General features: G+C 37.8%; 1 pseudogene; it reads left to right on the top strand.

Moving 5' to 3' along the window:
* The first annotated feature begins 22,023 nt into the window (after positions 1-22,023).
* Positions 22,024-37,882, top strand: LOC148695758 (uncharacterized; annotated as a pseudogene).
* Positions 37,883-72,089: the final 34,207 nt, after the last annotated feature.

The raw sequence follows: 72,089 nt of genomic DNA on the forward strand, positions 1-72,089 counted from the left end.
TTCGTTTCTTGGTCATGCAGGATTTTATAGGCGATTTATCAAGGACTTCTCCAAGATCTCAAACCCTCTTTGCCGTCTCCTCCAGAAAGATGTGGCGTTTGACTTCAACGAGGAGTGTGAGAAGGCGTTCAATCACCTCAAAGAAACACTAACTTCGGCCCCTATCATAGTTCCACCGGATTAGAGCCTTCCTTTTGAGCTTATGTGCGATGCTTCCGATTATGCATTAGGAGCTGTTTTGGGGCAAAGGAAGGTAAAGAGGCCGCATGTTATCTATTATGCCTCTCGGACTTTAAATGATGCACAATTGAATTATTCTACCACTGAAAAAGAACTTCTTGCTGTTGTATTTGCTTTAGATAAATTCCGTTCTTATTTGCTTGGTACTAAAGTTATTATTTATACTGACCATGCAACATTGAAGTATTTGTTCACCAAGAAGGAGGCCAAACCATGACTCATTCGTTGGATGCTTCTTCTCCAAGAGTTCGATATCGAAATCCGGGACAAGAAGGGAAGTGAAAACGTGGTGGCTGACCACTTGAGTCGTATGGTGCATGAGGAGGATGCCGTGCCTATCATAGAGACATTCCCAGATGAGCAACTGATGTCCGTCAAGGTAAGTGAACCGTGGTATGCTGATTTGGTGAATTATTTGGTGTCTAAACATGTTCCTAGTGAATTACATAAACACCAATGTGATAAATTGAAGAAAGAGGCACGGTTTTATGTGTGGGATGACCCGTATTTATGGAAATATTGCCCTGACCAAGTTATACGTAGGTGTGTGCACGATTATGAGTTTAATGCTATTCTAACCTTTTGTCACACTTATGCTTGTGGGGGACACTTTGGCACTCAAAGAACAGCACTTAAGGTGTTAGAATGTGGTTTCTATTGGCCTACCATCTTTAGGGATGCTAGAACATTTTGCATGTCTTGTGATAGATGCCAAAGAACGGGCAATATTGGTCCTAAACAGCAAATGCCGCAAACCCCTATTTTTAGTGTTGAAATCTTTGATGTTTGGGGTATTGATTTTATGGGTCCCTTTCCTTCGTCACATGGGTTTTTTATATATTGCTTGTTGTTGACTATGTGTCGAAATGGGTGGAACCAAAAGCCACCCGAACTAATGATTCTCAAGTGGTTGCAGATTTTGTGAAAACTAACATTTTTGCAAGGTTTGGAATGCCACGAGTGCTAATCAGTGATGGAGGTTCCCATTTTTGTAATCGAACCATCGAGGCGTTGCTCAAGAAATACAATGTCACACATAAGGTGGCCACACCTTATCATCCTCAAACGAGCGGGCAAGCCGAGGTTTCGAATAGGGAAATCAAGCAGATTCTTGAGAAGACCGTGGGGCCTACAAGGAAGGATTGGAGTTTGCGCTTAAACAATGCATTGTGGGCGTATCGCACTGCCTACAAAACCCCCATTGGGATGTCACCCTTTCGGCTCATCTATGGGAAGTGATGCGAGAATTATACGCGCATAAATTAAACCCTCTTTTCGTCAAATTGTAGTATAAGTATAAGTAGGGATCGTTCTGGACCGGGGATTAGGAGGGATTGTTAACCACTTGGATTTGACTCAAAAACGTAAAATAACAATATGAAACACTATACTAGACTCAAAGAATGCAAAACTAAACTTTAAAACACTAAGACAAACCAAAAGACTCAAACATCACCCAAAACACTCAAAACTGCCTTAAAATCACTTTCTGGGCAGTTTTGAGCACTTTGGTGAATTTGGACGAAATTATGTAACAAAATGAATCAAAACAATTATAAACATAAACTAAAACACTTTCTACTAAATTGGACAATAAAGTAAAGGGGGATTGAGTTTTATACGAAATTAAATAAAATGTACAGATTCGAATTAAGACAGATAGTATATATGAATGTGATGAAATGGAATGAATGGATGGATGTTAGCCAAGGGGTTCATCTCCATACATGTTATACTTGCATAATAAATGATTTCCAATTGCATTTCAATAAACCATGAATTCTCAACACCCCAAGTTAACCGTGATGCACTAATTAACCTTCAAATCTTCCTAACGTTATTGAATTGGATGATGCATGCGACAATTCAAAACATTCCCCACAAGTCCTCAACATGAATGCATAGAAGAGGTACAAGCAAGAATCATTACGCTCTATGAAAATTATAAGTGTTGACGAGGCATTCGTTACTATGAATGCATGAAACTCTTGCCAAGAATTCGTTTAACGCGATTGTTTATAAGCAACCTCCACTACTTATGAATATAAGTTCGTAACTATTAGGTGAAACTCACTTATATTCTAGCGTCAAATTCATGCATGAAAATTAAGTGTGCACTCTCAATAAGCATACATAAATAAGTTATCAATCAAATAGTTAAACAAATTGAATCCACAACTTATGAAACGCAATTAGAAGTAATCAAATCAAAATGCAAGCATAAACATTTATTTCGAATCCCCCCCCTAGCCAAGGGGGGTTTAGTTCCTCATAACTTTGAAATCAAAGAAACACCTAAACATTCCAACAACTCAAACTTGAATTGTATGAACGTTTAGGCACTCTTCTCTTCCATTCCTCATACGTACAAAACAAAGAGAATTGAATTTAAACATTGAAATCAAAGAAACACCTAAACATTCCAACAACTCAAACTTGAATTGTATGAACGTTTAGGCACTCTTCTCTTCCTCGTTGTTGTATCACAAGGTCTAAGGTGAGTTTTGGGATAGTGTGAAGTGTTTTGGAGGGATGGGGAGTGGTTGGAGTGGTGTTTGGATTAGTAGGGAAACTCACAGATGATTTCTGGTGGTGTTTCGGATGATTTTCTGAATATGGACGAATTGAATGAGAATGAATGCAATGGATGCTTATTTATAGGTGAAATGGGGGGAACATGACAGCTAGGAGGGAATGTGGCTGCATGTTTGAATGATTAAAGGATGCATGTGGGTTGGAATTGCATGTGCAATGAATATGTGGCTGCATGTGCAAGGGGACAATCTGAAAATGCATGTGAAAGCATGTGTTGGCTGCAATGATGAAATGGATGGGAGTGCATGTGGCTTAATTAATTAAAGGGAGTGCATGTGCAATGTTTTAAAGGATGGAATGCATGTGAATATGATGGAAATCTGATATGGTGATGGGAGATGCATGTGGCTGATTTATGCATGTGATTAAAGGGAGTGCATGTTTGGTTGTTGTTGGTGCAATGATGGAGGAACAAGTGCATGTGGCTGAAATGTGGAAGGTGTGTGGCTACTTCAAGTAGGAATCCTTGTGACATCAACTCTTCAATTTCGTCCATTCCTTTTGCTCCAAGTATAAGTTATCCCTTCCAAGTCCAATTTTGCTCCAAAATGCATCTTTTTGCTTCCTTAGCCACATGAACCTAAAAACACACGAAAATGGCTTAAACGCCAAAAACAACTATGAATTAACAATATAAATGCACGAAAACAAGCTAAGTAAGTCGCCTAAATATGCTCCTATCAAATTCCCCCACACTTAGCTTTTGCTAGTCCTCGAGCAAAACAAAACAAAAGAAACCAAAAACAAAACACAACCTACACCTTCCAACAATCGTCTCAGGGATTTCCAATGCACATGACATGTTAAAAATCATTATTCCCACAGATTTTGGTTATCTTTACACTTAAGTACATACTTAATCATAGTCACCACATACTAATTCACAATTAAGCATTTAAAACTATATTTTGAATGTAGTAACATGCCTTAGAGAATTTGCTCAATTCCTTACAATATATGCACTCAATTTTCACTCAGATTTTCTGACTACACACCTTAAACTAGTTATATGTGAGAAGATTGATGTAAACATAAAAACGAACACTCACATATATGTATTTCAAAGGAAGCAATTTCTGGAGTTAATAAGCATGTTTAGATATGATCTCATGAATGGAATGCCACTACTTAGAACGAGAATCAGTGATTCCATAAGCTCATATCAATTCCAAACTCCACATTATTGAACACATAACGATCAAGATAGAAGTCAAAGGGGTGTAACGGGGCTAGGGTATTGGCTAACAAAGAAAGGTGAAGGATAAACAAACATTCTTAAAGCAATAGTGAGCAAAGCATTTGAATTAACGTAGAATTCACTTTTGAATGAAAACTCAATCTTTTGAACAACAAGGGGGAACAAGCTCTTTTTTCCATTTTCTTTCTTTCTTTCTTTTCTTTTCTGTTTTTCTTTTTTTTTCATATGTTTTTCACAATTTTTTTCTTTTCTTTTGCCTCTCAAAACATACATAAACAGTTAAGAACAAAACATTCTCTCCCCCACACTCATTTTCTTTCATAATGTACTCAAAAGGAATTCATTTTAGTCATGCTCACTATCATTTAAGAACAAGGGTGTGGACTGTCCTACACTAGGCTAGGTGAGGATAATGTGGGTAAACAAAGAATAAAGGCTAAACAAGGCTCAACGGGGGTAAAACTTACAACATATACGAAATACGGGAAGTAAGGCTATTTGGCTATGGTGGCAACTACACAACTTCATCTTGATATATGTTATGCAATTCAATATCATGCTTTGAATGAAACGGATATAAGTTCTAGCATTTAGTTCTATCATGAGACAATTGCATTCTAAGTAGCAACCAAGCAAGGAATAATGAGATCATGCAACAACTTTAGAAAACAAAGAATCACAGATTATAACTCTCCAAAGAAGGTAATGGCTCGAGTTTCACAGGGTTGTAGCGTTTGTTTGAGTTCCTTCCTTCAAGCATGTTACAAAAACGAATTTTTCTTTTATGATTGCATGTGAAGTCATACATTATAACCATAACCAAGCATATACCAAGAGTAAATCAAACTTTTCTCTATGTTTATAACTCTTTTTAACCGTCATGCAATTACAAACCAAATCCTTATCATTGTGTTGGAAGGTACCCTAAGACACAAACACACAAAAACGACTCAAAACACTCTTTTTAGGCTTTTCAAAACATGTTTTTCAAATTTTTTTGTGATTTTCGGAGTTATAAAACAAAACACACTAAAAACACTCTAAAACAACTTAAAAACATCTTAAAACAGCAAGGAACAACATTTGAAGTAATGGGTGATAAAATCCCACGAATTTGCATTAACAACATTAGTTACCCCCCCACACTTAAATCAAACATTGTCCTCAATGTTTTAAGCATAGATTTAAACAAAGCATAAGTAAACACACAAAAAGCATTTAAACATACTAAACATGGCAGAATGTAATTAACAAAGAGAAGGGTTTAGGGACTCAAATCTGGTTATGGAGTGTAAATTCCCTCTTCTCCTTGGTGATTGCATTGAGGCTTTGATCTTTGTGATTCCACAGGCTTACTCTTGAACTGGTTTCCGCCCATCGTTGATTTTCCTTTGTGCTACTCTTGAACTGGGCAGCAGGATTCTTTTGGTCTCCTCCACTTGTTGATTTTCCTTTGTGCTACTGGGCTGGAGGATTCTTTTGGTCTTCCCCGAAGGTCTGAGCTTACCCCTTTGGTCTGTTTCTTTGTTCAATCTTTCCAATTCGTATTGAAAAGGGTTGGAGGATAACTCAGCCTATGTTTGTCTCCACATGCTTCAATGTATCATTTTCACTTGCCTTACTCGCTCCCCTTTGCAGAAGTGGTCCCTTCTCCGGAAGTGTATCAACCGTTGAAGATGACTACTCGAGAGCAACGCTAGGTAAGCAATCAGGAATAGATTCCAGGCAGTTGGCTTCAGATCGGAAGATTGACTCCAAGTGTCGGCTGATTACTTCTTTTACTTTGCCATGCGAGTAAGAACAAGGACAAAGAAAAAGACAGGGAAAGAGCATGATATGAGATACTTTTGCTTTTGACCTTGATGATATGAGATACCTTTGCTTTTGAAGAAGCGGTGAATGAATCAGCACATGTATTTGTTGTGCTGTTTCCTCCTGGGTCATATGTACTCCAGGCATCTGGTATCATCTTTGGGGAAGAAGAAAGAATTGAGTCTTTCGAAAGGCTTTGCTGGGAGTGCGCCCTCAGAGGTGAGGGAGAGTTGGGCATTTTTCTTCAGGTTTGCCTTGCCATAAAAGACGAAGGTCGACATATATAGAGATAATATCAAGTGGTGGTACTGTTCTTTTACCCTTGTCGACAAATGTCTCTTCGATATCAGAACGACGCCTCTTCGATTTCTGAGCAGGCGCCCCTTCGATTTCTGAACGACGCCCCTTCTCTTTCTGAACGACACGTGGTAGTGCAGATGCGGCTCCTTTTGACAAAGCTGCACGCGGTTTCTGAAAAGCAGAGAAAGTGTCGCCGAACTTTGCGCTTGTCGGCTAAAGACGTGTAGTTGCGGTGATGGCCTCCACGTGTTGTCTGAAAAGAAGAAATCTTTTTGACAAAGTTGAACGCGCCTTCTGAAAAGCCGAGAAAGCGTCGCCTAAATTACGCCGGAAATTCCGGCTTCTTGAATCGGTGGACGCGTTGCCTTGGCTTTTATAGAGCTATCGATCACCACAACAAACACACTCTGAAGAATTCCCATTCTTGAAAATCGACTCCGGCCCTTTGAGAATTAACTCCATCCCTTCTCTTTGAACACTATTGAAAAATGGCAAACTCATCGAACCTTAGCTTGGAATTGAGCCTTAGCAGTGATACGGGCGCGCCGCGTCAAGGTAACGTATGGCGCCCTTCTTTCTTCTCTTCTAACGGTCCTCTCACAGGTGAAGACTCCGTGATGCAGGACGCCACAACAGCTACAATAGTAGCTAGGAACCTCCTCACTCCAAAAGATAGTAGGCTGCTGTCAGGACGGTCCGATGAGTTGGCCGTTCAAGAGTCCCTCGCACTTAGTGTTCAGTGTGCGAGTTCTGTGTCCAACATGGGCCAACGCCTGCTTGCCCGCTGATAAGAGCATATTCATGCGACTTACTTAGCTTGTTTTCGTGCATCTATGTTGTTAATTCATAGTTGTTTTAGTAGTTTAAGCCATTTTCGTGTGTTTTTAGGTTCATATGGCTAAGGAAGCAAAAAGATGCATTTTGGAGCATTTTGGAGCAAAATTGGGCTTGGATTGGATTGCATTTGCTTGGAGCCAAAGTGTTGGACGAATTTGAAGGCCTTGTATGCACTTTGGACATAAAACAAAGGGCCTAGCCCAATCAAACAATCCTTTGAGCCATGCAAAACCTCTAGCCCAATCAACAACCCTTAGCCACATGCATCACAACCCCAAAACCATCAAGAAACACCATTCACACACACATGCACTTACTCTTTCATCATTGCACCACCATTCACACACACATGCACTTAATCCTTCATCATTACACCACCTTCTCCATCTTTATTCCACATGCATTCATCATAATTCACCCTAGCTACCACCATTCACACACACATGCACTTACTCTTTCATCATTGCACCACCAATTCAACACATGCATTTCCACCTTCCTACTTCATCATTTCATCCACATGCACTCTCAATCATAACAACCACATTCACTCTTAAACAATCACCCACATATTCTCCCATTCCCCCTATAAAAACCCATGCATTCATACACAAAAATCACATCTCATTTTCATACACAATCTCACACACAACACTTCCATTCCATTGTACATACCACAAACACATCCAAACCCCCCTTGTTGCCGTGAGTCTCCCCTTATAATCCAAACACCATTTTTCCATTCCCCTTCCACTTCTCCACCACTCCTCTTCCATTCCACACTTCCATCCCCCAAACCAATTATCCCTAGACCTTATGCTACAATAAAGAGGAAGAGAAGAGAGCCTAAACGTTCATACAATTCAAGTTTGAGTTGTTGGAATGTTTAGGCGTTTCTTTGATTTCAATGTTTAATTTCAATTCTCTTTGTTTTGTATGAGGAACTAAACCCCCCTTTAGCTAGGGGGTGATTCGAAATATATGTTTATGCTTGCATTTTGATTTGATTACTTCTAATTACGTTTCATAAGTTGTGAATTCAATTTGTTTAACTGTTTTATTGATAACCTATTTATGTATGTTTATTGAGAGTGCACACTTAATTTTCATGCATAAATTTGACGCTAGAATATAAGTGAATTTCACCTAATCGTTATGAACTTATATTCACAAGTAGTGGAGGTTGCTTATAAACAATCGCGTTAAACGAATTCTTGGCATAAGTTTCATGCAATCATAGTAACGAATGCCTCGTCAACACTTATAGTTTTCAAAGAACTTAATGATTCTTGCTTGTATCTCTATTATGCAATTCATGTAGGGAACTTGTGAGGAATGCTTTGGGTTGTCGTATGCAATCATCCAATTCATTAACTTAAGGAAAACTTGACGGTTAATTTAAGCGGACCTAATTAACTTGGAGTGTTGAGAATTAATGATTTATTGAAATGCAATTGGAAATCGTTTTATTATGCAAGTATAACATGTATGGAGATGAACCCCTTAGCTAGCATTCATCCATTCAATTCCATCACATTCATATTTACATTCTGTCTAGTTTATTAACTTGTTTCGTTATTTCAATTTTCGTAAAACCTAAACCCCCCTTTACTTTCTTGTTCTTTAATGCTTAGAATCTGTTTAGTTTATGTTTTAAAGTATTTTTAAATTCTTTGAGTCTAGTTTAGTGTTTTATATTGTGTTTTTATGTTTTTGAGTCAAATCCAAGTGATTAACAATCCCTCCTAATCCCCGGTCCAGAACGATCCCTACTTGCACCTATACTACAATTGATAAAAAGAGGGTTTAATTTGTGTGCGTATAAATCTCGCATCACCCGCTCCCGTCAGGTGGAATCATTGATGGCAGAGGTGGAGAGTCTTAAGCAAGAGATCCAGCAGCTTAAGTACGAGAATAGAAGTTTGCATGTGCTTGCAAATAACTATTCGTCGGGCATGAAGAGGAAGCTTGATGAACTGCAAGAGTCTGAAGGTCGGATTCAAAGTGACCGTCAAAGGTTTTCGTCTTTCCTCCAGAGGCACCTTTTTCCTGGGTCATCCAGCGCTTGGCCAAGTATTGAGGCCTGGAATGCTCTAGCTCCGATGCCTCCCGCTCCGATGGCTTCCGCTCCGATGCCTCCCGCTTCTATGCCTCCCACTTCTATGCCTTCTGCTTCTATGCCTTCCGCTTCTGCGCCTCGTAGTGGGGCTTCACGTAAACAACCTTTGTGAAGCTCCACCTTTCTCCATGTTTAGTATCCTTTTTTTAATAAATGAATTTTTTTTTTTTTTTTTTTTTTTGACATAAATAAAATCAAACGGCATGGAATTGGTCCTTGAATGGAAGGTGATACTTGAAGTGAACCGGCATTGGTTTGAATTCTAGTGTAGGTGCCTGATTCATAAAAAACAGCAAGTTAGTATAAAATGTAATGGAATTTGGAAAAAAAAACTTACTTGTTTTGTCCGATAAGAACTCAATGACAAACACCACTTCTTTGAAAGTTTCAGGGATATTGGACTTGGCCAGATTGCAAGTGATGGTTATGACTTGTCCAATGTCATCAAATTTAACTTCTTTGGATTTTGTGGTTTCAAGAACGTCCTCTTTGATGAATTCATGACATTCCCTACTTTGCACCTTTGGAAGGGCTTCCAAGATGTCTTTTTCACTTTCTTCTTCCTTGGAATTCATGAACCTGCAAGGAATAGGGATATTTGTTGGAATGGGGTTAGAACTAATTGGAACAACCTTACTTGAATTAGATGGCGTAGGAGCAATAAGTGCTTCTGACAAAGGTGCTTCAAATCCACCCTTCGGATTTACAATGGTTGAACTAGGGAGTTTGCCTTGGTCGCAAAATTGTCCTACGAACTCCGCTATCTGCCCAATTTGCTTGTCCAAGTGGTCCAACCTTTTGTCTTCTTGTCGAGCCTCATTGTCTTGATTTTGTGAGCCCTGCACCAAACAAATTAATTCGTTAAGCTTTTGATTATAATCTATTGACGAACTTAAATTTGGTTGGGCATATTGAATATGAGGTTGTGGTGGGTGTATAGGTCTTGAATAGAACTCCTCATATGGCTGCCAATATCCTTCTTCTTGAACATGTTGAGGTTCCCACCACATAGAGTTTGAATGATCACTCCAATCTGAACTGTAAGTATTGGAAAACACGTTATTCCTTGATTGAAGATCAAATATATCAACACTTTGCATTTGGGACCTTTCCATGAGCTGTGACAAAAGAGAAGCGTTATCAAGTGCCATGTTGTGCTTCTCTAGTACTTAAAATCAATCAAACAAAACACAAATCAAAAACTAAAACTAAAATACATAACAGAAACGAACAATCCAAGAGATTAGCAAATTTACTAATCCCCGGCAACGGCGCCAAAATTTGATGCGAGAATTATACGCGCATAAATTAAACCCTCTTTTCGTCAAATTGTAGTATAAGTATAAGTAGGGATCGTTCTGGACCGGGGATTAGGAGGGATTGTTAACCACTTGGATTTGACTCAAAAACGTAAAATAACAATATGAAACACTATACTAGACTCAAAGAATGCAAAACTAAACTTTAAAACACTAAGACAAACCAAAAGACTCAAACATCACCCAAAACACTCAAAACTGCCTTAAAATCACTTTCTGGGCAGTTTTGAGCACTTTGGTGAATTTGGACGAAATTATGTAACAAAATGAATCAAAACACTTATAAACATAAACTAAAACACTTTCTACTAAATTGGACAATAAAGTAAAGGGGGATTGAGTTTTATACGAAATTAAATAAAATGTACAGATTCAAATTAAGACAGATAGTATATATGAATGTGATGAAATGGAATGAATGGATGGATGTTAGCCAAGGGGTTCATCTCCATACATGTTATACTTGCATAATAAATGATTTCCAATTGCATTTCAATAAACCATGAATTCTCAACACCCCAAGTTAACCGTGATGCACTAATTAACCTTCAAATCTTCCTAACGTTATTGAATTGGATGATGCATGCGACAATTCAAAACATTCCCCACAAGTCCTCAACATGAATGCATAGAAGAGGTACAAGCAAGAATCATTACGCTCTATGAAAATTATAAGTGTTGACGAGGCATTCGTTACTATGAATGCATGAAACTCTTGCCAAGAATTCGTTTAACGCGATTGTTTATAAGCAACCTCCACTACTTATGAATATAAGTTCGTAACTATTAGGTGAAACTCACTTATATTCTAGCGTCAAATTCATGCATGAAAATTAAGTGTGCACTCTCAATAAGCATACATAAATAAGTTATCAATCAAATAGTTAAACAAATTGAATCCACAACTTATGAAACGCAATTAGAAGTAATCAAATCAAAATGCAAGCATAAACATTTATTTCGAATCCCCCCCCTAGCCAAGGGGGGTTTAGTTCCTCATAACTTTGAAATCAAAGAAACACCTAAACATTCCAACAACTCAAACTTGAATTGTATGAACGTTTAGGCACTCTTCTCTTCCATTCCTCATACGTACAAAACAAAGAGAATTGAATTTAAACATTGAAATCAAAGAAACACCTAAACATTCCAACAACTCAAACTTGAATTGTATGAACGTTTAGGCACTCTTCTCTTCCTCGTTGTTGTATCACAAGGTCTAAGGTGAGTTTTGGGATAGTGTGAAGTGTTTTGGAGGGATGGGGAGTGGTTGGAGTGGTGTTTGGATTAGTAGGGAAACTCACAGATGATTTCTGGTGGTGTTTCGGATGATTTTCTGAATATGGACGAATTGAATGAGAATGAATGCAATGGATGCTTATTTATAGGTGAAATGGGGGGAACATGACAGCTAGGAGGGAATGTGGCTGCATGTTTGAATGATTAAAGGATGCATGTGGGTTGGAATTGCATGTGCAATGAATATGTGGCTGCATGTGCAAGGGGACAATCTGAAAATGCATGTGAAAGCATGTGTTGGCTGCAATGATGAAATGGATGGGAGTGCATGTGCAATGTTTTAAAGGATGGAATGCATGTGAATATGATGGAAATCTGATATGGTGATGGGAAATGCATGTGGCTGATTTATGCATGTGATTAAAGGGAGTGCATGTTTGGTTGTTGTTGGTGCAATGATGGAGGAACAAGTGCATGTGGCTGAAATGTGGAAGGTGTGTGGCTACTTCAAGTAGGAATCCTTGTGACATCAACTCTTCAATTTCGTCCATTCCTTTTGCTCCAAGTATAAGTTATCCCTTCCAAGTCCAATTTTGCTCCAAAATGCATCTTTTTGCTTCCTTAGCCACATGAACCTAAAAACACACGAAAATGGCTTAAACGCCAAAAACAACTATGAATTAACAATATAAATGCACGAAAACAAGCTAAGTAAGTCGCCTAAATATGCTCCTATCAGGAAGCCATGCCATCTTCCCATCGAACAAGAGCATCGTGCACATTGGGCCGTCAAAACGTTCAATATGGACCTTGATGCCGCAGGTTTACATAGGAAGCTTCAATTGTGTGAGCTTGATGAAATCCGAAATGAAGCATATGAGAATGCCCGGATTTACAAGGAGAAAAGAAAGGCATTTCATGACAAGATGATTCGTGCCAAGACGTTCTCTATTGGGCAGAAAGTGTTGTTGTTCAATTCTCGCCTTCGGTTGTTTCCGGGTAAGTTGCGTTCCAAATGGGTTGGTCCTTTTATTGTCACTAATGTTTTCCCTCATGGTGCAGTGCAAATCAAAAGTTCAAGGACGCAGCAAGAATTCAAAGTGAATGGGCATCGATTGAAGCCCTATTACGAGATGTTTGAGGAGCATGTCGTGGAGGAGGTACCCCTCCATGTCGTGGAACCTAGTCAAGCTTTAACGGAAGTACCGTCCGGCTGAAAGACGTTAAAGCAAGCGCTTCTTGGGAGGCAACCCATGTGTTGAAACACGAGAAGAAGGAACTTTCACTCCAAACCCAGATTTGCGTCCCTAACCTATCTCTTTATTGCTATTACTTTGCCAGTTGTGTTATGTTTGCTAGTTGTGTTAGTTGATTGTTTTTGTGTTAATCTAAGTTTGAAACATTGAGGACAATGTTTGGTTTAAGTGTGGGGGGGGGGTAAACAAGCTGTTTTTGCATGAAATTCGTGGGATTTTATCACCTATCACTTCACATGTTGTTTCTCACCGTTTTAAAGTGTTTTTAGTGTGTTTTGATGTGTTTTAGTGTCATATAACAGAAAACCTTAGAAAAATTCGAAAAAGTTTGAAAAATACCAAAAAGAGTCGTTTTTGAGTCATTTTTGTGTTTTAGGGTACCTTCCAACACAATGATGAGGATTTGGTTTTAAATTACATGACTATTATAGAATGTTGTAAACATGGCTGGAAGTTGATTTATGCTTTGGTTTATGCTTGGTTATGGTTATAGCTTATGAATTCCCATGTAATTACAGAGAGAAAATCTGTTTTTGTAACATGCTTGAACGAAGGAACTTAAACTAAAGCTACATCCTTGTGAGACTTGAGCCTATAACGTTCTTTGGAGAGTATAATTCTGTGATTTCTTGTTTTCTAAAGTCGTTGCATGATCTCATCATTCTTTGCTTGGTTGCTACTTGGAATGCATTTCATTATAGTTCCAAATACTAGAACTCATGCCCAATTCATTCAAAGCATGATATTGATTGCATAACATACAATAAGATGAAGTTGTTAGTCAAACCAAAGCCAAAAAGCCTATCCCTTTTCACATGTATTGTAGGATTACCCCTTTTTAGCCTTTTCAAGCTTATTTTCTTTGTTAACCACATTATCCTCACCTAGCTTAGATTAGGACTTTCCATACCCTTGTTCTTAAAGGATAGTGAAGCATGACTTAGAATGAACTCCTTTTGATCAATATATTGCAGAAAATAAGTGTGGGGGAAGATAATAGGGCACGGCCAAAGAATGAAATAAAGAAAAAGAAAAGAAAAAAAAAAATTTGTGGAAAAATAAAATGAAATTAGAAAAGTGTAGAAAAGAAAGAAAAAGAGTTGAAAAATAAGTGAGAATGATCTCACAAGTATTGGTTATTGAAGGAAGGGTCCAAAAGAGTGAATTTGACCCTAATTGTGCATGAATCTTCCCTTGTGTTTAAAAGTTGATTTCTGCCATTAAAAGTGAGTTTAGGTGTCAATTTCATTACTTTGCTTCCTATTGCTTTAAGAACCTTTGTTTTACTTTACCTTTCTTTGTTAAACCATTACCCTTAGCCCCGTTACAACCCTCAACTTCTATCTTGATGTTATGTGTTCAATTTGTGGAGTTTGAATTTGGTATGAGCATATGGAATCACTGGTTCTCATTCTAAGTAGTAGCATTCCATTCATGAGATCATATTCATGTCATTGTCATAAATCCAGAAAATGCTTTCTTTGATATAACATATGTGAGTGTTAGAATTCATATTTACATCAATCTCCTCACATATACCTAGTGTAGGGTGTGGAGTTAGAAAATCTGTGTGAAAATTGAGTGCATTCTAGTAAGGAATTGAGGGAATTCTCTAAGGCATGTTACTACATTCAAAATGATGTTTTAATTGATTAAATGTGAAATAATAAGTGGTAACTATGATTAAGTGTTTGTTGAAGTGTAAAGTAAGCTAAATGTTGTGGGAATGATGTTCTATATTGTGTCATGTTCGTTTGAAATCCCTGAGATACATGTTGGAAGGTTTAGAATGTGTTTTGGTTTGTTTTTAGTTTCTTTCGTTTTGTTTTGCTCGAGGACTAGCAAAAGCTAAGTGTGGGGGAATTTGATAGGAGCATATTTATGCGACTTAATTGGCTTGTTCTCGTGCATTTACGTTGTATTTCTTTAGTTATTTTAGTCCTTTATGCCATTTTCGTGTGTTTCTAGGTTCATATGGCTAAGGAAGCAAAAAGGTGCATTTTGGAGCATTTTGGAGCAAAATTGGGCTTGGAATGGATAGCTTATGTTTGGAGCCAAGGTGTTGGACGAAATTGAGGCACTTTAGGACACAAAACAATGGCCCTAGCCCAATTACATAACCTTGCCATGGCTTATCCCTTCTCCCCTTCCCTTGCCATGCAAACCACCCTATTTTAGGCCCATTCTATGTACTTAAACCTTAGCCCTTTAACCTTGCAGCCATATCCCCTCTTTTATCCACATGCATTCATAATCATTCACCACCAATTCAGCCACATGCACTTCCCCCTTCATCATTTCAGCCACCAAACACCCACATGCACTCCCACTCCAGATTTTCAGCCATCCCAATTCATCATTGCACATCAACACATTCTATCATTTCCACATGCATTCCCCTTACAATTTCAGCCACTCCACATGCATTTCCAGCTTTCCACCAAGTTCCTAGCTATCATGTTCCCTCTTTTTCACCTATAAATAAGCATCCATTGCAACCACAAATCACTAACTCTTCCATATTCAGAAAATCATCTCTCATACTCATTCATACACACCTCAATTCTCATTCACACTTCCATTCCATTGTACATACCACCAACACTTCCCCCTTTGTGTCGTGAGTTTCCCTTACAATCCAAACACCATCCTTCCATTTCCACCACTCCTCTTCCATTCCTCCACCACTCCCCAAACCATTCACACCATCAAACTATCCTTAGACCTTGTGCTACAACGAAGAGGAAGATAAGAGGGCCTAAACGTTCATACAATTCAAGTTAGAGTTGTTGGAATGTTTAGGTGTTTCTTTGATTTCAATGTTTAATTTCAATACTCTTTGTTTTGTACGAATGAGGAATGGAAGAGAAGAGGGCCTAAACGTTCATACAATTCAAGTTTGAGTTGTTGGAATGTTTAGGTGTTTCTTTGATTCTCTTTGTTTTGTACCATGAGGAACTAAACCCCCCTTGGCTAGGGGGGAATTCGAAATATATGTTTATGCTTGCATTTTTATTTGATTACTTCTAATTGCGTTTCATAAGTTGTGGATTCAATTTGTTTAACAGTTTGATTGATAACTTATTTATGTATGTTTATTGAGAGTACACACTTAATTTTCATGCATGAATATGACGCTAGAATATAAGTGAGTTTCACCTAATAGTTACGAACTTATATTCATTAGTAGTGGAGGTTGCTTATAAACAATCGCGTTAAACGAATTCTTGGCATAAGTTTCATGCGTATTCCATAGTAACGAATGCCTCGTCAACACTTATAGTTTTCATAATGCTTAATGATCTTTAATTGTATCTTTATTGTGCTTTTCACGTAAAGGACTTTTGGAGAATGTGGTGAATTGCGTTGCGCTAACCCATCCAATTCATTAACTTAAGGAGAACTTGACGGTTAATTTAAGCGGACCTAATTAACTTGGAGCGTTGAGAATTAATGGTTTATTGAAATGCAATTGGAAATCGTTTTATTATGCAAGTATAACATATGTGGAGATGAACCCCGTAGCTAACTTTCCATCCATTCAATTCCATCAATTTGTTCTTTCTTTTCTTGTTTCTGTTTTCATGTTTAATTTAACTTGTTATTCAATTATGTTAAACATGTGGAACTAATTTCTTTTTAGTTAGAGGCGAATTTGAAGCCATGAACATATGTTGGTTATGATTTGATTTACTCCAGTTATGAATTCATGAACTTTAGATGTGGGTTACTTTTCTGTTTTGATTAAGAACTTGTTTATGTATGTGGGTTGAGGGTCGACACTTAATTTGCATGCCTAAACTTGATGCTAGGATATAAGGGAATTTCACCTAATCATTATGAACTTATATTCATGAGTAGTAAAAATCGCTAGTCACGATTGTGTTTAGTAAACCCTAGGCTGGATTAACATGCGTATTCCATAGTTATGAATGCCTAGTCGATGTTTATGATTTCCGTTGAACTTAATGATCTTTGTTGAATGTCTCTATCATGCGTATTCCATGGTTAGGGACTTTGATTAGGAATAATTTGGTTGTAATGCGTATCCCATTCAATCCAATGAATCTAGGGAAATCTGAAGGTTAATTTAAGCGGACCTAATTAACTTGGAGCATTGTCATTCATCGTTTGTTGAAGTCATAACTGGGAGTCAAATTATATGCTTATGATCATGTGTAGATAAGGAACCCTCTAACTAGTTTCTCATCATTCTATTCCATCAATTTCATTTTTAGAATTTGTTTTAATTCCAAGTTTTTGTTTTGTTTTTAAATTCGTCAAAACCAATCCCCCATTTCTTTTAAAGTGTTAGATTAGTTAGAAATACATTTAGTTTGTGTTTATAAGTGTTTTGATTCATTTTGTTTCCCAAATTCATCCAAAGTACTCAAGGTGCTCAAAACTGCCCAGAAAGTGTTTTTAAGGCAGTTTCGAGTGCTTTGGGTACTGTTTGAGTCTTTTGGTTTGTTTTAGTGTTTTAAGCATTTAGTTTTGTATTCTTTGAGTCTAGTTTAGTGTTTTAAACTTTATTTTACGTTTTTGAGTCAAATCCAAGTGATTAACAATCCCTCCTAATCCCCGGTCCAGAACGATCCCTACTTATACTTATACTACAATTTGACAAAAAGAGGGTTTAATTTGTGTGCGTATAATTCTCGCATCAAACAGAAACGAACAATCCAAGAGATTAGCAAATTTGCTAATCCCCGGCAACGGCGCCAAAATTTGATGCGTGATTTATACGCACACAAATTAAACCCTCTTTTTATCAATTGTAGTAAGTATGGAAATAGGGATCGTTCTGGACCGGGGATTAGGAGGGATTGTTAATCACTTGGATTTGACTCAAAAACGTAAAAACACAATATAAAACACTATACTAGACTCAAAGAATGCAAAATTAAACTTTAAAACACTCAAACAAACCAAAAGACTCAAAACAACACAAACACACTCAAATCTGCCTAAAAACCACTTTCTGGGCAGTTTTGAGTATAAACACAAATTTGGACGAAATTAAGTTGTAACTTGACTCAAGACTCTTAAAAACACAAACTAAATTGATTTCTAACTAATTTGACATTAAAGTAAAGAGGGATTTAGGTTTATACGAAATTAAATTAAATGAACAAATTGCAATTAAAACAGAATGTAAATATGAAATTGATGAAATGGAATGAATGGATGATAGAATAGCTAAGGGGTTCATCTCCACACATGTTACACTTGCATAATAAAACGATTTCCAATTGCATTTCAATAAACCATGAATTCTCAATGCTCCAAGTTAATTAGTTCCGCTTAAATTAACTTTCAGATTTCCCTAGATTCATTGGATTGAATGGAATACGCATTACAACCAAATTATTCCTAATCAAAGTCCCTAACTATGGAATACGCATGATAGAGACATTCAACAAAGATCATTAAGTTCAACGGAAATCATAAACATCGACGAGGCATTCGTTACTATGGAATACGCATGAAACTTATGCCAAGAATTCGTTTAACGCAATTGTTTATAAGCAACCTCCACTACTTGTGAATATAAGTTTGTAACGATTAGGTGAAACTCACTTATATTCTAGCGTCATATTTATGCATGAAAGTTAAGCGTGCACTCTCAATAAACATACATAAATAAGTTATCAATCAAACAGTTAAACAAATTGAATCCACAACTTATGAAACGCAATTAGAAGTAATCAACTCAAAATGTAAGCATAAACATATATTTCGAATCCCCCCCTAGCCAAGGGGGGTTTAGTTCCTCATACGTACAAAACAAAGAGAATCAAAGAAACACCTAAACATTCCAACAACTCGAACTTGAATTGTATGAACGTTTAGGCCCTCTTCTCTTCCATTCCTCATTCGTACAAAACAAAGAGTATTGAAATTAAACATTGAAATCAAAGAAACACCTAAACATTCCAACAACTCAAACTTGAATTGTATGAACCTTTAGGCCCTCCTATCTTCCTCTTCGTTGTAGCACAAGGTCTAAGGATAGTTTGATGGTGTGAATGGTTTGGGGAGTGGTGGAATGGCTGAATTTCTGGTGGTGTTTGGATTAATAGGGAACTCACGGCCAAAGGGCAGTTTTGATGTGTGAATGTGAATTTCTGAAATGGAAGAATGAATGAATTGTGGCTGCAATGGATGCTTATTTATAGGTGAAGAAGAGGGAACATGACAGCTAGGTTATGATGATGAATGCATGTGCAAAGTTGGTTGAATGATTATGAGTGCATGTGGCTGAAATAGCATGTGGATTAGGTTGGAATTGTCAAGGTTATGCACGACAAAGGATGGGTTGAGTGATTGAGTGTGCATGTGGCTGATTTATGAAGGGAATGCATGTGATTTAAAGGGTGGGAGTGCATGTGATTTGGCTGAAATGAAAGGGAATGCACGGCATGGGTAGAATTTCTGGAATGTTGAATGTGCATGTGAATGATTAGGGTGAATGTGCATGTGCTTTGACAGCTAGGTTGAATTAATTAAAGGGAGTGCATGTGGCTTGGTTGGAATGATTGGAATGCAATCTGAAATGGGAGATGGAATGGGATGCACGACAATGATGGTGTTTGTGTGAATGATGGCAGATTGTGTTTGCATGTGAATTAGGTTGTGAAATGCATGTGGCTGCAAGGTGAGAATGATTATGAGTGCATGTGTTGAATTGGTGGTGCAATGATGAAAGAATAAGTGCATGTGGCTGAATGCAAAGGGAATGCAAAGTGAATGAATAATGAATGCATGTGGAATGACAGCTAGGTTGGTTATGGATGAATGCATGTGGATTCAAGAGTGAATGATGGCTTGTAATAATGAAATGGAATGCTGGAAAGTGGAAGGGGAGCCACGACAAGGTGGAGTTTGTGTGAATGATGATGGGATGGTGGATGCACGGCACAAGGGGATTGTCTCCTTTGATTTTCAATTTCGTCCATCCACTTGGCTTTAAGCATATGCAATCCATTTAAATCTCTAATTTGCTCCAAAAGGTTCCAAAAGGCATCCTTTTGCATACTTTGCCCTTAGAACCTGAAAACACACAAAAGAAGCATAAAGGACTAAAATAACTAAAGAAACATAACGTAAATGCACGAGAACAAGCCATTTAAGTCGCATGAATATGCTCCTATCACGTGACCACCCCAATTTCAGATGGAGAGATGCATGATGTGATATATAATAGCACACAAATTAAACCCTTTTTTTGACAATTGTAGTATAGATATAAGTAGGGATCGTTCTAGGCCGGGGATTAGGAGGGATTGCTAATCTACTCTAAACTGACTCAAAAACATAAAACTAAACTTAAAAACACTTAAATAAACTCAAAAGACTCTTAACTAAACTTATATGACTCAAAACAACACAAAACAATAAAAAAGACTCAAACTAGACTCTAGGACTCAATTTGGACGAAAATAGAATTGGTTTTGACTCAAAATACTCAAAAACACACAATAGCTCAGATTCTAACCTAATTGACATTTAAAACAAAGGGGGGTTTTGGTTTTGACGAATTTGAATTAAAACAAAACAGAAACTAAACTTAGACAAATGACACACTTGCATACATGACACACATGACACACATGACACACTTGACACACTTGCATACAAAGGGTGATTAGCTAGCTAGAGGGTCCTTCTCCACACATGACACACTTGCATACAAATTGATTTCCAGTTGCTTTTCGATAAAGCATGAACCTCAACACCCCAGATTAACCGTGACATCACTAATTAACCCTCAGATTTTCCTTAAGTTATTGGATTGGATGACATCATACGACAACCCAAAGCATTCTTCAAAAGTTCCCTACATGACATCATAATAGAGATACAATCAAAGATCATTACGTTCACTGAAAATCATAAGTATTGACAAAGCACTTGTAACTATGACATCATGATACTCAAGCTAGGAATTTACTTAACATGATTGTGAAAACAACCTTAACTACTTGTGAACATAAGTTTGTAACGATTATGTGAAACTCCCTTATATTCTAGCACCAAATTCAAGCATGCAAATTAAGTGTGCACCCTTAATCAACAAACAAGAATAAGTTATCCATCAAACGGTTAAGTAAATTGCATTCACAATTTATGAAATAACAACTGGAATTTATCAATTCATATTGCAAATATAATCATGGTTTCAAAGTCTCCCCTAGCTAAAACAAGTTTAGCTCCTCATGTTTACAACAAAACAAAGAGAATATAAATTAAACATTGAAAACAAAGATAGAATACACCTAGAAACGCTCCAGGTGGCTTCTCCTTCCTTCCTTGCTGCTAACAATGGGGATTTGTGTGAATTTAGGCTCTTGAGGTGTGGTGGATGGTGTGGTGTGAATTTGTGGTAGAGGGTGGTGCTTTTTGAGTGTTGTGGCATCAAGTATTTATAGGGTGAAGGGGAGGCACGAATTTGGGCTGAAAAGGAGAGGAATTAGATTCCAAGGATACCTTCAATTAGATTCCAAGGAGGACAAGGAATTGTCCTTGTGGCAGATTCTAGAACTTCTAGAAGGGTTACATGTGGCATAAACTTAATGCACGAAAATAGGGCTTCTAGAACTTGAAATAGGTGTTTAATTGTGTAACTAATCCCCTCTAATTAGCTAGATTTAAGTCCTAACCTGATTTGGATAGGGTAAGATAGGATAATGTTAGAGTTAGGAAAGGATAAGGTTGGTTAGGATAGGATAAGATAAGGTTGGATAAAGTTCCTTATTTCTTGCTATTTCCTTATCTTCTTTGCATTTGGACTTCTTTCTCCAGATTTGTAGCCTTTCCTAGCCCTTCTTGACTTCAATTTCGTCCATCCTCTTTGCTCCATGGTTAAGCTATCCAATCCATGCCCAAAACTGCTCCATTTAGCTTCAAAATGCCCTTTCTTGCTCCTTTTGCCATTAGGACCTAAAAACATACGAAAATAGCATAAAAGACTAAAATAAATAGTAATTAACTCGCTAAATGAAAGGAAACAACATAACTAAGTAGCATAAATATGCTCCTATCAATGCACCACAATATGCCCAACAAAGTGGATTCCGACAACTCCCGGGTTTCTTTCCAAGGCCAATGGCACCACAACCACCTCCTTAAGCACAATCATCCCAAACCAACTCAGGTACGTCTATGAATGACGATAAAACATATCAGTTACTAACCACAATGGCGCAGGGAATGCAGAACCAAGCAAAGGAGGTTAATGAGCTAAAGAAGCAAATGGGCCAAATGGCCGAATTTTTGGGACAATTCCGTGAAAATGGTAAGTTACCAAGAACTACGGTGGTCAATCCCAAGGGTGGTTTCGAATCTGCAAAAGCTATCACACTAAGAAGTGGAAAAGAAGTGGGAAACAAGAAAGATGAGAAGATACAAATCGAAGAAGAGGAGCAAAATTACCCTACGGCAAGGGTGGCACCACCCATGCCGCAACCATCTAAGACCTCCCATCCATCCACCTCAGGTAAAGTTATCCCAAATGTTGGGATTTCGAACACTAATCTGCCCAATGTTCCTTTCCCTCGCAGATTTGCACAATCGAAGAAGGAAGAAAGCGAAAATGACATTTTGGATACCTTTCGAAAAGTCCAAGTAAACATTCCTTTACTTGATGCTATTAAGCAAGTGCCCAGGTATGCAAAGTTTTTAAAAGAGTTATGCACAACTAGGAAAAGAATTTCAAACAAAGAAGTTGTGAAAGTAAGTGAAAATGTATCCGCTGTTTTGCAACGAAAGTTACCTCCAAAGTGTAAGGATCCAGGGAGCTTTACTATCCCATGCATAATTGGAAACACTAGATTTGAGCAATGCATGTTAGATTTAGGTGCTTCTATTAATGTTATGCCATATTCCATTTATGCATCTATGAACCTTGGTGAGTTAAAACAAGATGGCGTTATAATTCAATGGGCCGATCGTTCTAACGCTTATCCCAAGGGAGTCCTTGAGGATGTTTTAGTGCAGGTCACTCATCTTATCTTTCCTGCAGATTTTTATGTCTTAGAAATGGAGGATTCGAGCCATGCTCCATCATTGCCAATCTTGCTAGGCTGTCCATTCATGAAAACAGCGAGAACAAAGATAGATGTGTTTACGGGAACATTAACCATGGAAATTGATGGGGACATTATTCGTTTTAATCTTTCTGAAACCATTAAATATCCAATTGAGGACCATTCTTGTTTTGCTATTGACATTGTTGATTCTTTGGCACAGGTACATTTGAATCGAATGAATGAAGATGCACTTGAAGTAGCCTTAGTGCACGGCATAGGAGCAAGAAATGAGGGTGGGGGAATCCTTGCAATCCACGGCATAGAATCTGACCATATTGCCGTGCCCCCTTTTAGTGAAGTGTTTGAAATGGTCGTGGCCCTTGAGTCATTGCCCTCACACTCTGGTAAGTCTCCACTCTCAATTTTAGATTCGGTTTTGACTAACAAGTTACTTCCATCAATTGTGCAGCCACCTATGATAGGAGCATATTCATGCGACTTAAATGGCTTGTTCTCGTGCATTTACGTTATGTTTCTTTAGTTATTTTAGTACTTTAAGCTATTTTCGTGTGTTTGTAGGTCCAAAGGGCTAAAGGAGCAAAAAGATGCATTTTGGAGACTTTTGGAGCACTTTTGGACTAAGGATGGATAGCTTATGCTTGGAGCCAAAGTGTTGGACGAAATTGAAGACCTAATTGAAGACCAAAGTGTTGGAACCTTGTTCCCTTTAGTTTTAGGACATTTAAACCTTTCCTAATCCCATTCATCAACACATGCATCCACATGCATTCACCCTTTAAACCATTAAATCCACATGCTTTCCTATTCAATTAAATCAGCCACATGCATTCATCATCATAACCTAGCTGTCATTCCACTTCATTGCACATGCATCTTCAAATAAATCAGCCATTCCACATGCATATTCAACCTAGCTGTCATTGCACATGCATTCACTCTTTAATTCACATGCATTTACTCTTTAATTCACATGCAAAACATCCCATTCCATCTCCCATCAGATTTCCATCATATTCACATGCATTCCATCCTTTAAAACATTGCACATGCACTCCCTTTAATTAATTAAGCCACATGCACTCCCATCCATTTCATCATTGCAGCCAACACATGCTTTCACATGCATTTTCAGATTGTCCCCTTGCACATGCAGCCACATATTCATTGCACATGCAATTCCAACCCACATGCATCCTTTAATCATTCAAACATGCAGCCACATTCCCTCCTAGCTGTCATGTTCCCCCCATTTCACCTATAAATAAGCATCCATTGCATACACATTTCATTCATACACTCTTCCATATTCCAGAAATTCGTCAAAACCTCTCCACACCCTCATTGCAGCCACCAAAACACTTTTCTCCTCCATTGCAGCCACTCCAACCACTCCCCAAACCATTCACACCATCAAACTATCCTTAGACCTTGTGCTACAACGAAGAGGAAGAGAAGAGTGCCTAAACGTTCATACAATTCAAGTTTGAGTTGTTGGAATGTTTAGGTGTTTCTTTGATTCCAATGTTTAAATTCAACTAAACCCCCCTTGGCTAGGGGGGAATTCGAAATATATGTTTATGCTTGCATTTTGATTTGATTACTTCTAATTGCGTTTCATAAGTTGTGGATTCAATTTGTTTAACCGTTTGATTGATAACTTATTTATGTATGTTTATTGAGAATGCGCGCTTAATTTTCATGCATGAATATGACGCTAGAATATAAGTGAGTTTCACCTAATAGTTACGAACTTATATTCACAAGTAGTGGAGGTTGCTTATAAACAATCGCGTTAAACAAATTCTTGGCATAAGTTTCATGCAATCATAGTAACGAATGCCTCGTCAACACTTATAATTTTCATAGAGCGTAATGATTCTTGCTTGTACCTCTTCTATGCATTCATGTTGAGGACTTGTGGGGAATGTTTTGAATTGTCGCATGCATCATCCAATTCAATAACGTTAGGAAGATTTGAAGGTTAATTAGTGCATCACGGTTAACTTGGGGTGTTGAGTATCATAGTTTATTGAAATGCAATTGGAAATCATTTTATTATGCAAGTATAACATGTATGGAGATGAACCCCTTAGCTAGCCTTCATTCCATTCAATTCTATCACACATTCACATTTACATTTTGCTTTTACTTACAATCTGTTCTTTTAGTTTAAATTCGTCAAAACCTAACCCCCCCCCCCCCTTTACTTTCTTGTTCTTTAGTGTTTAGACTTTGTTTAGTTTATGTTTTAAAGTGTTTTGATTCAATTTATTTCCCAAAATTCGTCCAAATTCACCAAAGTGCTCAAAACTGCCCAGAAAGTGATTTTAAGGCTGTTTTGAGTGTTTTGGGTGATGTTTGAGTCTTTTGGTTTGTTTTAGTGTTTTAAAGTTTAGTTTTGCATTCTTTGAGTCTAGTATAGTGTTTTATATTGTTATTTTACGTTTGAATCAAGCCATAATCCTAAATTCGTCCAACATTGGGGTTAAGGTCAGAAACTGCCTAGTTAGTGTTTTTAGGCAGTTTTGAGTCTTTTGAACTTGTTTTGAGTCCTTTGAGTCTTTGTGAACGTTTTTAACTTTGTTTTTATGTTTTTGAGTCAAATCCAAGTGATTAACAATCCCTCCTAATCCCCGGTCCAGAACGATCCCTACTTATACTTATACTACAATTGACAAAAAGAGGGTTTAATTTATGTGCGTATAAATCACCCATCAAATTTTGGCGCCGTTGCCGGGGATTAGCAAATTTGCTAATCTCTTGGATTGTTCGTTTCTGTTATGTATTTTAGTTTTTGTTTTTGATTTGTGTTTTGTTTGTTGAATTCAAATACTAGAAAAGAACAACATGGCACTTGACAATGCTTCTCTTTTGTCACAGCTCATGGAAAGGTCCCAATTGCAACGCGTTGATATATTTGATCTTCAATCAAGGAATAACGTGTTTTCCAATACTTACAATTCGGATTGGAGTGATCATTCAACTTCTATGTGGTGGGAACCTCAACATGTTCAACAAGAAGGATATTGGCAGCCACCTCATATTCAATATGCCCAACCAAACTCAAGTTCGTCAATAGATTATAATCAAAAGCTTAATGAATTAATTTGTTTGGTGCAGGGATCACAAAATCAAGTCAAGGAGGGCCAAAATCAAGACAAAAGGTTGGACCACTTGGAAGAGCAAATAGGGCAGATCGCGGAGTTCGTAGGACAGTTTCAAGACCAAGGCGAACTCCCTAGTTCAACCATTGCAAATCCGAAGGGAGAATTTGAACTTGCCAAGGAAATCATATTGAGCAGTGACGAGGAGGTTGGAACGGACCCTCAACCATCAAAATCAAATCACAAGGAAGAGGAATACACCCAACCCACGGCAAGAGTGGAAACACCTTTGCCGGAGGCACCTATTGCTCCTACGCCATCTAATTCAAGTAAGGTTGTTCCAATTAGTTCTAACCCCGTTCCAACTAATATTCCTATTCCTTGCAGGTTCATGAATTCCAAGGAAGAAGAAAGTGAAAAAGACACCTCGGAAGCCCTTCCAAAGGTGAAAAGTAGAGAATGTCATGAATTCATCAAAGAGGACGTTCTTGAAACCATCACATGCAATCTGGCCAAGTCCAATATCCTTGAAACTTTCAAAGGAGTGGTGTTTGTCATTGAGTTCTTGTCGGACAAAACAAGTAAGTTATCTTTTCCAAATTCCATTACATTTTATACTAACTTACTGTTTTTTATGAATCAGGCACCTACACTAGAATTCAAACCAATGCCGGTTCACTTCAAGTATCACCCTCCATTCAAGGACAAATTCCATGCCGTTTGATTTTATTTATGCATTTAAAAAAAAAAAAAAAAAAAAAAAAAAAAAAATACTAAACATGGAGAAAGGTGGAGCTTCACAAAGGTTGTTTACGTGAAGCCCCACTACGAGGCGTCGAAGCGGAAGGCGTCGAAGCGGAAGGCATCGGAGCGGAAGGCATCGGAGCGGAAGGCATCGGAGCGGGAGGCATCGGAGCTAGAGCATTCCAGGCCTCAATACTTGGCCAAGCGCTGGATGAGCCAGGAAAAAGGTGCCTCTGGAGGAAAGACGAAAACCTTTGACGGTCACTGTGAATCCGACCTTCAGACTCTTGCAGCTCATCAAGCTTCCTCTTCATGCCCGTCGAATAGTTGTTTGCAAGCACATGCAAACTTCTATTCTCGTACTTAAGCTGCTGGATCTCTTGCTTAAGACTTTCCACTTCTGCCATCAATGATTCCACCTGACGGGAGCGGGCAAGCAGGCGTTGGCCCATGTTGGACACAGAACTCGCACACTGAACACTAAGTGCGAGGGACTCTTGAACGGCTAACTCATCGGACCGTCCTGACAGCAACCTACTATCTTTTGGAGTGAGGAGGTTCCTAGCTACTATTGTAGCTGTTGTGGCGTCCTGCATCACGGAGTCTTCACCTGTAAGAAGACCGTTAGAAGATAAGAAAGAAGGGCGCCATACGTTACCTTGACGCGGCGCGCCCGTATCACTGCTAAGGCTCAATTCCAAGCTAAGGTTCGATGAGTTTGCCATTTTTCAAAAGTGTTCAAAGAGAAGGGATGGAGTTAAATTTCAAAGGGCCGGAGTCGATTTTCAAGAATGGGAAGTCTTCAGAGTGTGTTTGTTGGCGGTGATCGATACCTCTATAAGAAGCCAAGGCGACGCGTCCTCCGATTCAAAAAGCCGGAATTTCCGGCGAAATTTAGGCGACGCTTTCTCGGCTTTTCAGAAAACGCGTTCAACTTTGTCAAAAGATTTCTGACAAAGCTGAAAACACGTGGAGGCCATCATCGCAACTACACGTCTTTAGCCGACAAGCGCAAAGTTCGGCGACGCTTTCTCTGCTTTTCAGAAAACGCGTGCAGCTTTGTCAAAGGAGCCGCATCCGCACTACCACGTGTCGTTCAGAAAGCAAAGGGGCGTCGTTCAGAAATCGAAGGGGCGCCTGCTCAGAAATCGAAGAGGCGTCGTTCTGATATCGAAGAGACATTTGTCGACAAGGGTAAAAGAATAGTACCACCATTTGATATTATCTCTATATATGTCGACCTTCGTCTTTTATGGCAAGGCAAACCTGAAGAACCATGCCCAACTCTCTCTCACCTCTGAGGGCGCACTCCCAGCAAAGCCTTTCGAAATACTCAATTCTTTCTTCTTCCCCAAAGATGATACCAGATGCCTGGAGTATAGATGACCCAGGAGGAAACGGCGGATTGAAGTGTGCTGATTCATTCACCGCTTCTTCAAAAGCAAAGGTATCTCATATCATCAAGGTCAAAAGCAAAAGTATCTCATATCATGCTCTTTCCCTGTCTTTTTCTTTGTCCTTGTTCTTACTCGCATGGCAAAGTGAAAGAAGCAATCAGCCGGCACTTGGAGTCAGTCTTTCGATCTGGAGCCAACTGCCTGGAATCTATTCCTGGTTGCTTACCTAGCGTTGCTCTCGAGTAGTCATCTTCAACGGTTGATACACTTCCAGAGAAGGGACCACTTCTGCAAAGGGGAGCGAGTAAGGCAAGTGAAAATGATACATTGAAGCATGTGGAGACAAACTTAGGCTGAGTTATCCTCCAACCCTTTTCAATACGAATTGGAAAGATTGAACAAAGAAACAGACCAAAGGGGTAAGCTCAGACCTTCGGGGAAGACCAAAAGAATCCTCCAGCCCAGTAGCACAAAGGAAAATCAACAAGTGGAGGAGACCAAAAGAATCCTGCTGCCCAGTTCAACAGTAGCACAAAGGAAAATCAATGATGGGCGGAAACCAGTTCAAGAGTAAACCTGTGGAGTCACTATGATCAAAGCCTCAATGCAATTACCAAGGAGAAGAGGGAATTTACACTCCATAACCAGATTTGCGTCCCTAAACTCTTCTCTTTGTTAATTACATTCTGCCATGTTTAGTATGTTTAAATGCTTTTTGTGTGTTTACTTATGCTTTGTTTAAATCTATGCTTAAAACATTGAGGACAATGTTTGATTTAAGTGTGGGGGGGGTAACTAATGTTGTTAATGCAAATTCGTGGGATTTTATCACCCATTACTTCAAATGTTGTTCCTTGCTGTTTTAAGGTGTTTTTAAGTTGTTTTAGAGTGTTTTAGTATGTTTTGTTTTATAACTCCGAAAATCACATAAAAATTTGAAAAACATGTTTCGAAAAGCCTAAAAAGAGTGTTTTGAGTCGTTTTTGTGTGTTTGTGTCTTAGGGTACCTTCCAACACAATGATAAGGATTTGGTTTGTAATTGCATGACTGTTAAAGAGAGTTATAAACATGGATGAAAGTTTGATTTACTCTTGGTATATGCTTGGTTATGGTTATAATGTATGACTTCACATGCAATCATAAAAGAAAAATTTGTTTTTGTAACATGCTTGAAGGAAGAAACTCATAATAACGCTACATCCCTGTGAGACTCGAGCCATTACTTTCTTTGGAGAGTTATTTTCTGTGATTCTTTGTTTTCTAAAGTTGTTGCATGATCTCATTATCCTTGCTTGGTTGCTACTTAGAATGCAATTGTATCATGATAGAACTAAATGCTAGAACTTATATCCGTTTCATTCAAAGCATGACATTGAATTGCATAACATATATCAAGATGAAGTTGTGTAGTTGCCACCATAGCCAAATAGCCTTACTTCCCATATTTCGTATATGTTGTAAGTTTTAACCCCGTTGAGCCTTGTTTAGCCCATGTTCTTTGTTAACCCATATCATCCTCACCTAGCCTAGATTAGGACCATCCGTACCCTTGTTCTTGAAGCATAGTAAGCATGACGGATAATGAATTCCTTTTGATTAATATGTTGCAGAAAATAAGTGTGGGGGAAGGGATTTTTGTGTGTATGTATGTGCCTAAGTCTTAAAGGAGGCATGGGAAAAAGAAAAAAAAAATGTGAGAAAAAGAAGAAGAAAAGAAAGAAAAAGAGTGAAAATAAGTGAGAATGGACTCACAAGTGTGATTGTTGAAGAAAGGGCCCAAAAAGTTGAATATGGCCCTAAGTTTTGTGACTTCCCCTTGGGTGTTCAAAGTTGACTTCTGCGTTCTAAAGGGAATTCTAAGTACCTAATTCAATACTTTGCTCACTATTGCTTTAAGAATGTTTGCTTATCCTTCACCTTTCATTGTTAGCCAATAGCCTAGCCTCGTTACAACCCTTTGACTTCTATCTTGATTGTTATGTGTTTCAATTTGTGGAGTTTGAACTTGGTATAAGCTTATGGTGTCACTGGTTCTCGCTTCTAAGTAGTAGCATTCCATTCATGAGATCATACCTAAACATGCTTATTAACTCCAGAAATTGCTCTCTTTATGATACATATATGTGAGTGTTCGTTTTCATGTTTACATCAATCTTCTCACATATAACTAGTGTAGGGTGTGAAGTTAGAAAATCTGTGTGAAAAACGAGAGTACATCTAGTAAGGAATTGAGGGAATTCTCTAAGGCATGTTACTACATTCAAAACATGGTTTTAAATGCTTAATTGTGAACTAGTATGTGGTGACTATGATTAAAAATGTACTTAAGTGTAAAGATGGCTAAAATCTGTGGGAATAATGATTTTTAACTTGTCATGTGAATTGGAAATCCCTGAGACGATTGTTGGAAGGTATAGGTTGTGTTTTGTTCGTTTTGTTTTGTTTTTGGTTTCTTTTGTTTTGTTTTGCTCGAGGACTAGCAAAAGATAAGTGTGGGGGTATTTGATAGGAGCATATTCATGCGACTTAAATGGCTTGTTCTCGTGCATTTACGTTATGTTTCTTTAGTTATTTTAGTACTTTAAGCTATTTTCGTGTGTTTGTAGGTCCAAAGGGCTAAAGGAGCAAAAAGATGCATTTTGGAGACTTTTGGAGCACTTTTGGACTAAGGATGGATAGCTTATGCTTGGAGCCAAAGTGTTGGACGAAATTGAAGACCTAATTGAAGACCAAAGTGTTGGAACCTTGTTCCCTTTAGTTTTAGGACATTTAAACCTTTCCTAATCCCATTCATCAACACATGCATCCACATGCATTCACCCTTTAAACCATTAAATCCACATGCTTTCCTATTCAATTAAATCAGCCACATGCATTCATCATCATAACCTAGCTGTCATTCCACTTCATTGCACATGCATCTTCAAATAAATCAGCCATTCCACATGCATATTCAACCTAGCTGTCATTGCACATGCATTCACTCTTTAATTCACATGCATTTACTCTTTAATTCACATGCAAAACATCCCATTCCATCTCCCATCAGATTTCCATCATATTCACATGCATTCCATCCTTTAAAACATTGCACATGCACTCCCTTTAATTAATTAAGCCACATGCACTCCCATCCATTTCATCATTGCAGCCAACACATGCTTTCACATGCATTTTCAGATTGTCCCCTTGCACATGCAGCCACATATTCATTGCACATGCAATTCCAACCCACATGCATCCTTTAATCATTCAAACATGCAGCCACATTCCCTCCTAGCTGTCATGTTCCCCCCATTTCACCTATAAATAAGCATCCATTGCATACACATTTCATTCATACACTCTTCCATATTCCAGAAATTCGTCAAAACCTCTCCACACCCTCATTGCAGCCACCAAAACACTTTTCTCCTCCATTGCAGCCACTCCAACCACTCCCCAAACCATTCACACCATCAAACTATCCTTAGACCTTGTGCTACAACGAAGAGGAAGAGAAGAGTGCCTAAACGTTCATACAATTCAAGTTTGAGTTGTTGGAATGTTTAGGTGTTTCTTTGATTCCAATGTTTAAATTCAACTAAACCCCCCTTGGCTAGGGGGGAATTCGAAATATATGTTTATGCTTGCATTTTGATTTGATTACTTCTAATTGCGTTTCATAAGTTGTGGATTCAATTTGTTTAACCGTTTGATTGATAACTTATTTATGTATGTTTATTGAGAATGCGCGCTTAATTTTCATGCATGAATATGACGCTAGAATATAAGTGAGTTTCACCTAATAGTTACGAACTTATATTCACAAGTAGTGGAGGTTGCTTATAAACAATCGCGTTAAACAAATTCTTGGCATAAGTTTCATGCAATCATAGTAACGAATGCCTCGTCAACACTTATAATTTTCATAGAGCGTAATGATTCTTGCTTGTACCTCTTCTATGCATTCATGTTGAGGACTTGTGGGGAATGTTTTGAATTGTCGCATGCATCATCCAATTCAATAACGTTAGGAAGATTTGAAGGTTAATTAGTGCATCACGGTTAACTTGGGGTGTTGAGTATCATAGTTTATTGAAATGCAATTGGAAATCATTTTATTATGCAAGTATAACATGTATGGAGATGAACCCCTTAGCTAGCCTTCATTCCATTCAATTCTATCACACATTCACATTTACATTTTGCTTTTACTTACAATCTGTTCTTTTAGTTTAAATTCGTCAAAACCTAACCCCCCCCCCCCTTTACTTTCTTGTTCTTTAGTGTTTAGACTTTGTTTAGTTTATGTTTTAAAGTGTTTTGATTCAATTTATTTCCCAAAATTCGTCCAAATTCACCAAAGTGCTCAAAACTGCCCAGAAAGTGATTTTAAGGCTGTTTTGAGTGTTTTGGGTGATGTTTGAGTCTTTTGGTTTGTTTTAGTGTTTTAAAGTTTAGTTTTGCATTCTTTGAGTCTAGTATAGTGTTTTATATTGTTATTTTACGTTTGAATCAAGCCATAATCCTAAATTCGTCCAACATTGGGGTTAAGGTCAGAAACTGCCTAGTTAGTGTTTTTAGGCAGTTTTGAGTCTTTTGAACTTGTTTTGAGTCCTTTGAGTCTTTGTGAACGTTTTTAACTTTGTTTTTATGTTTTTGAGTCAAATCCAAGTGATTAACAATCCCTCCTAATCCCCGGTCCAGAACTATCCCTACTTATACTTATACTACAATTGACAAAAAGAGGGTTTAATTTATGTGCGTATAAATCACGCATCAACCTACTCTTGAGTTAAAGCCATTACCTAGTCACTTGAAGTATGTTTTCTTGGGAGAAGATCAGACACTACCTGTCATCATATCTAGCTCACTCACGGCCCAAGAAGAAGACAAGTTGATAAGGGTGTTAAAGGAGCACAAATCTGCCATTGGATGGACCTTGGCGGATATCAAAGGCATTAGTCCCACCACGTGCATGCATCGCATCCTTTTGGAGGAGGGAGCCAAGCCATCTCGTGAAGCTCAACGTCGCCTTAATCCACCCATGTTGGAAGTAGTAAAAAAAGAGGTTATAAAATTGCTTGATTGTGGTGTTATATATCCAATTTCTGATAGTCATTGGGTGTCACCCGTGCAGGTTGTTCCAAAGAAGTCCGGAGTCACGGTGGTGAAGAATGAAGAACAAGAGCTTGTACCCACTCGTGTTATGACAGGTTGGCGTGTTTGTATTGATTACAGGAAGTTAAATGCCATGACAAGGAAGGATCACTTTCCATTGCCATTCCTGGACCAAATGCTAGAGAGGTTAGCCGGTTATAAATTTTATTGCTTTCTTGATGGATATTCCGGATATAACCAAATTGTGATAGCTCCGGAGGACCAAGAAAAGACAACCTTCACGTGCCCCTTTGGCACCTTTGCATATAGGCGTATGCCATTTGGTTTGTGCAATGCCCCTGCGAAATTTCAATGATGCATGGTGAGTATATTTTCTGATTATGTGGAGAAGATTATTGAGATATTCATGGATGATTTTAGCGTGTTTGGTAATTCATTCGATCATTGCTTGAATAATCTGACCTTAATTTTGAAACGTTGTGTTGAAACGAATCTTGTGCTTAATTGGGAAAAATGTCACTTCATGGTTAAACAAGGTATTGTTCTAGGACATATTATTTCTGAAAAAGGCATTGAAGTGGATAAATCTAAGGTAGACCTTGTTCGTCACTTACCCTCTCCAACTTCGGTTAGAGAGGTTCGCTCGTTTCTTGGTCACGCAGGTTTTTATAGGCGTTTCATAAAGGATTTCTCCAAGATTGCACGGCCACTATGCTAATTGCTTCAAAAAGAGGTGGCTTTCGAGTTTGATGATGCATGCTCCACGGCATTCAAGCACTTAAAGGAGGCTCTCACTTCGGCTCCCATTATCACACCTCCAGATTGGAGCCTTCCATTCGAGTTGATGTGCGATGCTTCGGACTATGCGATTGGTGCTGTTTTGGGGCAGCGAAAGAACAAACAACCTCATGTTATTTATTATGCATCTAGGACACTAAATGATGCTTAATTAAATTACTCAACCACTGAAAAAGAATTACTTGCTGTGGTATTTGCATTAGATAAGTTTCGGTCATACTTACTTGGTACTAAAGTTATTATTTTTACTGATCATGCAGCTCTCAAGTATTTGCTCACGAAAAAGGAGGCCAAGCCTAGACTAATTCGATGGCTGTTGCTTTTACAAGAGTTTGACATTGAGATTCGGGATAAGAAGGGCGTGGAGAATGTGGTGGCTGACCACCTAAGTCGAATGGTACATGAGGAAGCATCGCCAATTTCTGAAACCTTTCCCGATGAGCAATTAATGTCTATCCAGGTAAGTGAGCCTTGGTATGCAGATTTGGTGAACTTTTTGGTGTCTAAACATACCCCTAGCACACTTAATAGGAATCAACGTGATAAACTTAAAAAGGATGCTAGGTTTTATGTTTGGGATGACCCATACCTTTGGAAATTTTGTCCTGATCAAATTGTACGACGTTGTGTGAATGAATCTGAGTTTCAATCTATTTTAACATTCTGTCATTAATATGCATGTGGGGGACATTTTGGCACCCAACGCACTGCCCTTAAAGTCTTAGAATGTGGGTTTTATTGGCCAACCATTTTTAGGGATGCTAGGACATTTTGCCTTACATGTGATCGTTGTCAACGAATGGGTAATATAAGTGTTAAGGATCAAATGCCACAAAATCCTATACTTTCTGTTGAAATATTTGATGTGTGGGGAATTGATTTTATGGGTCCTTTTCCTTCCTCACATGGTTTTCTCTATATCTTGTTGGCGGTGGATTATGTTTCCAAATGGGTGGAACCAAAAGCCACCCGTACTAACGATTCCAAAGTGGTTGCAGATTTTGTGAAGTCTAACATTTTTGCTAGGTTTGGAATGCCTCGAGTCCTTATAAGTGATGGAGGTTCACATTTTTGTAATCGCACAATCGAGGCACTGCTCAAGAAGTACAACGTTACACATAGGGTTTCGACACCCTATCATCCTCAAACAAGCGGGCAAGCCGAGGTGTCGAATCGCGAGATAAAACAGATTCTTGAGAAGACGGTTGGCCCAACAAGAAAAGATTGGAGCTTGAGGGTAGAGGATGCATTGTGGGCTTATAGGACCGCCTACAAAACACCCATAGGAATGTCCCCCTTTCGGCTTGTGTATGGCAAACCATGTCACTTACCTGTGGAGTTGGAGCACAAGGCTCATTGGGCTGTGAGGAAGTTCAATATGGATGTAGATGAGGCGGGAATTCATCGTAAGCTTCAATTGAATGAACTTGAGGAAATACAGAATGAAGCTTACGAGAATGCTCGACTTTACAAGGAAAAGACAAAGGCCTTTCATGACAAGATGATTCGCACCAAGTCCTTCTCTGTTGGACAAAAAGTGTTGTTGTTTAATTCTCGTCTTCGTCTATTTTCGGGTAAGTTACGTTCACGTTGGATTGGACCCTTTGTTATTACTAATGTTTTTCCTCATGGTGCAGTCCAAGTTCGTAGTTTCAAAACAGGTCAAGAGTTCAAGGTGAATGAGCATCGCTTGAAGCCTTACTACAAGAGCTTTGTAGAACATGATGTGGAGGAGACAACCCACTATGCCGTGGGTTCCCATGAAGGTTGATCAATGTGGCATCGTCCGGCTGCAAGACGTAAAAGAAAGCGCTACTTGGGAGGCAACCCATGCAATCAACAAAGGAAGAACTTGGGAATCGCTCCACACTCAGATTTGCGTCCCTAAACCCTTTCCTTTGTTGCTTACTTTATGTTATGTGTAATGTGTTCAATTGTGTCTAAAACATTGAGGACAATGTTTAGTTTAAGTGTGGGGGGGGGGGGGGGGGGTAACATTCTGTTTTGAGATATTTTTGCATGAAATTCGTAGGGTATTACCACCTAACATGTCTAAACTTGTTTCCCACTGTTTTTGAGTGTTTTTAACATGTTTTGAAGTCTTTTTATGTGTTATTTTGAAAAATCCCAAAAACAGTTTGAAACAACTAAAAAGAGTCAGTTTTGTGTTTGTTTTTGTGTGTTTGTGTCTTAGGATACCTTCCAACACAATGATGAGGATTTGATTTTTATGTGCATGGCTGTGAAAGAGTGTTATAAACATGGATGGAAGTTGATATATTCTTGGTTTATACTTGGTTATAGTTGTTGTTTATGAATTCATGTTTAATCCCAAAGAAAAAAAATAAGTTTTTGTAAAACGCTTGAAGGAAGGAACTTAGAATAACATTACAACCCTGAGAGACCTGAGCTTTAAACATTCTTTGGAGAGTATTAATCTGTGATTCTTGTGTTTCAAACTCGTTGCATGATCTCATTATTCTTGCTTGGTTGCTAATTAGAAGGCATTTCATCACTTAGTTCCAAATGCTAGAACTTGCATCCATTCCATTCAAAGCATGATATTGAGTGCATAATATATATCAAGATGAAGTGTGTAGTGAAGCCATCAACCAAACAGCCAACCCATGCACTATATATTGTAGGTCATAACCCCCATTGAGCCATTGTTAGCCTTTGTTCCTTGTTTACCCATATCATCCCTACCTAGCCTAGATTAGGACCACCCATACCCTTGTTCTTGAAGCATAGTAATCATGACTTAGAGGGAATCCTTTCGAGTATGCAAAACAACAAGTGTGTGGGAATTTGTGTGTGTGTGTTGATATGCCACGAAAAGAAATAAGGCATGAAAAAAAAAATCGTGGAAAAAGAAAAAGAAAAGAAAAAGTTGTGAAAAGAAAGAAAAAGAGTATGAAATAAGTGAAAATATGCTCACATGTTTGTGGTAGTTGAAGAAAGGGCCCAAAACGTGGAATATGGCCCAAACAGTTGTGTGAATTTTTCCCCTTGTGTGTCTAAGTGAGTTTATGTAATCATAAGTGATTCTAAGTGTCAAATTCAATACTTTGCTTGCTATTGCTTAAAGAACGTTTGTTATCCTTACCTTTCATTGTTAGCCAATCGCCCTTAACCCATTACAACCCTTATGCTTTAATCTTGATCATTATGTTTTCAATAATGTGGAGTTTGGAATTGATGTAAGCATACGGTGTCCCTGGTTCTCGCATCTAATTAGTAGCATTCCTTTCATGAGATCATATTCATATACATCCCAGAAAAGTGCTTTCCTTGTTATAAACATATGTGGGTGTTTAGTTTCATATTTACATCAATCTTCTCACATATACTTAGTGTAGGGTGTGTAACCAGAAATTCTGTGTGAAAATAAGAGAGTATCTTGTAAGGAATTAAGTGAATTCTCTAAGGCATATTACTACATTCAAATGTTGTTTTAAATTGATTAAATGAGAACTAGTAAGTAGTGATTATGATTACGTATGTGCCTAAGCGTAAGGATGACTAAAATCTATGTGAGTCATGATCTAGAACATGTCATGTGCATTAAGAATCCCTGAGACCATTGTTGGAAGGTCTAGGTTTTGTTTTGTTTTTCCGTTTTGCTCGAGGACTAGCAAAAGCTAAGTGTGGGGGAATTTGATAGGAGCATATTTATGCGACTTAGTTGCTTGTTTTCGTGCATTTATGTTATTAGTTCTTAGTTATTTTAGTTCTTTAAGCCTCTTTTGTGTGCTTTCAGGTTCATAAGACGTATTTTGGAAAAAGGATGCATTTTGGAGCCTTTTAGAGCAGTTTTGGGCTTATTATGGATAGCTTGTATATGGAGCAAGGTGGATGAACGAATTTGGAGTCAAAAGAGGTTAGAAACATGCTACAAATCAGAAAAGGAAAGTTCATGACAAAGAAGATAAGGAAAGTGCAAGAAAAGAGGAAACATTATCCAAAACCTTATCCAACCTTATCTTATCCAAACCTTATCCTATCTTGTCCTAACCTAATCTTGTTCCACCTTAATCCTAGCTACAAGTGGACCTAAAAACCTAATTTCTAGAGGCCCTATCTGACCCTAAAAGGGTGCCACACCTTTCCCTCTTTTATGCCTTCTAGAATACCCAAAATCAGCCATAAGACACTTAGTTTCTAGAAGGCCCAATTTTGGACGAAAATTCTTAACCTATTTCTAATTGGATTCTGATTTTAATTGGCCCTTTTTCTCTTGGATTTGGATTGTGTAAGTCCATATCTGAAACCAATTGGGCTAGGACTTAATTCCCAAACCCATGCCGCAACTTAGGGGCCCAAAAACACTTGTATCAGCTAGGTTAACCCTAAATCTGTTTGCTAGGGTTTCGGCCATGCTATATAAATATACCCATTAGTGTGCCGCACCCTCCAACACATAACCTACGCAGCCATTCATCATTCATCACAGAAATTCGTCCAAAAACACCCTAGGGCAACAAAACACCCCAAAACACCATTCTAGCGCCCAGAAAATACAAGCAACCGCTCCACCTTCTTCCACCTCTTTGCCGAGTTCTCCACCACCTTCCAACCATCAAACACCCATCCACACTCAACCTACACCCCTTGCCGTGCCTCTACACCACCCAAAATCCATTCTACATCATCAAAACAGCCCAGAAACCATCATCATCCAATCTGCCGCAAGCAAAGGAAAGGAGACAGTTTCACACAATTGTTTGGCTCTTCATTCTGAGTTGTTGAACAATTTTAGGTGTATTCTATCTTAAATTTCAATGTTTAATTCATGTAATCTTTGTTTTGCTTTGAGAATGATTGGCTAAATTCGTTTTGGCTAAGGGTGTATTCGAAACCATGATTATATATGTGAATTAAGTTGATTACTTCCAGTTATCGTTGCATAAGTCGTGAATACATTTTGCTTAACCGTTTGATTTAGAACTTATTCTTGTATGTTGATTGAGAGTGCACGCTTAATTTGCATGCTTGAATTCGGTGCTAGGATATAAGTTTGTTTCACCTAATCGTTATGAATTTATATTCACAAGTAGTGAAGGTCGCTAGTCACGATCATGTTAAGTAGATTCCTGGCAAGAGTATCATGCTTTTCATAGTTACAAATGCCTTGTCGATGCTTATGATTTCCAAAGAACGTAATGATTCTAACTTATGTCTTTATCATGCTGTTCATATAGAGAATTTGTTAGGAATAATTTGTTTGCGATGCATATTCATCCAATTCAATGATTCTAGGGAAATCTGAAGGTTAATTTAAGCGGACCTAATTAACTTGGAGTGTCGAGGTTCATAACTTATTGAAGTGATAACTGGAAATTGATTTACGTTGCATATATTTCATGTGTGGAGAAGAACCCCTTAGCTATTCCATCATCCATTGATTCATCACAATTTTGTCTTACAATCTGTTTTCTTTACAATCTGCCCATTTAGTTTAAATTCGTCCAACCACAATCCCCCCCATATTTTGTTGAGTCTTAGTCATTCAAATCTGTTTTATTTTGTGTTTTTAAGCATTTGGAGTCATAAACACTTTCAAATTCGTCCAAATCAAGTTCTAGTTTCTGTTTGAGTCAATTTGATTGTTTTAGGCAGTTTTGAGTGTTTCAAATCTGTTTTGAGTCATAGTAGTCTTGTTAAGAGTCTTTAAGTTTAGGATTTGTGTTTTTAAGTCAATTCAAATTAGATTAGCACCCCTAGTTAATCCCCGGTTAGAACGATCCCTACTTACATCATTACTACAATTGTCACAAATAGGGTTTAATTTGTGTGTCAACATAATTTACACATCACCATTCACTAGTTCGCATTTAATCAATTAAAACACATTTTGAATGTGATGCGAATTAATATAAGCACACAAATTAAAACCCTCTTTTGACAATTGTAGTATATGTATAAGTAGGGATCGTTCTAAACCGGGGATTAGGAGGGATTGCTAAATCACTTGGAAACTGACTCAAAAACGTAAAACAAAGGTTAAAACACTAAACTAGACTCAAAGAATGCAAAACTAAACAATAAAAACACTAAAACAAACCAAAAGACTCAAAACAGCCCCAAAACACTCAAAACTGCCTTAAAAACACTTTCCGGGCAGTTTTGAGCACTTTCACTAATTTGGACGAATTTGGGTAATAACTTGAATCAAAACACTTAGAAACACAAACTAAGACACTTTCTAACTAAATTGGACACTAAAGTAAAGGGGGATTTAGTTTTTGACGAAATTAAATAAAATGCACAGATTGTAATTAAAACAGATTGTAAAGATGAATTTGATGAAAATATGGATGGAATGCTAGCTAGAATGTAGTATCCCACATCGCCCGTGAGGGCGTGGTCTTTGGGCCTTATATATCCATGCTTGGTGCTTCAACTTTGAAGAGGCCTTTTGTGGTGGGAGATGTGGTCTGCAGACTAACACTCGGCCACAAGAACAAAACCGTGCGGTAGCTCTGCTGCGACATAGTCCAAAGGGAATGCCAAAGAGATGCGAGATTTATACGCACACAAATTAAACCCTCTTTTTGTCAATTGTAGTATAAGTATAAGTAGGGATCGTTCTTAACCGGGGATTAGGAGGGATTGCAAATCACTTGGAAACTGACTCAAAAACGTAAAATAAAGTTAAAAACGTTCACAAAGACTCAAAGGACTCAAAACAAGTTCAAAAGACTCAAAACTGCCTAAAAACACTAACTAGGCAGTTTCTGACCTTAAACCCAATGTTGGACGAATTTAAGATTATGGTTTGATTCAAACGTAAAAACACAATATAAAACACTATACTAGACTCAAAGAATGCAAAACTAAACTTTAAAACACTAAAACAAACCAAAAGACTCAAACATCACCCAAAACAGCCTTAAAATCACTTTCTGGGCAGTTTTGAGCACTTTGGTGAATTTGGACGAATTTTGGGAAATAAATTGAATCAAAACACTTTAAAACATAAAATAAACAAAGTCTAAACACAAAAGAACAAGAAAGTAAAGGGGGGTTTTAAATTGACGAGAATTGAAATAACGAAAAAAGTTAATAAACTAGACAGAATGTAAAGATGAATTTGATGGAATTGAATGGATGGGAACCTAGCTAAGGGGTTCATCTCCATACATGTTATACTTGCATAATAAAATAATTTCCAATTGCATTTCAATAAACTATGATACTCAACACCCCAAGTTAACCGTGATGCACTAATTAACCTTCAAATCTTCCTAACGTTATTGAATTGGATGATGCATGCGACAATTCAAAACATTCCCCACAAGGCCTCAACATGAATGCATAGAAGAGGTACAAGCAAGAATCATTACGCTCTATGAAAATTATAAGTGTTGACGAGGCATTCGTTACTATGATGCGTGATTTATACGCACACAAATTAAACCCTCTTTTTGTCAAATTGTAGTATATGTGCAAGTAGGGATCGTTCTGGACCGGGGATTAGGAGGGATTGTTAATCACTTGGATTTGACTCAAAAAAAACGTAAAAACACAAAATAAATGTATTTCTAACTAATCTAACACTTTAAAATAAATGGGGGATTGGTTTTGGACGAAATTAAACTAAAATAGAAACTTGGAAACAAAACAGATTGTACAAACGAAATTGATGGAATAGAATGAAGAAAAACTAGTTAGAGGGTTCCTTATCCACACATGAACATAAGCATATAATTTGACTCCCAGTTATGACTTCAACAAACGATGAATGACAATGCTCCAAGTTAATTAGGTCCGCTTAAATTAACCTTCAGATTTCCCTAGATTCATTGGATTGAATGGGATACGCATTACAACCAAATTATTCCTAATCAAAGTCTCTCACATGGAATACGCATGATAGAGACATTCAACAAAGATCATTAAGTTCAACGGAAATCATAAACATTGACTAGGCATTCATAACTATGGAATACGCATGTTAATCCAGCCTAGGGTTTACTAAACACAATCGTGACTAGCGATTTTTGATAGGAGCATATTTATGCGACTTAAATGGCTTGTTCTCGTACATTTACGTTATGTTTCTTTAGTTATTTTAGTTCTTTATGCTTCTTTTGTGTGTTTTCAGGTTCTAAAGGGCTAAAGGAGCAAAAAGATGCATTTTGGAGACTTTTGGAGCACTTTTGGGCTAAGGACGGATAGCTTATGCTTGAAGCCAAAGTGTTGGACAAAATTGAAGACCTAATTGGAGCCAAAGTGTTGGAACCTTGTTCTCTTTAGTTTTAGGACATTTAAACCTTTCCTAATCCCAATCATGCCATGCATAACACACATCCATTCTAACACATTGTCATTGCACATGCATTTCCTTCATTAGTTAACCCACATGCACTTATCACTTATCATCACCACATATCATACCACTTAATCACTTATCATCACCACTTAACCACTTATCATATCATAACCACATATCATATCACTTATCACTTATCACTTAACATATCATCCACCTACTTCACCTACAACATCCACCTACTTCACCTACAACATCCACTTCACCTACAACATCCACCTACTTCACCTACAACATCCACCTACTTCACCTATAACAACCACCTACTTCACCTACAACATCCACTTCACCTACAACATCCACCTACTTCACCTACAACATCCACCTACTTCACCTACAAATGACATAGCCATATGTTCCCTCCACTACTCCTATAAATACCCTTGCATTCATTCATTCATGAACATCTCATTTCATACACAACACACCACAAACACATCCCTTTCTCTCTTAGCCGTGAGTCTCCCTTAGAATCCAAAAACCATCTTTCCATTTCCATCACTCCTCACTCCATTCCACACTTCCATTCCCCCAAACCAACTATCCTTAGACCTTATGCTACAATAAAGAGGAAGAGAAGAGGGCCTAAACGTTCATACAATTCAAGTTTGAGTTGTTGGAATGTTTAGGTGTTTCTTTGATTTCAATGTTTAATTTCAATTCTCTTTGTTTTGTATGAGGAACTAAACCCCCCTTTAGCTAGGGGGTGATTCGAAATATATGTTTATGCTTGCATTTTGATTTGATTACTTCTAATTACGTTTCATAAGTTGTGAATTCAATTTGTTTAACTGTTTTATTGATAACCTATTTATGTATGTTTATTGAGAGTGCACACTTAATTTTCATGCATGAATTTGACGCTAGAATATAAGTGAATTTCACCTAATCGTTATGAACTTATATTCACAAGTAGTGGAGGTTGCTTATAAACAATCGCGTTAAACGAATTCTTGGCATAAGTTTCATGCAATCATAGTAACGAATGCCTCGTCAACACTTATAGTTTTCAAAGAACTTAATGATTCTTGCTTGTATCTCTATTATGCAATTCATGTAGGGAACTTGTGAGGAATGCTTTGGGTTGTCGTATGCAATCATCCAATTCATTAACTTAAGGAAAACTTGACGGTTAATTTAAGCGGACCTAATTAACTTGGAGTGTTGAGAATTCATAATTTATTGAAATGTAATTGGAAATCTTTTTATTATGCAAGTGTAACATATGTGGAGATGACCCCCTTAGCTAGCATTCATCCATTCTATTTCATCAATTTCATATTTACATTCTGTTTTAATTTGTTCATTTAATTTAATTTCGTATAAACTTAAATCCCCCTTTACTTTAATGTCAATTTAGTTAGAAATCATTTTAGTTTGTGTTTTTAAAAGCATTTTGAGTCTTTGGTTTGTTTTAGTGTTTTAAAGTTTAGTTTTACATTCTTTGAGTCTAGTTTAGTGTTTATTATTACGTTTTTACGTTTTTGAGTCAAATCCAAGTGATTAACAATCCCTCCTAATCCCCGGTCCAGAACGATCCCTACTTATATACTTACTACAATTTGACGAAAAGAGGGTTTAATTTGTGTGCGTATAAATCACGCATCAAATTTTGGCGCCGTTGCCGGGGATTAGAAAATTTGCTAATCCCTTGGATTGTTTGTTTCTGTATTGTCTTTTCGATTTAGTTTTTATTTGTGTTTTGTTTGTTAAGAACAACATGGCACTTGATAACGCTTCTCTTTTGTCACAGCTCATGGAAAGGTCCCAAATGCAAAGAGTTGATATATCTAATCTTCAATCAAGGAATAACGTGTTTTCCAATACTTACAATTCGGATTGGAGTGATCATTCAAACTCTATGTGGTGGGAACCTCAAAATGCTCAACAAGGAGGATATTGGCAGCCACCACAACCTCATATTCAATATGTGATAGGAGCATATTTATGCGCCTTAGTTAGCTAGTTCTTATGCATTTTTGTTATGTTTTCTTCGTTAAAGTAGTCTTTTAAGCTACTTTCATGTGTTTTCAGGTTTAAAGGACATATTACATGAAATGATGCAATTTGGAGCTTTTGGAGCAAAACTGAGCTGGAATGTGGTGTACGCAAATAGAGCACGAGGAATGAACGTCCAAAACTATGCATCACACAATCTTCCTCCTAAGCCGTGCATCCCACCATTCCTATCCATCATCCATAAACCCTAATTCCCTTTAATCCAAAACCGTGCATTAATCAGCCACCATAATTCCATAACCCTAATATTCTATTCCCTAATTCGGAGCACCCATTCATGCCATTTTATTATCTATTCCATCACCCTAATATGCCATTATACCTTCCCACTAAACCCCCCCATTTAACAAAAGAAAAGTTTCAAGCCGTGACCTCCCATTATTAATAAAAACCTAACACTCCCATTATTCAACCATTAAGCCATTCACTCCATTATAATACTCCCATTATTCATTCAGCCGCACCACCCCTTAATTCCCTTTAATCCATAGCCATCCATTTAATCCACCCAAAACCGTGCAAACCATCTCTCCACTTCCCATTAATCGTCCACTTCTCATTATCCATTATCCATGCATTGCCATTATCTCCCACTAATCTTCATCAATCCATGCACTTCCACCTATATATACCTATCACTCATTCATGTTTAAGGGGAGAGGAATCCGCACCATAATCTCATTTTTCCATTGTAATACACAAACATTTCCCCTTCTCCATTTTCTCCATTTCCACTCCATTCCACACTTCCATCCCATCAACCAACCTATCCTTAAACCTTGTGCTACAACAACGAGGAAGAGAAGAGTGCCTAAACGTTCATACAATTCAAATTTTGAGTTGTTGGAATGTTTAGGTGTTTCTTTGATTTCAAAGATATGAGGAACTAAACCCCCTTTAGCTAGGGGGTGATTCGAAATATATGTTTATGCTTGCATTTTGATTTGGGTTATGAATTCATGAACTTTAGATGTGGGTTACTTTTCTGTTTTGATTAAGAACTTGTTTATGTATGTGGGTTGAGGGTCGACACTTAATTTGCATGCCTAAGACTTGATGCTAGGATATAAGGGAATTTCACCTAATCGTTATGAACTTATATTCATGAGTAGTAAAAATCGCTAGTCACGATTGTGTTTAGTAAACCCTAGGCTGGATTAACATGCGTATTCCATAGTTATGAATGCCTAGTCAATGTTTATGATTTCCGTTGAACTTAATGATCTTTGTTGAATGTCTCTATCATGCGTATTCCATGTGAGAGACTTTGATTAGGAATAATTTGGTTGTAATGCGTATCCCATTCAATCCAATGAATCTAGGGAAATCTGAAGGTTAATTTAAGCGGACCTAATTAACTTGGAGCATTGTCATTCATCGTTTGTTGAAGTCATAACTGGGAGTCAAATTATATGCTTATGTTCATGTGTGGATAAGGAACCCTCTAACTAGTTTTTCATCATTCTATTTCATTAATTTCGTTTTTTTTTTAGAATCTGTTTTAATTCCAAGTTTCTGTTTTAGTTTAAATTCATCCAAAACCAATCCCCCATTTATTTTAAAGTGTTAGATTAATTAGAAATACATTTAGTTTGTGTTTATAAGTGCTTTGGGTACTGTTTGAGTCTTTTGGTTTGTTTGAGTGTTTTAAAGTTTAGTTTTGCAATTCTTTGAGTCTAGTATAGTGTTTTAAAATTTATTTTACGTTTTTGAGTCAAATCCAAGTGATTAACAATCCCTCCTAATCCCCGGTCCAGAACGATCCCTACTTGCATACTTACTACAATTGATAAAAGAGGGTTTAATTTGTGTGCGTATAAATCACGCATCAATATGCCCAACCAAACTCAAGTTCGTCAATAGATTATAATCAAAAGCTTAATGAATTAATTTGTTTGGTGCAGGGCTCACAAATTCAAGACAATGAGGCTCAACAAGAAGGATATTGGCAGCCATATGAGGAGTTCTATTCAACGCCTATGCAGCCACCACAAAGGTTGGACCACTTGGATAAGCAAATTGGGCAGATCGCGGAGTTCGTAGGACAGTTTCGAGACCAAGGCGAACTCCCTAGTTCAACCATTGCAAATCCGAAGGGAGAATTTGAAATTGCCAAGGAAATCATGTTGAGAAGTGACAAGGAGGTTGGAACGGACCCTCAACCATCAAAATCAAATCACAAGGAAGAGGAACACACCCAACCCACGGAAAGGGTGGAAACACCTTTACCGGAGGCACCTATTGCTCCTATGCCATCTAATACAGGTATGGTTGTTCCAAATTTCATTATTTTTAACCCCGTTCCAACAAGTATCCCTATTCCTTGCAGATTCATGACTTCCAAGGAAGAAGAAGGTGAAAAAGACATCTTGGAAGCCCTTTCAAAGGTGACAAGTAGGGAATGTCATGAATTCATCAAAGAGGACGTTCTTGAAACCACAAAATCCAAAGAAGTTAAATTTGATGACATTGGACAAGTCATAACCATCACTTGCAATCTGGCCAAATTCAATATCCCTGAAACTTTCAAAAGAGTGGTGTTTGTCATTGAGTTCTTATCGGACAAAACAAGTAAGTTTTTTTTTCCAAATTCCATTAGATTTTATACTAACTTGCTATTTTTTTTTAATCAGGCACCTACACTAGAATTCAAACCACTGCCGGTTCACTTCAAGTATCACCTTCCATTCAAGGACCAATTCCATGCCGTTTGATTTTATTTATGTTAATAAAAAAAAAAAAAAAAAAAAAAAAAAAAGAAAGATACTAAACATGGAGAAAGGTGGAGCTTCACAAAGGTTGTTTGCGTGAAGCCCCACTACGAGGCGCAGAAGCGGAAGGCATAGAAGCGGGAGGCATAGAAGCGGGAGGCATCGGAGCGGAAGCCATCGGAGCGGGAGGCATCGGAGCTAGAGCATTCCAGGCCTCAATACTTGGCCAAGCGCTGGATGACCCAGGAAAAAGGTGCCTCTGGAGATAAGACGCAAGCCTTTGACGGTCACTGTGAATTCGACCCTCAGATTCTTGCAGCTCATCAAGCTTCCTCTTCATCCCCGACGAATAGTTATTTGCAAGCACATGCAAACTTCTATTCTCGTACTTAAGCTGCTGGATCTCTTGCTTAAGTCTTTCCACCTCTGCCATCAACGATTCCACTTGGCGGGACCGAGCAAGCAGGCGTTGGCCCATGTTGGACACAGAACTCGCACACTGAACACTAAGTGCGAGGGACTCTTGAACGGCCAACTCATCGGACCGTCCTGACAGCAGCCTACTATCTTTTGGAGTGAGGAGGTTTTTAGCTACTATTGTAGCTGTTGTGGCGTCCTGCATCACAGAGTCTTCACCTGAAAGAGGACCGTTAGAAGATAAAAAAGAAGGGCGCCATACATTACCTTGACGGGGCGCAACCGGATCGCTGCTGAGACTCAAATCTAAGCTAAGGTTCGATGAATTCGCCATTTTTTTTCAACGATGTTCAAAGAGAAGGGGTGGATGGAGTTAAAATTTCACAAAGGGCCAGAGTCGAGTTTCAGGAATGGGAAATCTTCAGAGTGTGTGTGTTGGGGTGATTGATAGCTCTATAAAAAGCCAAGACGACGCGTCTACCGATTCAAAGAGCCGGATTTTCCGGCGTAATTTAGGCGACGCCCCCTCGCCTTTTCAGAAAACGCGTTCAACTTTGTCAAAAGATTTCTGACAAAGCTTAAAACACGTGGAGGCCATCATCGCATCTACACATCTTTAGCCGACAAGCGCAAAGTTCGGTGACGCTTTCTCTGCTTTTCAGAAGACGCGTGCAGCTTTGTCAAAAGGAGCCGCATCTGCACTACCACGTGTCGTTCAGAAAGCGAAGGGGCGTCGTTCAGAAATCGAAGGGGCGCCTGCTCAGAAATCGAAGAGGCGTATTCAAAGATCGAAGAGGCGCCACTATTTCAAAGAGCCGGATTTGCGGGATCAAAACGTTTGTCGACAAGGGTAAAAAGTACCACCACTTGATTTTATCTCTATATATGTCGACCTTCGTCTTTTATGGCAGGGCAAACCTGAAAAAAATGCCCAACTCTCCCTCACCTCTGAGGGCGCACTCCCAGCAAAGCCTTTCAAAATACTCAATTCTTTCTTCTTCCCCAAAGATGATACCAGATGCCTGGAGTACATATGACCCAGGAGGAAACGGCGGATTGAAGCATGTGCTGATTCATTCACCGCTTCTTCAAAGCAAAGGTATCTCATATCATCAAGGTCAAAAGCAAAAGTATCTCATATCATGCTCTTTCCCTGTCTTTTTCTTTGTCCTTGTTCTTACTTGCATGGCAAAGTAAAAGAAGCAATCAGCCGGCACTTGGAGTCAGTCTTCCGATCTGGAGCCAACTGCCTGGAATCTATTCCTGATTGCTTACCTAGCGTTGCTCTCGAGTAGTCATCTTCAATGGTTGTTACAATTCCAGAGAAGGGACCACTCCTGCAAAGATTGAACAAAGAAACAGATAACAGGAGGAAGCTCAGACCTTCGGGGGAAACCAAAAGAACCATCCTGCTGCCCAGTTCAAGAAGTAGCACAAAGGAAAATCAACGATGGGAAGAAACCAGTTCAAGAGTAAGCCTGTGGAATCACAAAGATCAAAGCCTCAATGCAATCACCAAGGAGAAGAGGGAATTTACACTCCATAACCAGATTTGCGTCCCTAAACTCTTCTCTTTGTTAATTACATTATGCCATGTTTAATATGTTTAGTTGCTTTTTGTGTGTTTACTTATGTTTTGTGTGAATCTATGCTTAAAACATTGAGGACAATGTTTGATTTAAGTGTGGGGGGGTAACTAAAGTGTTTTGATGCAAATTCGTAGGGTTTTATCCACCATAACTTCTAATGTTGTTCCTTTCTGTTTTAAGGTGTTTTTAAGTTGTTTTAGAGTGTTTTAGTGTGTTTTGTTTTATAATTCGAAAATCCCATAAAAATTTGAAAAATTGTTTTGAAAAACCCAAAAAGAGTTGTTTTAAAAGTCGTTTTTGTGTGTTTGTGTCTTAGGGTACCTTCCAACACAATGATAAGGATTTGGTTTATAATTGCATGACGGTTAGAAAGAGTTATAAACATAGAGAAAAGTTTGATTTACTCTTGGTATATGCTTGGTTATGGTTATAATGTATGACTTCACATGCAATCATAAAAGAAAAATTCGTTTTTGTAACATGCTTGAAGGAAGAAACTCAAACAAACGCTACATCCCTGTGAGACTCGAGCCATTACTTTCTTTGGAGAGTTATTTTCTGTGATTCTTTATTTTCTAAAGTTGTTGCATGATCTCATTATTCCTTGCTTGGTTGCTACTTAGAATGCAATTGTATCATGATAGAACTAAATGCTAGAACTCATGCCCATTTCATTCAAAGCATGTTATTGATTTGCATAACACATATTCAAGAAGAAGTTGTGTAGTGACCACCACCATAGTGATAGGAGCATATTTATGCGACTTAAATGGCTTGTTCTCGTACATTTACGTTATGTTTCTTTAGTTATTTTAGTACTTTAAGCTATTTTCGTGTGTTTGTAGGTCCAAAGGGCTAAAGGAGCAAAAAGATGCATTTTGGAGACTTTTGGAGCACTTTTGGGCTAAGGACGGATAGCTTATGCTTGAAGCCAAAGTGTTGGACGAAATTGAAGACCTAATTGGAGCCAAAGTGTTGGAACCTTGTTCTCTTTAGTTTTAGGACATTTAAACCTTTCCTAATCCCAATCATGCCATGCATAACACACATCCATTCTAACACATTGTCATTGCACATGCATTTCCTTCATTAGTTAACCCACATGCACTTATCACTTATCATCACCACATATCATATCACTTAATCACTTATCACTTATCATCACCACTTAACCACTTATCATATCATAACCACATATCATATCACTTATCACTTATCACTTAACATATCATCCACCTACTTCACCTACAACATCCACCCACTTCACCTACAACATCTACCTACTTCACCTACAAATGACATAGCCATATGTTCCCTCCACTACTCCTATAAATACCCTTGCATTCATTTATTCATGGACATCTCATTTCATACACAACACATTACAAACACATTCTCCCTTCCCTAGCCGTGAGCTTCCCATCCATTCCCTTATAATCCAAACACCACTCCTCATCCATTTCCATAATCCCCCAAACCTCACCTTAGACCTTGTGCTACAACAACGAGGAAGATAAGAGGGCCTAAACGTTCATACAATTCAAGTGTGAGTTGTTGGAATGTTTAGGTGTTTCTTTGATTTCAAAGTTTAAATTCAATTCTCTTTGTTTTGTACGTATGAGGAATGGAAGAGAAGAGTGCCTAAACGTTCATACAATTCAAGTTTGAGTTGTTGGAATGTTTAGGTGTTTCTTTGATTTCAAAGTTATGAGGAACTAAACCCCCTTTAGCTAGGGGGTGATTCGAAATCTTTTTATTATGCAAGTGTAACATGTATGGAGATGAACCCCTTAGCTATTCTATCATCCATTCATTCCATTTCATCAATTCCATATTTACATTCTGTTTTAATTTGTTCATTTAATTTAATTTCGTATAAACTTAAATCCCCCTTTACTTTAATGTCAATTTAATTAGAAATCATTTTAGTTTGTGTTTTTAAAAGCATTTTGAGTCTTTGGTTTGTCTTAGTGTTTTAAAGTTTAGTTTTACATTCTTTGAGTCTAGTTTAGTGTTTTATATTGTGTTTTTACGTTTTTGAGTCAAATCCAAGTGATTAACAATCCCTCCTAATCCCCGGTCCAGAACGATCCTTACTTGCATCTTTACTACAATTGTCAAAAGAGGGTTTAATTTGTGCGCGTATAAATTCTCGCATCAAATTTTGGCGCCGTTGCCGGGGATTAGAAAATTTGCTAATCCCTTGGATTGTTTGTTTCTGTATTGTCTTTTAGATTTAGTTTTTATTTGTGTTTTGTTTGTTAAGAACAACATGGCACTTGATAACGCTTCTCTTTTGTCACAGCTCATGGAAAGGTCCCAAATGCAAAGAGTTGATATATCTAATCTTCAATCAAGGAATAACGTGTTTTCCAATACTTACAATTCGGATTGGAGTGATCATTCAAACTCTATGTGGTGGGAACCTCAAAATGCTCAACAAGGAGGATATTGGCAGCCACAACAACCTCATATTCAATATGCCCAACCAAACTCAAGTTCGTCAATAGATTATAATCAAAAGCTTAATGAATTAATTTGTTTGGTGCAGGGCTCACAAATTCAAGACAATGAGGCTCAACAAGAAGGATATTGGCAGCCATATGAGGAGTTCTATTCAACGCCTATACAGCCACCACAAAGGTTGGACCACTTGGATAAGCAAATTGGGCAGATCGCGGAGTTCGTAGGACAGTTTCGAGACCAAGGCGAACTCCCTAGTTCAACCATTGCAAATCCGAAGGGAGAATTTGAAACTGCCAAGGAAATCATGTTGAGAAGTGACAAGGAGGTTGGAACGGACCCTCAACCATCAAAATCAAATCACAAGGAAGAGGAACACACCCAACCCACGGAAAGGGTGGAAACACCTTTACCGGAGGCACCTATTGCTCCTATGCCATCTAATACAGGTATGGTTGTTCCAAATTTCATTATTTTTAACCCCGTTCCAACAAGTATCCCTATTCCTTGCAGATTCATGACTTCCAAGGAAGAAGAAGGTGAAAAAGACATCTTGGAAGCCCTTTCAAAGGTGACAAGTAGGGAATGTCATGAATTCATCAAAGAGGACGTTCTTGAAACCACAAAATCCAAAGAAGTTAAATTTGATGACATTGGACAAGTCATAACCATCACTTGCAATCTGGCCAAGTCCAATATCCCTGAAACTTTCAAAGGAGTGGTGTTTGTCATTGAGTTCTTATCGGACAAAACAAGTAAGTTTTTTTTTCCAAATTCCATTAGATTTTATACTAACTTGCTATTTTTTTTTAATCAGGCACCTACACTAGAATTCAAACCACTGCCGGTTCACTTCAAGTATCACCTTCCATTCAAGGACCAATTTCATGCCGTTTGATTTTATTTATGTTAATAAAAAAAAAAAAAAAAAAAAAAAAAAAGAAAAAAAAAAAGAAAGATACTAAACATGGAGAAAGGTGGAGCTTCACAAAGGTTGTTTGCGTGAAGCCCCACTACGAGGCGCAGAAGCGGAAGGCATAAAAGCGGGAGGCATAGAAGCGGGAGGCATCGGAGCGGAAGCCATCGGAGCGGGAGGCATCGGAGCTAGAGCATTCCAGGCCTCAATACTTGGCCAAGCGCTGGATGACCCAGGAAAAAGGTGCCTCTGGAGATAAGACGCAAGCCTTTGACGGTCACTGTGAATTCGACCCTCAGATTCTTGCAGCTCATCAAGCTTCCTCTTCATCCCCGACGAATAGTTATTTGCAAGCACATGCAAACTTTTATTCTCGTACTTAAGCTGCTGGATCTCTTGCTTAAGTCTTTCCACCTCTGCCATCAACGATTCCACTTGGCGGGACCGAGCAAGCAGGCGTTGGCCCATGTTGGACACAGAACTTGCACACTGAACACTAAGTGCGAGGGACTCTTGAACGGCCAACTCATCGGACCGTCCTGACAGCAGCCTACTATCTTTTGGAGTGATGAGGTTTTTAGCTACTATTGTAGCTGTTGTGGCGTCCTGCATCACAGAGTCTTCACCTGAAAGAGGACCGTTAGAAGATAAAAAAGAAGGGCGCCATACATTACCTTGACGGGGCGCAACCGGATCGCTGCTGAGACTCAAATCTAAGCTAAGGTTCGATGAGTTTGCCATTTTTTTTCAAAAGTGTTCAAAGAGAAGGGGTGGATGGAGTTAAAATTTCACAAAGGGCCGGAGTCGAGTTTCAGGAATGGGAAATCTTCAGAGTGTGTGTGTTGGGGTGATTGATAGCTCTATAAAAAGCCAAGATGACGCGTCCACCGATTCAAAGAGCCGGGTTTTCCGGCGTAATTTAGGCGACGCCCCCTCGGCTTTTCAAGAAAACGCGTTCAACTTTGTCAAAAGATTTCTGACAAAGCTGAAAACACGTGGAGGCCATCATCGCATCTACACATCTTTAGCCGACAAGCGCAAAGTTCGGCGACGCTTTCTCTGCTTTTCAGAAGACGCGTGCAGCTTTGTCAAAAGGAGCCGCATCTGCACTACCACGTGTCGTTCAGAAAGCGAAGGGGCGTCGTTCAGAAATCAAAGGGGCGCCTGCTCAGAAATCGAAGAGACGTATTCAAAGATCGAAGAGGCGCCACTATTTCAAAGAACCGGATTTGCGGGATCAAAACGTTTGTCGACAAGGGTAAAAATTACCACCACTTGATATTATCTCTATATATGTCGACCTTCGTCTTTTATGGCAGGGCAAACCTGAAGAAAATGCCCAACTCTCCCTCACCTCTGAGGGCGCACTCCCAGCAAAGCCTTTCAAAATACTCAATTCTTTCTTCTTCCCCAAAGATGATACCAGATGCCTGGAGTACATATGACCCAGGAGGAAACGGCGGATTGAAGCATGTGCTGATTCATTCACCGCTTCTTCAAAGCAAAGGTATCTCATATCATCAAGGTCAAAAGCAAAAGTATCTCATATCATGCTCTTTCCCTGTCTTTTTCTTTGTCCTTGTTCTTACTTGCATGGCAAAGTAAAAGAAGCAATCAGCCGGCACTTGGAGTCAGTCTTCCGATCTGGAGCCAACTGCTTGGAATCTATTCCTGATTGCTTACCTAGCGTTGCTCTCGAGTAGTCATCTTCAACGGTTGATACACTTCCAGAGAAGGGACCACTCCTGCAAAGATTGAACAAAGAAACAGATAACAGGAGGAAGCTCAGACCTTCGGGGGAAACCAAAAGAACCATCCTGCTGCCCAGTTCAAGAAGTAGCACAAAGGAAAATCAACGATGGGCAGAAACCAGTTCAAGAGTAAGCCTGTGGAATCACAAAGATCAAAGCCTCAATGCAATCACCAAGGAGAAGAGGGAATTTACACTCCATAACCAGATTTGCGTCCCTAAACTCTTCTCTTTGTTAATTACATTATGCCATGTTTAAAATGTTTAGTTGCTTTTTGTGTGTTTACTTATGTTTTGTGTGAATCTATGCTTAAAACATTGAGGACAATGTTTGATTTAAGTGTGGGGGGGTAACTAAAGTGTTTTGATGCAAATTCGTAGGGTTTTATCCACCATAACTTCTAATGTTGTTCCTTGCTGTTTTAAGGTGTTTTTAAGTTGTTTTAGAGTGTTTTAGTGTGTTTTGTTTTATAATTCGAAAATCCCATAAAAATTTGAAAAATTGTTTTGAAAAACCCAAAAAGAGTTGTTTTAAAAGTCGTTTTTGTGTGTTTGTGTCTTAGGGTACCTTCCAACACAATGATAAGGATTTGGTTTATAATTGCATGACGGTTAGAAAGAGTTATAAACATAGAGAAAAGTTTGATTTACTCTTGGTATATGCTTGGTTATGGTTATAATGTATGACTTCACATGCAATCATAAAAGAAAAAAATTCGTTTTTGTAACATGCTTGAAGGAAGAAACTCAAACAAACGCTACATCCCTGTGAGACTCGAGCCATTACTTTCTTTGGAGAGTTATTTTCTGTGATTCTTTATTTTCTAAAGTTGTTGCATGATCTCATTATTCCTTGCTTGGTTGCTACTTAGAATGCAATTGTATCATGAGAGAACTAAATGCTAGAACTCATGCCCATTTCATTCAAAGCATGTTATTGATTTGCATAACACATATTCAAGAAGAAGTTGTGTAATGACCACCACCATAGCCAAATAGCCTTACTTCTCATACTTCGTATATGTTGTAAGTTTTAACCCCGTTGAGCCTTGTTTAGCCTTTATTCTTTGTTTACCCACATTTTCCTCACCTAGCCTAGTTTAGGACAATCCCCACCCTTGTTCTTAAAAGATAGTGAGCATGACTTAATTGAATTCCTTTTGAGTTACATTATGAAAGAAAATAAGTGTGGGGGAGAGAATGTTTAAGTGTTTATGTTTTGAGATTCAAAAGAAAAGAAAAAGAAAAGAAAAGAAAAAAAAAGAGAAAAGAAAGAAAGAAAGAAAAAAGAGCTTAAAAAAAAAAAAAATGAAAGAATAAGTGATTGAAGAAAGGTTCCAAAACACCAATTCTGGGCGTAAATTGTCTAAATTCTCCCCTTTTGTTCAAAAGTTGAGTTTTCATTCAAAAGTGAATTCTAAGTTGATTCAAATGCTTTGCTCACTATTTCTTTAAAAACCATTGTTTTCCATATCTCTTCTTTGTTATCCACATACCCCAAGCCCCGTTACAACCCTTGACTTCTATCTTGAGTGTTGTGTATTTCAATTTGTGGAGTTTGAACTTGGTATGAGCATATGGTATCACTGGTTCTCGCGTCTAAGTAGTAGCATTCCATTCATGAGATCATATCTAAACATGCTTATTAACTCCAGAAAATGCTTTCCTTATTATAACATATGTGAGTGTTCGTCTACATGTTTACATCAATCTTCTCACATATACCTAGTGTAGGGTGTGTAGTCAGAAAATCTGTGTGAAAAACGAGAGTACATCTAGTAAGAAATTGAGGGAATTCTCTAAGGCATGTTACTACATTCAAAACATGGTTTTAATTGCTTAATTGTGAACTAGTATGTGGTGACTATGATTAAGAATGTACTTAAGTGTAAAGATGGCTCAAATCTGTGAGAATAATGATTTTTAACTTGTCATGTGCATTGGAAGTCCCTGATACGGTTGTTGGAAGGTGTAGGTTGTGTTTTGTTCTTTTTGTTTTGTTTTTCTGTTTTGCTCGAGGACTAGCAAAAGCTAAGTGTGGGGGTATTTGATAGGAGCATATTTATGCGACTTAAATGGCTTGTTCTCGTACATTTACGTTATGTTTCTTTAGTTATTTTAGTACTTTAAGCTATTTTCGTGTGTTTGTAGGTCCAAAGGGCTAAAGGAGCAAAAAGATGCATTTTGGAGACTTTTGGAGCACTTTTGGGCTAAGGACGGATAGCTTATGCTTGAAGCCAAAGTGTTGGACGAAATTGAAGACCTAATTGGAGCCAAAGTGTTGGAACCTTGTTCTCTTTAGTTTTAGGACATTTAAACCTTTCCTAATCCCAATCATGCCATGCATAACACACATCCATTCTAACACATTGTCATTGCACATGCATTTCCTTCATTAGTTAACCCACATGCACTTATCACTTATCATCACCACATATCATATCACTTAATCACTTATCACTTATCATCACCACTTAACCACTTATCATATCATAACCACATATCATATCACTTATCACTTATCACTTAACATATCATCCACCTACTTCACCTACAACATCCACCCACTTCACCTACAACATCCACCCACTTCACCTACAACATCCACCTACTTCACCTACAACATCCACTTCACCTACAACATCCACCTACTTCACCTACAACATCTACCTACTTCACCTACAAATGACATAGCCATATGTTCCCTCCACTACTCCTATAAATACCCTTGCATTCATTTATTCATGGACATCTCATTTCATACACAACACATTACAAACACATTCTCCCTTCCCTAGCCGTGAGCTTCCCATCCATTCCCTTATAATCCAAACACCACTCCTCATCCATTTCCATAATCCCCCAAACCTCACCTTAGACCTTGTGCTACAACAACGAGGAAGATAAGAGGGCCTAAACGTTCATACAATTCAAGTGTGAGTTGTTGGAATGTTTAGGTGTTTCTTTGATTTCAAAGTTTAAATTCAATTCTCTTTGTTTTGTACGTATGAGGAATGGAAGAGAAGAGTGCCTAAACGTTCATACAATTCAAGTTTGAGTTGTTGGAATGTTTAGGTGTTTCTTTGATTTCAAAGTTATGAGGAACTAAACCCCCTTTAGCTAGGGGGTGATTCGAAATCTTTTTATTATGCAAGTGTAACATGTATGGAGATGAACCCCTTAGCTATTCTATCATCCATTCATTCCATTTCATCAATTCCATATTTACATTCTGTTTTAATTTGTTCATTTAATTTAATTTCGTATAAACTTAAATCCCCCTTTACTTTAATGTCAATTTAATTAGAAATCATTTTAGTTTGTGTTTTTAAAAGCATTTTGAGTCTTTGGTTTGTCTTAGTGTTTTAAAGTTTAGTTTTACATTCTTTGAGTCTAGTTTAGTGTTTTATATTGTGTTTTTACGTTTTTGAGTCAAATCCAAGTGATTAACAATCCCTCCTAATCCCCGGTCCAGAACGATCCCTACTTGCATCTTTACTACAATTGTCAAAAGAGGGTTTAATTTGTGCGCGTATAAATCCCGCATCACATAGCCAAATAGCCTTACTTCCCATACTTCGTATATGTTGTAAGTTTTAACCCCGTTGAGCCTTGTTTAGCCTTTATTCTTTGTTTACCCACATTTTCCTCACCTAGCCTAGTTTAGGACAATCCCCACCCTTGTTCTTAAAAGATAGTGAGCATGACTTAATTGAATTCCTTTTGAGTTACATTATGAAAGAAAATAAGTGTGGGGGAGAGAATGTTTAAGTGTTTATGTTTGGAGATTCAAAAGAAAAGAAAAAGAAAAGAAAAAAAAAAAAAAAAAAAAAAAAGAGAAAAGAAAGAAAAAAAAAAATGAAAGAATAAGTGATTGAAGAAAGGTTCCAAAACACCAATTCTGGGCATAAATTGTCTAAATTCTCCCTTTTTGTTCAAAAGTTGAGTTTTCATTCAAAAGTGAATTCTAAGTTGATTCAAATGCTTTGCTCACTATTTCTTTAAAAACCTTTGTTTTCCATATCCCTTCTTTGTTATCCACATACCCCAAGCCCCGTTACAACCCTTGACTTCTATCTTGAGTGTTGTGTATTTCAATTTGTGGAGTTTGAACTTGGTATGAGCTTATGGTATCACTGGTTCTCGCGTCTAAGTAGTAGCATTCCATTCATGAGATCATATCTAAACATGCTTATTAACTCCAGAAATTGCTTCCTTTGAAATACATATATGTGAGTGTTCGTTTTTATGATTACATCAATCTTCTCACATATACCTAGTGTAGGGTGTGTAGTCAGAAAATCTGTGTGAAAAACGAGAGTACATCTAGTAAGAAATTGAGGGAATTCTCTAAGGCATGTTACTACATTCAAAACATGGTTTTAAATGCTTAATTGTGAACTAGTATGTGGTGACTATGAGTAAGAATGTACTTAAGTGTAAAGATGGCTCAAATCTGTGAGAATAATGATTTTTAATTTGTCATGTGCATTGGAAGTCCCTGATACGATTGTTGGAAGGTGTAGGTTGTGTTTTGTTCTTTTTGTTTTGTTTTTCTGTTTTGCTCGAGGACTAGCAAAAGCTAAGTGTGGGGGTATTTGATAGGAGCATATTTATGCGACTTAAATGGCTTGTTCTCGTACATTTACGTTATGTTTCTTTAGTTATTTTAGTTCTTTATGCTTCTTTTGTGTGTTTTCAGGTTCTAAAGGGCTAAAGGAGCAAAAAGATGCATTTTGGAGACTTTTGGAGCACTTTTGGGCTAAGGACGGATAGCTTATGCTTGAAGCCAAAGTGTTGGACGAAATTGAAGACCTAATTGGAGCCAAAGTGTTGGAACCTTGTTCTCTTTAGTTTTAGGACATTTAAACCTTTCCTAATCCCAATCATGCCATGCATAACACACATCCATTCTAACACATTGTCATTGCACATGCATTTCCTTCATTAGTTAACCCACATGCACTTATCACTTATCATCACCACATATCATACCACTTAATCACTTATCATCACCACTTAACCACTTATCATATCATAACCACATATCATATCACTTATCACTTATCACTTAACATATCATCCACCTACTTCACCTACAACATCCACCTACTTCACCTACAACATCCACTTCACCTACAACATCCACCTACTTCACCTACAACATCCACCTACTTCACCTACAACATCCACTTCACCTACAACATCCACCTACTTCACCTACAACATCCACCTACTTCACCTATAACATCCACCTACTTCACCTACAACATCCACTTCACCTACAACATCCACCTACTTCACCTACAAATGACATAGCCATATGTTCCCTCCACTACTCCTATAAATACCCTTGCATTCATTCATTCATGAACATCTCATTTCATACACAACACACCACAAACACATCCCTTTCTCTCTTAGCCGTGAGTCTCCCTTAGAATCCAAAAACCATCTTTCCATTTCCATCACTCCTCACTCCATTCCACACTTCCATTCCCCCAAACCAACTATCCTTAGACCTTATGCTACAATAAAGAGGAAGAGAAGAGGGCCTAAACGTTCATACAATTCAAGTTTGAGTTGTTGGAATGTTTAGGTGTTTCTTTGATTTCAATGTTTAATTTCAATTCTCTTTGTTTTGTATGAGGAACTAAACCCCCCTTTAGCTAGGGGGTGATTCGAAATATATGTTTATGCTTGCATTTTGATTTGATTACTTCTAATTACGTTTCATAAGTTGTGAATTCAATTTGTTTAACTGTTTTATTGATAACCTATTTATGTATGTTTATTGAGAGTGCACACTTAATTTTCATGCATGAATTTGACGCTAGAATATAAGTGAATTTCACCTAATCGTTATGAACTTATATTCACAAGTAGTGGAGGTTGCTTATAAACAATCGCGTTAAACGAATTCTTGGCATAAGTTTCATGCAATCATAGTAACGAATGCCTCGTCAACACTTATAGTTTTCAAAGAACTTAATGATTCTTGCTTGTATCTCTATTATGCAATTCATGTAGGGAACTTGTGAGGAATGCTTTGGGTTGTCGTATGCAATCATCCAATTCATTAACTTAAGGAAAACTTGACGGTTAATTTAAGCGGACCTAATTAACTTGGAGTGTTGAGAATTCATAATTTATTGAAATGTAATTGGAAATCTTTTTATTATGCAAGTGTAACATATGTGGAGATGACCCCCTTAGCTAGCATTCATCCATTCTATTTCATCAATTTCATATTTACATTCTGTTTTAATTTGTTCATTTAATTTAATTTCGTATAAACTTAAATCCCCCTTTACTTTAATGTCAATTTAGTTAGAAATCATTTTAGTTTGTGTTTTTAAAAGCATTTTGAGTCTTTGGTTTGTCTTAGTGTTTTAAAGTTTAGTTTTACATTCTTTGAGTCTAGTTTAGTGTTTATTATTACGTTTTTACGTTTTTGAGTCAAATCCAAGTGATTAACAATCCCTCCTAATCCCCGGTCCAGAACGATCCCTACTTATATACTTACTACAATTTGACGAAAAGAGGGTTTAATTTGTGTGCGTATAAATCACGCATCAATTTTTACTACTCATGAATATAAGTTCATAACGATTAGGTGAAATTCCCTTATATCCTAGCATCAAATCTTAGGCATGCAAATTAAGTGTCGACCCTCAACCCACATACATAAACAAGTTCTTAATCAAAACAGAAAAGTAACCCACATCTAAAGTTCATGAATTCATAACTGGAGTAAATCAAATCATAACCAACATATGTTCATGGCTTCAAATTCGCCTCTAACTAAAAAGAAATTAGTTTCACATGTTTAACATAATTGAATAACAAGTTAAATTAAACATGAAAACAGAAACAAGAAAAGAAAGAACAAATGGATGGAAAGTTAGCTACGGGGTTCATCTCCACATATGTTATACTTGCATAATAAAACGATTTCCAATTGCATTTCAACAAATCATTAATTCTCAACGCCCCGGGTCAATTAGGTCCGCTTAAATTAACCGTCAAGTTTTCCTTAAGTTAATGAATTGGATGGGTTAGCGCAACGCAATTCACAACATTCTCCAAAAGTCCTTTACGTGAAAAGCACAATAAAGATACAATCAAAGATCATTAAGCATCATGAAAACTTTAAGTGTTGACGAGACATTCGTTACTATGGACTACGCATGAAACTTATGCCAAGAATTTATTTAACGCGATTGTTTATAAGCAACCTCCACTACTTGTGAATATAAGTTCGTAACTATTAGGTGAAACTCACTTATATTCTAGCGTCATATTGATGCATGAAAATTAAGCGCGCATTCTTAATAAACATTCATAAATAAGTTATCAATCAAACGGTTAAACAAATTGAACCACAACTTATGAAACGCAATTAGAATTAATCAAATCAAAATGCAAGCATAAACATATATTTCGAATCACCCCCTAGCTAAAGGGGGTTTAGTTTATTATAACTTTGAAATCAAAGAAATACCTAAACATTCCAACAACTCAAACTTGAATTGTATGAACGTTTAGGCACTCTTCTCTTCCATTCCTCATACGTACAAACAAAGAGAATTGAATTTAAACATTGAAATCAAAGAAACACCTAAACATTCCAACAACTCAAACTTGAATTGTATGAACGTTTAGGCACTCTTCTCTTCCTCGTTGTTGTAGCACAAGGTCTAAGGATAGTTTGATGGTGTGAATGGTTTGGGGAGTGGTGTTTGGATTAATAGGGAAATGGAAAAATGGTGTTTGGATTACAAGGGAACTCACGGCAAAGAGAAGGAATGGAAGTGTTTGTGGTGTGTTGTGTATGAAATGAGATGTCCATGAATGAATGAATGCAAGGGTATTTATAGGAGTAGTGGAGGGAACATATGGCTATGTCATTTGTAGGTGAAGTAGGTGGATGTTGTAGGTGAAGTAGGTGGATGTTGTAGGTGAAGTGGATGTTGTAGGTGAAGTAGGTGGATGTTGTAGGTGAAGTAGGTGGATGATATGTTAAGTGATAAGTGATAAGTGATATGATATGTGGTTATGATATGATAAGTGGTTAAGTGGTGATGATAAGTGATAAGTGATTAAGTGATATGATATGTGGTGATGATAAGTGATAAGTGCATGTGGGTTAACTAATGAAGGAAATGCATGTGCAATGACAATGTGTTAGAATGGATGTGTGTTATGCATGGCATGATTGGGATTAGGAAAGGTTTAAATGTCCTAAAACTAAAGAGAACAAGGTTCCAACACTTTGGCTCCAATTAGGTCTTCAATTTCGTCCAACACTTTGGCTTCAAGCATAAGCTATCCGTCCTTAGCCCAAAAGTGCTCCAAAAGTCTCCAAAATGCATCTTTTTGCTCCTTTAGCTCTTTGGACCTACAAACACACGAAAATAGCTTAAAGTACTAAAATAACTAAAGAAACATAACGTAAATGTACGAGAACAAGCCATTTAAGTCACATAAATATGCTCCTATCAAACACCCCAAGTTAACCGTGATGCACTAATTAACCTTCAAATCTTCCTAACGTTATTGAATTGGATGATGCATGCGACAATTCAAAACATTCCCCACAAGGCCTCAACATGAATGCATAGAAGAGGTACAAGCAAGAATCATTACGCTCTATGAAAATTATAAGTGTTGACGAGGCATTCGTTACTATGATTGCATGAAACTTATGCCAAGAATTTGTTTAACGCGATTGTTTATAAGCAACCTCCACTACTTATGAATATAAGTTCGTAACTATTAGGTGAAACTCACTTATATTCTAGCGTCATATTCATGCATGAAAATTAAGCGTGCACTCTCAATAAACATACATAAATAAGTTATCAATCAAACAGTTAAACAAATTGAATCCACAACTTATGAAATGCAATTAGAAGTAATCAAATCAAAATGCAAGCATAAACATATATTTCGAATCCCCCCCTAGCCAAGGGGGGTTTAGTTGAATTTAAACATTGGAATCAAAGAAACACCTAAACATTCCAACAACTCAAACTTGAATTGTATGAACGTTTAGGCCCTCTTCTCTTCCATTCCTCATTCGTACAAAACAAAGAGTATTGAAATTAAACATTGAAATCAAAGAAACACCTAAACATTCCAACAACTCAAACTTGAATTGTATGAACGTTTAGGCCCACTTATCTTCCTCTTCGTTGTAGCACAAGGTCTAAGGATAGTTTGATGGTGTGAATGGTTTGGGGAGTGGTTGGAGTGGCTGCAATGGAGGAGAAAAGTGTTTTGGTGGCTGCTGCAAGGGTGTGGAGAGGTTTTGACGAATTTCTGGAATATGGAAGAGTGAATGAGAATGAATGAATGTTGTGTGAAGTGTGTATGGTATTTATAGGGAGAAAGAGAGGGAACATGACAGCTAGGAACTTGGTGGAAATCTGAAATGGTGATGGGAGATGCATGTGGCTGATTTATGCATGTGATTAAAGGGTGGGAATGCATGTGCTTTGACAGAAATGAAAGGGAATGCATGTGCAATGAGTGTGGAGTGAATGATTGAATGCATGTGGCTGATTTATGAAGAGTGAATGCATGTGGCTGATAGGTATGAATGATTATGGTTGCATGTGGGTGGAAATGCATGTGGGAATGCATGTGCAAAGCTGGAAATGCATGTGGAATTAAAACTAGAGTGAATGATGATGAATGCATGTGGATTAAAGAGAGAGAATGTGGTGTAATGATGAAGTGGAATAAGTGCATGTGGATGTGGCTGATTTGATTTATGGAAGATGCATGTGGATTAAAGATGAGTGAATGATTATGGGTGCATGTGGATGAATGTGCATGTGCAAGGTTGTTGTTGTGATAAGTGATAAGTGTATGATATGATAAGTGAATGATATGATAAGTGGATGATATGATAAGTGGTGAATGATAAGTGGATGATATGATAAGTGGTGAATGATATGTAATGACATGTGGGAGTGTGGCTGAAATGAAGAAGTGGAATGTTGGAATGTTATGCACGGCTAAGGATATAGGAAAGGTTTAAATGTCCTAAAACTAAAGGGAACAAGGTTCCAACACTTTGGTCTTCAATTAGGTCTTCAATTTCGTCCAACACTTTGGCTCCAAGCATAGGCTATCCATCCTTAGCCCAAAAGTGCTCCAAAAGTCTCCAAAATGCATCTTTTTGCTCCTTTAGCCATTTGGACCTACAAACACACGAAAATAGCTTTAAAGTACTAAAATAACTAAAGAAACATAACATAAATGCACGAGAACAAGCCATTTAAGTCGCATGAATATGCTCCTATCAAATACCCCCACACTTATCTTTTGCTAGTTCTCGAGCAAAACAAAACAAAAGAAACCAAAAACAAAACGACACTGAACAAGAAAAACACAACCTAAACCTTCCAACAATCGTCTCAAGGATTTCCAATGCACATGACAAGTTAAAAATCATTAGTCCCATAGATTTTAGTCATCTTCACACTTAAGTACATTCTTAATCATAGTCACCACATATTATTTCACAATTAAGCATTTAAAACCATGTTTTGAATGTACTAACATGCCTTAGAGAATTTGCTCAAATCCTTACAAGATATGCACTCGTTTTTCACACAGATTTTCTGACTACACTCCCTACACTAGGTATATGTGAGAAGATTGATGTAAACATGTAGACGAACACTCACTTATGTTATAACAAGGAAAGCATTTTCTGGAATTATTAACATGTAAATATATGATCTCATGAATGGAATGCCACTACTTAGATGCGAGAACCAGTGACACCATACGCTCATACCAAGTTCAAACTCCACAAATTGAAGCACATAACACTCAAGATAGAAGTCAAAGGGTTGTAACGGGGCTAGGGTATTGGCTAACAATGAAAGGTGAAGGATAAACAAACATTCTTAAAGCAATAGTGAGCAAAGTATTGAATTAGGCACTTAGAATTCCCTTTAGAACGCAGAAGTTAACTTTGAACACCCAAGGGGAAGTCACAAAACTTAGGGCCATATTCAAACTTTTTGGGCCCTTTCTTCAACAATCACACTTGTGAGTCCATTCTCACTTATTTTCACTCTTTTTCTTTCTTTTCTTCTTCTTTTTCTCACATTTTTTTTTCTTTTTCCCGTGCCTCCTTTAAGACTTAGGCACATACATACACACAAAAATCCCTTCCCCCACACTTATTTTCTGCAACATATTAATCAAAAGGAATTCATTATCCGTCATGCTCACTATGCTTCAAGAACAAGGGTATGGATGGTCCTAATCTAGGCTAGGTGAGGATGATATGGGTTAACAAAGAACATGGGCTAAACAAGGCTCAACGGGGTTAAAACTTACAACAAGTACGAAATATGGGAAGTAAGGCTATTTGGCTATGGTGGCAACTACACAACTTCATCTTGATATATGTTATGCAATTCAATGTCATGCTTTGAATGAAACGGATATAAGTTCTAGCATTTAGTTCTATCATGATACAATTGCATTCTAAGTAGCAACCAAGCAAGGATAATGAGATCATGCAACAACTTTAGAAAACAAAGAATCACAGAAAATAACTCTCCAAAGAAGGTAATGCCTCGAGTCTCACAGGGTTGTAGCGTTTGTTTGAGTTCCTTCCTTCAAGCATGTTACAAAAACGAATTTTTCTTTTATGATTGCATGTGAAGTCATACATTATAACCATAACCAAGCATATACCAAGAGTAAATCAAACTTTCATCTATGTTTATAACTCTTTTTAACAGTCATGCAATTACAAACCAAATCCTTATTATTGTGTTGGAAGGTACCCTAAGACACAAACACACAAAAACAACTCAAAACACTCTTTTTAGGCTTTTTAAAACATGTTTTTCAATTTTTTATGTGATTTTCGGAGTTATAAAAACAAAACACACTAAAACACTCTAAAACAACTTAAAAACACCTTAAAATAGCAAGGAACAACATTAGAAGTTATGGTGGATAAAATCAAACATTGTATCAAAACACTTTAGTTACCCCCCCCCCCCCCCCAACACTTAAATCAAACATTGTCCTCAATGTTTTAAGCATAGATTCACACAAAACATAAGTAAACACACAAAAAGCATTTAAACATACTAAACATGGCAGAATGTAATTAACAAAGAGAAGAGTTTAGGGACGCAAATCTGGTTATGGAGTGTAAATTCCCTCTTCTCCTTGGTGATTGCATTGAGGCATTGATCTTGGTGATTCCACAGGCATACTCTTGAACTGGGCTGCATGATTCTTTTGGTCTCCTCCACTTGTTGATTTTCCTTTGTGCTACTGGGCTGGAGGATTCTTTTGGTCTTCCCCGAAGGTCTGAGCTTACCCCTTTGGTCTGTTTCTTTGTTCAATCTTTCCAATTCGTATTGAAAAGGGTTGGAGGATAACTCAGCCTATGTTTGTCTCCACATGCTTCAATGTATCATTTTCACTTGCCTTACTCGCTCCCCTTTGCAGAAGTGGTCCCTTCTCCGGAAGTGTATCAACCGTTGAAGATGACTACTCGAGAGCAACGCTAGGTAAGCAATCAGGAATAGGTTCCAGGCAGTTGGCTCTAGATCGGAAGACTGACTCCAAGTGCCGGCTGATTGCTTCTTTTACTTTGCCATTGATAGGAGCATATTCATGCGACTTAAATGGCTTGTTCTCGTGCATTTACGTTATGTTTCTTTAGTTATTTTAGTCCTTTAAGCTATTTTCGTGTGTTTGTAGGTCCAAAGGGCTAAAGGAGCAAAAAGATGCATTTTGGAGACTTTTGGAGCACTTTTGGGCTAAGGATGGATAGCTTATGCTTGGCGCCAAAATGTTGGACGAAATTGAAGACCAAAGTGTTGGAACTTTGTTCCCTTTAGTTTTAGGACATTTAAACCTTTCCAATTCCCTTATGCCGTGCATCTCCACCTTTCTCCCAAAACCATACACATGCATTCATTATTCATTCTCTCACATGCTCCCATTACTTATCATAATCACATATCATATCACTTATCATTCACCACTTATCATTCATCACTTATCATTCACCACTTATCACTTATCTTATCATTCACCACTTATCACTTATCATATCATTCACCACTTATCATTCATCAAACACATGCATTCACATGTTTTCACAATCTGCCATCATTCCAACCAAAACCGTGCACATGCTATCACCATGCATTCACATGCACTTGTTCCTCCATCATTCCATCCTTTAAAACATTGCACATGCACTTTAATCATTCAACACATGCATTCATTTCATCATTTCAGCCACTTCATCATTCCATCAGATTTCACAACCTAAGTCACATGTACATTCATCCACCTTTCTCCCAAAAAGCTTTGCACATGCATTCACTCACCACAAACAAGTCACATGCATTCATCAACATATCTAGCTGTCATTCACATGCATTCCATCTTTTAATTTAATCACATGCACATTCACCTTGCATTTGCAGAAAATCCACTTCATAACACATGCATCTTGGCAGATTTCACATGCACTCATGCACATTCACCTTAATCATTCACATAGCTTTAATCCACATGCATTTCCACCTAGATTTCCACCTCACAACCACCAGAAATCAACCAAAACCGTGCATTCCCTTTCATTTCTGTCAAAGCACATGCATTTCCACCCTTTAATCACATGCACAAACAGCCACATGCATCTCCCATCACCATTTCAGATTTCCACCAAGTTCCTAGCTGTCATGTTCCCCCCATTTCACCTATAAATACTCATTCATTCATTCTCATTCATACACAATCCATTCACCACAGAAATAAGGCCTTTGTGCCAGAAATTCACCCATTCCAAACACTCTTCCATAAACTCATCCATTGCAGAAATGTAGACCATCAAACCACCCCCTTTGTGCCGTGAGTCTTCCCTACAAATCCAAACACCATCCTTCCATTCCTCCACCACTACCCAAACCATTCACACCATCAAACTATCCTTAGACCTTGTGCTACAACGAAGAGGAAGATAAGAGTGCCTAAACGTTCATACAATTCAAGTTTGAGTTGTTGGAATGTTTAGGTGTTTCTTTGATTTCTATGTTTAATTTCAATACTCTTTGTTTTGTACGAATGAGGAATGGAAGATAAGTGATAGGAGCATATTCATGCGACTTAAATAGCTTGTTCTCGTACATTTACGTTATGTTTCTTTAGTTATTTTAGTACTTTAAGCTATTTTCGTGTGTTTGTAGGTCCAAAGGGCTAAAGGAGCAAAAAGATGCATTTTGGAGACTTTTGGAGCACTTTTGGGCTAAGGACGGATAGCTTATGCTTGAAGCCAAAGTGTTGGACGAAATTGAAGACCTAATTGGAGCCAAAGTGTTGGAACCTTGTTCTCTTTAGTTTTAGGACATTTAAACCTTTCCTAATCCCAATCATGCCATGCATAACACACATCCATTCTAACACATTGTCATTGAACATGCATTTCCTTCATTAGTTAACCCACATGCACTTATCACTTATCATCACCACATATCATATCACTTAATCACTTATCACTTATCATCACCACTTAACCACTTATCATATCATAACCACATATCATATCACTTATTACTTATCACTTAACATAACATCCACCTACTTCACCTACAACATCCACTTCACCTACAACATCCACCTACTTCACCTACAACATCCACCTACTTCACCTACAACATCCACCTACTTCACCTACAACATCCACCTACTTCACCTACAACATCCACTTCACCTACAACATCCACCTACTTCACCTACAAATGACATAGCCATATGTTCCCTCCACTACTCCTATAAATACCCTTGCATTCATTCATTCATAAACATCTCATTTCATACACAACACACCATTTTTCCATTTCCCTTGTAATCCAAACACCACTCCCCAAACCATTCCCCCAAATCAAACTATCCTTAGACCTTGTGCTACAACAACGAGGAAGAGAAGAGTGCCTAAACGTTCATACAATTCAAGTTTGAGTTGTTGGAATGTTTAGGTGTTTCTTTGATTTCAATGTTTAAATTCAATTCTCTTTGTTTGTACGTATGAGGAATGGAAGAGAAGAGTGCCTAAACGTTCATACAATTCAAGTTTGAGTTGTTGGAATGTTTAGGTATTTCTTTGATTTCAAAGTTATAATAAACTAAACCCCCTTTAGCTAGGGGGTGATTCGAAATATATGTTTATGCTTGCATTTTGATTTGATTACTTCTAATTGCATTTCATAAGTTGTTGATTCAATTTGTTTAACCGTTTGATTGATAACTTATTTATGTATGTTTATTAAGAATGCGCGCTTAATTTTCATGCATGAATATGACGCTAGAATATAAGTGATTTTCACCTAATCGTTATGAACTTATATTCACAAGTAGTGGAGGTTGCTTATAAACAATCGCGTTAAATGAATTCTTGGCACGAGTTTCATGCTCATCATAGTAACGAATGCCTCGTCAACACTTATAGTTTTCATAATGCTTAATGATCTTTGATTGTATCTTTATTGTGCTGTTCACGTAAAGGACTTTTGGAGAATGTTGTGAATTGCGTTGCGCTAACCCATCCAATTCATTAACTTAAGGAAAACTTGACGGTTAATTTAAGCGGACCTAATTAACCCGGGTTGATGAGTTTCATAATTTATTGAAATGTAATTGGAAATCTTTTTATTATGCAAGTGTAACATATGTGGCGAGATGACCCCCTTAGCTATTCTATCATCCATTCATTCCATTTCATCAATTTCATATTTACATTCTGTTTTAATTTGTTCATTTAATTTAATTTCGTATAAACTTAAATCCCCCTTTACTTTAATGTCAATTTAGTTAGAAATCATTTTAGTTTGTGTTTTTAAAAGCATTTTGAGTTTTTGGTTTGTTTTAGAGTTTTAAAGTTTAGTTTTACATTCTTTGAGTCTAATTTAGTGTTTTATATTGCGTTTTTACGTTTTTGAGTCAGTTTCCAAGAGATTAACAATCCCTCCTAATCCCCGGTCCAGAACGATCCCTACTTGCACCTATACTACAAATTGACAAAAAGAGGGTTTAATTTGTGTGCGTATAAATCTCGCATCAAATTTTGGCGCCGTTGCCGGGGATTAGAAAATTTGCTAATCCCTTGGATTGTTTGTTTCTGTATTATCTTTTAGATTTAGTTTTCATTTGTGTTTTGTTTGTTAAGAACAACATGGCACTTGATAACGCTTCTCTTTTGTCACAGCTCATGGAAAGGTCCCAAATGCAAAGAGTTGATATATCTAATCTTCAATCAAGGAATAATGTGTTTTCCAATACTTACAATTCGGATTGGAGTGATCATTCAAACTCTATGTGGTGGGAACCTCAAAATGCTCAACAAGGAGGATATTGGCAGCCACCACAACCTCATATTCAATATGCCCAACCAAACTCAAGTTCGTCAATAGATTATAATCAAAAGCTTAATGAATTAATTTGTTTGGTGCAGGGCTCACAAAATCAAGACAATGAGGCTCAACAAGAAGGATATTGGCAGCCATATGAGGAGTTCTATTCAATGCCTATGCAGCCACCACAAAGGTTGGACCACTTGGATAAGCAAATTGGGCAGATCGCGGAGTTCGTAGGACAGTTTCGAGACCAAGGCGAACTCCCTAGTTCAACCATTGCAAATCAGAAGGGAGAATTTGAAAACACCAATGCTATCATGTTGAGAAGTGACAAGGAGGTTGGAACGGACCCTCAACCATCAAAATCAAATCACAAGGAAGAGAAATACACCCAACCCACGGAAAGGGTGGAAACACCTTTACCGGAGGCACCTATTGCTCCTATGCCATCTAATACAGGTATGGTTGTTCCAAATTTCATTATTTTTAACCCCGTTCCAACAAGTATCCCTATTCCTTGCAGATTCATGACTTCCAAGGAAGAAGAAGGTGAAAAAGACATATTGGAAGCCCTTTCAAAGGTGACAAGTAGGGAATGTCATGAATTCATCAAAGAGGACGTTCTTGAAACCACAAAATCCAAAGAAGTTAAATTTGATGACATTGGACAAGTCATAACCATCACTTGCAATCTGGCCAAGTCCAATATCCCTGAAACTTTCAAAGGAGTGGTGTTTGTCATTGAGTTCTTGTCGGACAAAACAAGTAAGTTTTTTTCAAATTCCTTTACATTTTATACTAACTTGCTGTTTTTTATGAATCAGGCACCTACACTAGAATTCAAACCATTGCCGGTTCACTTCAAGTATCACCTTCCATTCAAGGACCAATTCCATGCCGTTTGATTTTATTTATGTTAATAAAAAAAAAATAAAAAAAAATAAAAAAAAAAAAAAAAAAAAAAGAGAAAGAAAGATACTAAACATGGAGAAAGGTGGAGCTTCACAAAGGTTGTTTGCGTGAAGCCCCACTACGAGGCGCAGAAGCGGAAGGCATAGAAGCGGGAGGCATAGAAGCGGGAGGCATCGGAGCGGAAGCCATCGGAGCGGGAGGCATCGGAGCTAGAGCATTCCAGGCCTCAATACTTGGCCAAGCGCTGGATGACCCAGGAAAAAGGTGCCTCTGGAGATAAGACGCAAGCCTTTGACGGTCACTGTGAATTCGACCCTCAGATTCTTGCAGCTCATCAAGCTTCCTCTTCATCCCCGACGAATAGTTATTTGCAAGCACATGCAAACTTCTATTCTCGTACTTAAGCTGCTGGATCTCTTGCTTAAGTCTTTCCACCTCTGCCATCAAC

This window comes from Pyrus communis, chromosome 7, assembly GCF_041283825.1.
Source record: "Pyrus communis isolate YQ-2024b chromosome 7, ASM4128382v1, whole genome shotgun sequence".
NCBI lineage: Eukaryota > Viridiplantae > Streptophyta > Magnoliopsida > Rosales > Rosaceae > Pyrus > Pyrus communis.